The sequence below is a fragment of the Triplophysa rosa genome, linkage group LG8 (genome assembly GCF_024868665.1).
Source record: "Triplophysa rosa linkage group LG8, Trosa_1v2, whole genome shotgun sequence".
NCBI lineage: Eukaryota > Metazoa > Chordata > Actinopteri > Cypriniformes > Nemacheilidae > Triplophysa > Triplophysa rosa.
In genome coordinates this window covers 27524902-27592931 of record NC_079897.1, presented here as the reverse complement: position 1 = coordinate 27592931, position 68030 = coordinate 27524902, and the positions used below count along the sequence as shown (strand labels likewise).

General features: G+C 42.3%; 2 protein-coding genes across 3 annotated transcripts; one reads left to right on the top strand and one right to left on the bottom strand.

The window, feature by feature from the left end:
- Positions 1–13590: 13590 nt before the first annotated feature.
- csf3r (colony stimulating factor 3 receptor (granulocyte)) lies at positions 13591–61143 on the bottom strand. Of its 2 annotated transcripts, XM_057339749.1 has the most exons (15): positions 61007–61143; positions 60104–60175; positions 58958–59257; positions 53108–53237; positions 45531–45697; positions 43676–43833; positions 41120–41270; positions 38022–38098; positions 31019–31217; positions 30749–30937; positions 18287–18385; positions 17688–17837; positions 17468–17602; positions 14578–14756; positions 13591–14148 (listed from the first exon to the last, which is right to left on the bottom strand). In XM_057339749.1, exons 4-15 carry the CDS (start codon positions 53200–53202, stop codon positions 13696–13698), a joined length of 2052 nt encoding a protein of 683 aa, XP_057195732.1. In that variant the 5' UTR covers positions 53203–53237; positions 58958–59257; positions 60104–60175; positions 61007–61143; the 3' UTR covers positions 13591–13695. The 2 variants fall into 2 exon arrangements, with proteins under 2 accessions (XP_057195732.1, XP_057195733.1); XM_057339750.1 differs by lacking the exon at positions 58958–59257.
- Positions 33698–37084, top strand: LOC130557741 (uncharacterized). Its single transcript, XM_057339751.1, has 2 exons — positions 33698–33841; positions 34363–37084. Exon 2 carries the CDS (start codon positions 34798–34800, stop codon positions 36244–36246), a length of 1449 nt encoding a protein of 482 aa, XP_057195734.1. The 5' UTR covers positions 33698–33841; positions 34363–34797; the 3' UTR covers positions 36247–37084.
- Positions 61144–68030: the final 6887 nt, after the last annotated feature.

The window sequence follows — 68030 nt, the reverse complement described above, 5'->3', positions numbered from 1 at the left end:
ATATTGAACCTCAAAACCCTCACCATTTATCCGGGCTTGGGACCGGCACTGGCATTACAAGTGTACTGCAATGACAGAGGCTGGGTTAAACTTTTTTTTTTTTTTTTAATTCTCGAAGGATCTTCGGGTCAAGAGATGCTAACCTTTCAAGTTGAAACTCGCCTAAATGTTTCGTCTCCCGTAACTCCTCGTAGAAACGTCCTAGACGGACGAGACGCGTGTTGTCTGAAAGGTCTGGACGACACCTTTCCGATGACAAACCGCAGGGTTGCAGTAGATGGGCCTGTGCCGCCTAGGCTTAATGACATTAGGTTTAGAAGTGCGTGTTTGAGCAGGGGGATCTTTCGAGCCCGCTCTATTGAGACGCGCGTAACCCCAAACTTGGAAGAATCGCCTCATCCACACAAAAATCTAACCCTAATATCAGGAACCGAGTTCATTGTAGCACCACTGAGCGGTTGGCCTTAAGAACCGAGCGATAGACAGGGGTCCTTCGACACTCGGAAACATGCGCCAGCCAGTGCCTTTTCCTCGGTCTCCTATCCCAAGCTGTGGGGGACATGCTGTGGGGGAGGCTGTTGTAATTTTACACCCTAACTTGGCTAAATGTGTCGTCTCACGGGACCGTCCTACCTACACGGACGAGACGCGTGTCGTCGGAAAGGTCTGGGCTACACCTTCTCGACGAGCCTACTCTCGTCTCTCTGTGACGTCCCTACTCCGAGTTATGAGCAAAAGGATCAAACGGATAGTGTCACCTATGTACAGAAAATTCAAATGGCCGTAGCTCCGTCTAGAAACGTCCCAAAAATAGGAGAGAGGTGTCTTTCGACGAGTCTGGACGACGTCTTTCCGACGACGTGACGTCCGACGCGACATTGCCTTTCTGAAATTTTAGGCTCGGAAACGATTGTCGGACGGAGCGCCGTTCGAAAGGTCTGGACGACACCTTTCCGTAGAGCCTACTCTCGTCTCTCTACGACGTTCCTACGCCGAGTTATGAGCCAAAGGATCAAACGGATAGCGCCACCTAGGCGCCGAAAATTCAAATGACCTTGACTCCGTCTGGGAACATTTTAAAAATACGAGACGGGTGTCATTCGAAAGGTCTGGACGACACCTTTCCGACGACGTAACGTACGACGCGATACGACCTTCCGTTAAGTTTAGCGTCCGAAACAACTGTCGCACCGAGTGCCGTTCGAAAGAACTGGACGTCACCTTTTCGAAGAGCCTACTCTCGTCTCTCTACGACGTTCCTACGCCGACTTATGAGCAAAACGATCAAACGGATAGCGCCACCTAGGCGCCGAAAATTCAAATGACCTTAACTCCGTCTAGGAACGTCCTAAAAATACGAGACGGGTGTCATTCGAAAGGTCTGGACGACACCTTTCCGACGACGTAACGTCCGACGCCAGATTACCTTTCCTAAATTTTAGGGTCGGAAACGATTGTCGGACGGAGCGCCGATCGAAAGGTCTGCCCGAGACCTTTCCGACGAGCCTGCTCTCGCGTCTCTGCGACGTTCCTACGCCGAGTTATGAGCAAAACGATCAAACGGATAGCGCCACCTAGGCGCCGAAAGTTCAAATGACCTTAACTCCGTCTGGGAACTTCCTAAAAATACGAGACGGGTGTCATTCGAAAGGTCTGGACGACACCTTTCCGACGACGTAACGTCCGACGCGATACGACCTTCCGTTAAGTTTAGCGTACGAAACAACTGTCGCACCGAGTGCCGTTCGAAAGATCTGGACGTCACCTTTCCGAAGAGCCTACTCTCGTCTCTCTGCGACGTTCCTACGCCGACTTATGAGCAAAACGATCAAACGGATAGCGCCACCTAGGCGCCGAAAATTCAAATGACCTTAACTCCGTCTAGGAACGTCCTAAAAATACGAGACGGGTGTCATTCGAAAGGTCTGGACGACACCTTTGCGACGACGTAACGTCCGACGCCAGATTACCTTTCCTAAATTTTAGGGTCGGAAACGATTGTCGGACGGAGCGCCGTTCGAAAGACGTGTCCGAGACCTTTCCGGCGAGCCTACTCTCGCGTCTCTGCGACGTTCCTACGCCGAGTTATGACGAATTGGGCCAAAAATAGCGCCGCCTGGCGGACAAAAAGTATAACTCCGTCTAGGAACGTCGTAGAAATACGAGAGAGGGGTCGTCGGAAAGGTCTGGACGACACCATTCCGACGACACCTGGCTCGACGCGGTAGGACCTTCGGGTCGACAGATATTCACCTTTCAAAGTGAAACTTGGCTAAATGTTTCGTCTCGCGTAACTCCTCGTAGCAACGTCCTAGGCGGACGAGACGCATGTCGTTACGAAGGTCCGGACGACACCTTTCCGACGTCGCCTCGTCCGACGCGGTAGGACCGTCCCCGGCGGATAGGGGGAGCTAAACAGAAACGTGGCACAAACGACTATCTCGGCCTAGGAAGGTCGCAGCGCCGCGTGCTTGGTATCGTTGGAAAGGTGACGGCGAGTCCTTTGCGACGCGTCCGACCGCGTCCTGCTGCGACCTTCCTGGGCCGAGATCGCTTTGACAAACACCTTTCTGTTGGGGAGTCTAGCTCGGCTTAGGAAGGTCGCACGTGGTCAAACGACGTGTCGTTGGAAAGGTCTGGAAGACACCTTTCCGACGACACCTGGCTCGACCTTCTACGACCTTCGCCCACTGACTTACGCCGAGTCCAAATTCGGGACTTTAAAGCGTCTTTTCGGCCAAAATAACTACAAGTCTTTTTTGCCCAAAAGTGTCTTTCGAAAGCTATACGGATCGACTCCAAATGGCCTGAAACGTATAGAAAAACGCTTTCTGGGAGAACGATTTTTCACTTTACACTTAGGAAAATTTTCGGAAATTTCAAAGTAACTTTACAAAAAATGTCTTTCGAAAGCTATACAGATCGACTCCAAATGGCCTGAAACGTGTAGAAAAACGCTTTCTGGGAGAACGATTTTTCACTTTACACAGGAAAATTTTCGGAAATTTTACAAAACTTTTCCATGGGGTGCAATCGAAAACGAAAGCTCCTATCGACTCCAAACCTTCACCGTCGTGTTCGGCGTCCTCCGATCTATATATGGACGTGTCAAAATCGCCTTTTGGAATTTGAAAATTTTCCAAAATCAGGTGCACCCCAGGGTGCGTTCCCAAACCGAAGGTCGTATCGACTCCAAACCTTCGCCATCGTGTTCGGCGTCCTCCGAACTGTATAGAGACGTGTCAAAATCGCCTTTTGGAATTTGAAATTTTTCCAAAATCAGGTGCACCCCCGGGTGCGTTCCCAAACCGAAGGTCGTATCGACTCCAAACCTTCGCCATCGTGTTCGGCGTCCTCCGAACTGTATAGGGACGTGTCAAAATCGATTTTTGGTATTTGAAATTTTTCCAAAATCAGGTGCACCCCCGGGTGCGTTCCCAAACCGAAGGTCAAATCGACTCCAAACCTTCGCCATCGTGTTCGGCGTCCTCCGATCTGTATAGGGACGTGTCAAAATCGCCTTTTGGAATTTGAAATTTTTCCAAAATCAGGTGCACCCCAGGTGCGTTCCCAAACCGAAGGTCGGATCGACTCGGAACCTTCACCGTCGTGTTCGGCGTCCTCCCAACTATATGATGACATGCAACATTTTCCAATTTAATGTTAAATTAAGCGGGTGCACTTCCTTATCTCGGCCGATGGTGGCGCTAGAGAGTTAAAACCGAGTGCGGTCAAAAGGGAGTCCTCCGGGCACCTTGCGCACTCACTTAACACTCTCTGCTGTACAAAACGAGCGAGATATAACCTTTACAAAATTTCACTGTGGGGTGCAAACTCAAACGAAAGATCGGATCGACTCCAAACCTTCACCATCGTCTTCAGCGCCCTTGAAACTATATAATGACATATCAAATTCACACTTTGAACTTCAAATAAGGTTGGTGCACTACCTTATCTCGGCCGGTGGTGGCGCTATCGAGTCCAAACCAAGCGCATTAGATCGGGCGTCCGCTAATTAGCATACATATCGAATTTCACCTCACTGCTAACTTCGGAAAGTAGTTTGCACCCCACATTTATGGGGTGCAAACTTCGCAATATACCTTATATTCTAACCCTAACCCTAACCCTAACCCTAACCCTAACCCTAACCCCTAACCCTAACCCTAACCCTAACCCTAACCCTAACCCTAACCCTAACCCTAACCCCTAACCCAACCCTAACCCTAACCCTAACCCTAAAACTAACCCTAACCCTAAAATATAAAAAAGATATTAAAGTGACATAATGGAACTTTACCAGCACTTCACAACATTGCCATAGTGTAATGTCACACTAACAAAGTTGATTGTACTTAACACTACTGTGTTTTGTTCACTTCCACTGCTCAGTATAAAAATATGCATTTATGACACACAAACAATTATATAATTACTACAATAAAAAAAATTAATCACTAGCCTTAGCCGACAATTCTCTATCGTGTCTGCAAAGTGACAGTGCGGTTTTAAGGAGGTTTCTAACCAACACGATGCATAGAGATTTGAGCCTGCTGTTCCAGCCTCCGCCTCGCACTTCTAGCTTACGGTAAGCGGTCACACCCTGTCCGCACCTCAAGATGCCACATGACAAAAGATAACAGAAACCATTAACAAGGCGTTTGTCGCGATGCATCGCAACGCGGAATAGATAAACAGATGAAAGGTTTGAAATAAAGCAATTACAGCTTCGCGCTCTTTTAAACTCACTTAAAAACGTTGTCTGTTAATGTGGCGCGTTGTGTCAAATTGCCTCCTAAAACATTTACCTTCCTGGACAACCCTAAAAAGCTCAAGGAGCGGGACGGCGAATATAACTATCAACGTGTTTTCAATGCCTTCATAAAAGTAGGCAATCGTGATTGTTTACCATAAATCTCATTTAAGCAACGTCAATAATCTTTCTTCTCACAAAAGTTAAAGTGCGCTGTGCACGCACGTTTCTGTACATTTGATATCTAGGAGCTTATTTAAAACACCAAGAAACGTGTACCACCACAATTAAACTTATTTCAAATGAAAACACTAAGAAACATGCATCTTCACACTATTGGTGGGATTTATTTTATGAAACATTTTAGTATAAAACAAGTTAAGTTTACTCGCCTTTATCGTCTGAGATGATTTTCAGAAAATGGCCGCTGCTGTGTCACATGATCTAACCGAATCTTAAAACATTTAGTCAAATTGACTAACCAGATTCATGCGACTTTACTAAAAATTACTTGCTGTGTTTACTCATTATTTTAAGCAAACTGCAATCTCAATAAATTTAGTAACATTTATAGCAAGAAATTAAGTAATGTGCAAAACCAGCCTATTTAATTGAGCCATATTTACTAGGGCCACGAATCATTTTTTACAGTGTAGATCTCCAAGAACTGTACTGGAAAAACAAGGTACTATCTGGTGGACTCAAGTAAAGGATAGAAATCCACTCAGCACCGAAGCAGGATATCAAACTAAAAGGTTGATCTGATTGACACAGGATTCCTCATACTAAAAGAGCAAAAATGAATGTACATGTATTACAGGGTTGATTGCAGAATTTTGTTGTATGGTCATTTTATTAAATATGTCCTGTAGTTGACAGAAACTGTAAGGTACATTGACATCTAGCGGTTGAGCTTGGTATAGAGTCTAAATTCCAAATATTGGAGAAACAAGTTTAGCCAAGTAGCGGTTCTCAGTTTCTTTTGCTTGTAATAAGAAATAATCTACAGGCACTATTGTTTGTGAATTTATACCGGAAGTTACATTGGAGTTACAAAAGTGTGCATGCACATTGACTTCGTTAAAATGAAACTGTCTCTCAAGTATTGAGCTCTGGCAACTCCAAAAAAGCATAGTCACGTAGATGTATACAACTTGCCACAAAGCACTTATGAGTCAAAGCTGTGATGCAGTCTGCAGGAACAGAAATGCTCACAGCAGTTAAGAGTGATCTGGCCAGAAGTGACATGAGCTTTAGCTGACAAACGTTAAGCATCAAGAATCCAAAGCTGAAACACCACATTCTACTCAGGAAAACATAATGGGGAAGAAATGTAACATTTAAAATAAAACTACATAATCTTTCAAAAGTAATAAGCAGCAAGGTGCAGCAATTAATCCACTGAGAATTAATTTGTAGAAGACTGACATGCAGATGTTGATCATTAAAGTTTCTCACCATATAGCTGACTTGGGCAAGTACTCAGTAATTCACAACACATAGCAGTGAAAGACATTTGAGCTAGACTGAAGTTGGATGCAAAGTAGGAAAAACAAAACGACGCAGAGATTCAGGATCTACATAAAAGAATGACATGCATGCAGCAGTCACCAGTAACATAGTCTGGACAGCAGTTACAGTGCTCGCCTGAGGCAAGATCAAAATCTATAGTATCTGAAACTAGGAGCTGTAGCTAAAGGAGACAGAAACCAAGAAGCAAAATACTTTCCCAAGTTGTTATTTTGGATGGCTTTATGGTAATGCACTCAGCGAGAGTTTGGCTAAAAAGATCAATTTAGTTTAGATTAACTAGTGCAGACCAAGACAAACAGACAAATTAGTAATTTACATTGTACACAAATATTAAAGTGTTTGTTGGTTTGGGTTAAAAGTCTTTTACAAGCTACCAAATAGACGTTACAAGAGACTCATGTAATGATCTCTGCTCCGGTGTTAAAGTAAACCCCAGAGCTTTACCAGGTGGGTGCAGTGTAACGGGCAGACTGAAGCAGCATTTACAGGCAGGTTAATCTGCAGTTTGTGCTAATGAAGCATCCACAGACATGACAAATCTCAAGGCGCTATTTTCAGCAGATCTTTAGGTTAGAATCACCATCACAAAGAAAAGCAGTTGGTTAATCCAAAAAATTCAGACATAAGCGTCTCACTACACAGACTGCACTTCAGGCAACAGAAATATGGCATGTTAGGAAAAGGCTGTTAATCCTCAATTTAGAAAGATAGCAGACAATTGCATACATCTTTAGATCTGTTGAATCAGAAACCAAGAATTAACATGCTTCCGTAATGACCAATCACATGAATTACATTGCGTTAGGGTTACACATTCTTATAGGTGTGAAATTGTCCCTCAAAAAAAGCATCTATGAAGCATCTCCTGATGAGCTAAATGCTATAGTTTCCAAACAATTTTAACAGTTCCACCGTACAGTCTACAACAGAATAACCACAGACACTGGACAAGCAGATCACCCCCCCCCCCCCTTATTACAATAAATGAGTTAAATTATAAAGCAACACGGATGAGGCACACACTATATTCACACATGTGATGAGCACAGAACAGAAGTTTATGATACGGACTCATAACCACGTGATAAGCTACTTCTGCTCCCACCTAAGACAGGCCAATAAAGAATTGTTCTATAAAACAAATAAAGATGTACTTGTTAAAGGAAGAACCATTGGCATTATATGTGACGTTTGTAACTTAAACCATTCAATGTCTTAAAGCCTTAAGTGCCCAATAGTGTTTGTGAAATGCACCAAATACAGTTACTGACCATCTAGACATTTCTTACTGTCAAGAGCTAGAAAAAGCACTGATCACCAAACCATGAACAAACTCTATAGACATGAGCTAGGAATGTAAAGCACAAGCAGTTTAGTTTACAGTCCCTTTGCCTCCTAAAACATTTACCTTCCTGGAGAGTTTAGGTCAAACCACAAACACATATGCCTGTTATTTTCAAGTAACCTGTAAGACTTTGATTGCCTCCTTCCTATGCATTTTATTCGTTTGGATCAAAACTCTACAGTTAGGTAGATCTTAAAAAGCACGACTGAACTAACAGCCTTACCACAAGAGAAAATAAAAACAAACTGTTATAGCAAGTCTTGTTTCGGTTGTACTGCCTATTAGTTGTTAATGTACAGAAAGCAAATATTTACAATGACCAAACAGAGACATGCAGTTTTTGTGTACCTGGAAGGTGGACTACAGCGAGTAGATGTGCTGCTCTTTACAAGAATGAGATCTTATGAGCTGTCAATGCTGCAGAAAAACACTACTAGTCATATCTGATGAAAGGACAAGCAATTCACTGGCAAATCAATGGAAAATTCATCTTTAAATGAAACCACACAATAAAATCGCCAGTGTTAAAAACATCAAATTAACTGCTTATACAATGCACACTTTGAGAGTGTGGATTTTATATACAGTTAATTTGACCCTTTTTAACACTGGCGATTTTGCTGTGCATTTTTTTTAGATTACCAAAAACATTAAAAACTAATTACGCTTTGAACAAAAGATTAGTGCTTTAAACAAGTAAATCTGACATGGTTAAAATACAAAAAAAAAAATACACCTGTTCACCGTTCTATCCAGATTCAGCACTCAAAATGACTACACAACAAAAAGTGTTAAGTTGTTACCCCTACTTCACACAATATTAAGAGAAAACTACCCTTGCTACATACTGTATAATCATCGGATTACATTAAAAGATTGACAAATATAAATGGCCATCAACCCTAACACTGCCATGAGAGATGGATACACCACTTTCCTCTGCCCACAATGCAAATACTTGAAATTCAAACAGAGCAAGCAAAAGGAATTTAAATTCAAACCACAAACAAATTAAATTCCATAAGCACCAAAACAACTGAAAAAATACATGAGGCAAATGGTTCCTAAACTCTGCACCAGTGCAAAAGCACAACCCATAAATTGACTCATTCTACAGTGGTAGTGCTAAAAGTATCATTTACAGACATCCCAACCACAACCTTATGGTCATCGCAGTCCTCCACAAGAGAAATGGGACAGGAATTTTGTTTTGATGGATAATGAACAAAAACATGACAAAAGCAATCCAGACACAACCCTCTGATGAAATGCCACAACTTAACACTGCAGTAAATGCTTAAGAGATTACCATTGCAGTGACATCCTCTTAATGTGTTATGGAGGGATGTGGAATCTGAAACAACCCAATCCAAAAACTCCTCAGTTCTTAACTAAACTTTTTAAAATACTTCAGAAAATCCAAATACAATCTCAAACACTCTCCAGTAAGAAACGGACATTTAGGAATCGTTTGCCAAGTCCCAATTTTCAGAGTAAAACAGCAGAAAAACCAAACCTCAAGACAACTTTCTATTCACTACCTTTTTAAAAACTAGTTTTTGAAGCCATAAGGAGAATGCCACTTTACATCTGACATAAGAAAAGCCGTATGAATTTAAGACATAATTCTTCCTGTGCAATCAAGGCAGCTGCATCTTAGGGTTAAAAGGAACACAAGAGCACATTAAGCAGTAGGGAAACAGTTTGCCTTACAACTTTCAAACATTTTTGAAGCAAATAACTGCATGCACTACATTTCCATATTTGGTAGACACTTATGCAAAACTACTTCGTGCATTTACACTACGGATATTGAATGGAATCAAACAATCAAAACCCTAACTTCAGTCAGACCTTGAAATAAGAAACAATACAGACCAAAGACATGCAGGCCTTTACACGAGTTAAGTACTCAAGGCAGTCACTCATTGACAACACAAATGAGTTTCTGGACAAAATGCTTGAACTGACAACATTAATCAGTAAACAAGTTGAGGACATAAATGGAAAATTCCTACAATCAAACCTTGAAATAATGCACAAATGGGGTACATAAGCCATACTGTTTATTATTTGTACCAAGTTCTATCATTGTGAAGAGTTTACATCAAACATCAGGCTTCAGATAGGTTTATTTTGGGTTCAGGGCTCTCCAGAAGCAAGACGGAATAGCCCTGTTTGTAATGGTGCCATGCTAAACCAGACTCACATTGAAACTTACTGTAACAGTTGCAGACTGTAGTAAAAACAGTTATAGCACTCCTTTGGTTCTCAATGCATCCTCCAGATTAGGCCATCTGCAAATTAAGAGCATGACAATTCAATAAAACACCTACTAGCACATAACAAGGCTGACTTAAAACATAAGAATATTCACATTTAGTATTCAAACAAAGCTGCAGAAAGACCACTGACATTAAAATCTTGATGTCTACAGTCCTGAAGAGTTTCAAAGCACAATTTAACATCTGCCTGTAACAAGTAAAATGTAAGGCTGATTGGTTGCTTCAGGTGTGTTTTTAAGGGTCAGCGCGCAAGACTCTTCAGGAAGGTAGATCTCAAATCTTAAACGATCCTAAATCACCACCCTAACATGTGACAAATAATTTGGTACAGACAACTACCTGTTCAATGAATACGACTAGTTAACAAAAGGGCAAAATTAAATTACTGTGAGTAATTTTTTTACAAAGATAAGGAGGGCATTTCCAGTTCAAAAAGTGTCTGAGATGAAGAATATGTCACTGCAGTGGTTCCTCCGCACACCCGTGAAAAGACAGCTTTCTTGGTAGATGACTGGGGCAATTCCACATTTCCACTAATGGAGACTGAGACAACCCTAAAGTAAACAAATCTGCACTGAAGCACAAGTAAAGGATAACAAAAAAAATGGCAATAACATTCCTGGTGGTAAATGTCATCTGTGATCTTGCTCAAACGCACAGGTAGATTTCCAGGTCTTACTCAAGCACTGGAGCAACAAAACTAGAGTAAATTGTAGATAAGCAGGGTTTTGAAAATTGGGACACTACATCATTCACCCGACACAATTTTTTTTCATGGATTAAACTTAGTTTGGCACAAGGTTGATACAGATATTCAGCTTTGTCTACTGGTTTATGTATTACACTTTTTACAATGTATATTGTGTCTTCGTGTCAAAGTCTGATTCAGAAGATGTGACGCACAGGAGTTGACAGTGATCCTCATAGTCTGCAGTACCGGCACTGATCAGCAGCTGACAGAAGTTAGGACCTGTAGAATATCCCAGACACTGCATAAACATCCCCACCCACTCAAACCAGAAGAAACATCCCCACTCTCTGACCAAACCAGCAAAAACAGTATCCCCTGACTTACCAGACCTGACCCCCCCCCCCAAACCAGAAGAAACCTCTCCACTCCCTGATCAAACCTGCAAAAAACATCTCCACTCACTTACCAGACCTGTAGAAATATCCCCAGTCAGTCACCAGACCTGTAGAAACATCCCCGCTCACTCTCCCAACCAGCAGAAAAAACCACTCGCTTCTCAGACCGGTTGAAACATTCAACTTCCCAAACCTGTAGGAACAGCCCACTCACTTGCAAGACCTATAAAAACAGACTTACCTAACAAGACAGGTTATGAGGAGAGGCGAGCAAAATTTCCCCTTGTTTACCTGGCCTGCAGAAACAGCTCTGCTCACTCACCAGACCCTTAGAAACATCTGCACTCGCTGATCAGACTTGTAGAAACATCCTCACCAGATCTGCAAAAATATTCAACTCGTTGATGAGACCTGTAGAAACTCCGAGCTGCAGAAACATTAAACTCATTGATCAGACCTTTAGAAAATTTAACTCGCTCCGAGCTGCAAAAACATCACCTGTTCCTCACAAGACCTCAAGAAACATCATTACGGACTCATCAGGCTTGATAAAACATCCCCAGTCCCTCACCAGACCTAAAGAAATATTCAACTTACAAACCACCAACTTGCGCTCTACACCTGTAGAAACAGCTCTGCTGACCAGTAGAAACGTCACACTTACCTATCAGAGCTCCAGTAACATTCTCATCAGACCTGTAGAAAATGTTTCACTCACCAGACCTGTTGAAGCCGTATCATTCACTCAACACCTTTTGAAACATTCCATCAGACTTGAATAAACAATCCAAATCATTGCACGATTTGTACAAACATCCTACAGGCTCATCTGACCTGCGTAAATGTAACTCAATTACCCAACCTGTAGAAAAACCCTCCACTCACCAGATCTGGAGAAACATTTTAAACCCAACCCACTCCCTTAACAGACCCGTAGAAAAAGCAGGAGATAGACATGGATCCAGCCATTTAATTTCTTATCAGGCCTGTAGATAGCATTTTTATCAGAATATCCAAACGGAACAACCTGTAGAATCAGAAGCAGAGCCAGTTAACAATTGTACATTGGCAAGTGATGCAAGTAGAGCAGTTAACCAAAAACAGATCAGAAAATAGGGCACCAGAAAGTTAAACTACAAACAAGGATAACATTAAAGGCCAAATTCAAAACAGATCTGTTCACATTTAAACAGTTCACATCCAGCTACAATATCCTCGAATCATCACCACTCTGATAAAACATTTCAGAAAGAGAAATAAGTCTTTTCCAGCCATATTATCAAATGCAATTTTCACTTACCTAATAATGCCCGAGGTGGTTTACTTTTGTGATGTGCAGTCCTAAAACACAAGGCAGGGAATGGATCTTAATGCAGTTAAAAGATTTTTGACAAATTCAAAACATGAAACCGATACACTAACTTGGCAAGACGAGACAAACCAATAGCCGAGACAAAAGTAATTTAAATGAACACATTCAATAACCAACAAAAGACAATGGCCAACACAGGGGTATATATACACAAGACTATCAGGGATAACAAGAATCACCTGGAAACAACCAGGGCAGGGAAACACAAGACTACAGAGACCATGATACCAGGACTACAAAAACAACTTCAAAATAAAAGCCATGGAACGGAACACAAGCCAGAGAGGCGGGGCAAAGAGGAGATACAAACATGCATGGTATGTGGAAAATACAGTGTTTTTGAACCTTAAATCCTGTATACACATTGCATTACATCTAAATCAAACCATAATATTCGTTTTAGCTGTGTCATATGACCCCTTTAAAGGAATAGAAAGAATTTTAAGGGTTAGGTATTACATTGTGAATAGTTAAAATTTTAAGAGTTAATGTTAAAAGAAACAACAACAACAAAAACAAAAGTTTACATTTCTTAAAAGGAGTTTATTTTGTTATTATATTGAGTACAGATGTTATGGAAAATACTGATGTACTGATGAGTGTCAATAGAGGGCACTATTGCTTCAGTAATGTTTGTGTTATGGGCGTAGAATTAAGGAAAGCACATTGTGTGTGTACATGATGCATCGGCGTCTGTGGTCTATAAAAGACAAAGTAAATGAAAAAAAATAGGTTGTATCACTAATTATAGTGTCCATTCCAAGTAACAGAGTAATCAACATTTTAATTTCTGATCTTGCATCTCTTTAATGTGTGATATTTGAAAATACTGTGCAGTAAAAAATAAACACACTTCAAGCACTGCCACCTTAGTAATATTTGACTGTAATAGTAAAATATTGAATGTTATAATGCAATACAATCATACTGTAATTAATATTATTAGTACTAGTAGTGCTAACAGTCCTTTTACACCACCTGGTGGTGAATTTGTGAACAACTTTTACGTGTGACAGGTCAGATTCGCTGCCTACCACTGCCTTGCACTGATGTTACACGTCATGTGATGGTAATAGGCATTTTGGTGGACTACCTACTGTAGGTGGACTTTCTGGGTCGCAGGCACAGAGTGCATAGAAACTGAAGATTCACAATTCAGGAAATGAGAAGCACTTGATGGTAGTTAAAGACAATTGTCATTTTGGGATGGACTCAGCACAGTATACATGGTTTTATTATTCAAAGCAACAGCAGTCGAATACATACAAATCTGTGTAGCCACATGAAATCACACCATCATAAAACAAGCACATAGAAACATTTAAATGTGGTCTGTATTCCTGTTCTCTAAAGACCTGAGCATGGGAAATTCTTCCCAAAGTGCTTCATTCTCAGTGGATTCCTGAGGGATCTTAGTAAAGAAGTTTGCGACGGAAACCCTTCCTGACATATTCTCATATGGTGGGGGACTATCAGGGTCTTCCACCCCTAAGAGCGGCTGCGTGGACTCAGAACGTAGGTAGACTGGTGGCGAGGCCTTCTGGTTTTCATATGGACCACTAAACATAACAGTGGCATAAGGCACAGAGTCTGTATTTTCCTGCGAGGTCTGGAATAAGTTGTGGCCTTCATCATGGCTGACACTATCATGTGACCACAGGTTCTCTTTAACATAGTCACTGTTGCAGAGCTCTTTGTCAGAGAGATCCAGAAGACTGAAATGAGATAGATACACCATCACAGGGTCCTTGTCTTCCTTAAAGGGGGGCATGCCCTTAAAAAAACAACAGTAGAATATGTATTTATTGAACAAATTGAACCAAAGGTAAAAGTGTGACATGACTTTTACAGTCAGTGTGACCAGTAACCAATAAATCAACCAAGTACTAATTTTATCATCATTTTTTGTAGATTGTCATATTGTTAAATATATAAATAAATACCCCCAAACCTTTTCAAAATGCCTAAATAATAATAAAAAATAGAAAATAAAAAAGGCCAGTTTGAACCGGTTTTCATGTGAATTTGATGTTTTTAAATACTAGAAACTTTGGAGTGGAATTAAATAAGAAAGAAAGAAAGAAAGAAAGAAAGAAAGAAAGAAAGAAAGAAAGAAAGAAAGAAAGAAAGAAAGAAAGAAAGAAAGAAAGAAAACGTTCTCATAAGCAGTCACCTCAGACACATTACAACAGAACAAATGTACCTGCAACGAGTCTGTAGTAGTCCATCTCCTAATGCTGCTGTTGGCAGGATCAGGAATGATCGGCCACAAACACAACTTCAAGCGCTCATGCTTGTTGAGACATGCAAACGCAGTGATGAGGATGAGCAAAGAAAATCCAACGCATACAGGAATCACCAAGGGCACAATTTCAACTCCACCTGCAAACACAATCATCATATCAACACATTCCCTCATTACAGTTTCATACCACATTACATCGGACATGGCGCTCGGATTGTGTATTTCCTTTACTAACCAAGTTTACACGTGTCGACGTGCATGTATACATGCATGTGGAGAGCACATGTCTGTCTTAACATCTACACCAAAAATCCCTACAGATGTGTTGATGCGTGAAGGGCCAGATTAAAATAACATGCTGTCATACTGAGAAACATACACATTTTTATATAGATTTTTTAAATGAAGGTTTACCCTTCTTTCCTATACAGATTAGGTTACGTTTTTATAAACAAACCTTCAGAAATGGCCCTTATGGGTTCTTTATGGACTACAGATACAGTAGTATACTGACACTTAACTTAAAGCTTCAAATGCATTAAATGGGGGGTCCCTCTTCATCCATTTGCGTTTTGGATTTTTGAGAGATTTACAGGAGAACCCAGTTGTCAGAGAGAGAACTGGAAAAGACTTGGCAGTAACCACTCCGGAGATAAACCAGGGATTCAGCATAGGAGATAATAGTTACTCTTAACGAGACCAACGAGACCAGGCAAAGAATGGTTATGAGTTGTGTGCTTATATATGGTGTTGGGTACACACTGTACCTGTCACAGACACCAGCTGGAGTGCCCTCTCAAATCCACTAGAGGGCACTCCCCTCATCACTTGAACTGTCATATCACACTACATTACCCATAAACCATTGCCTGGACTCATTATCCATCATTACTTTCACCTGTGTCCTGTTAACTGTTCTTTGTCTGCCTATTTAAACCCGGTCTTCTCAGTTACTCATGGCTAAGTCTTATTTTNTTATCCATCATTACTTTCACCTGTGTCCTGTTAACTGTTCTTTGTCTGCCTATTTAAACCCGGTCTTCTCAGTTACTCATGGCTAAGTCTTATTTTCTGTCACACTGTAGTTCTAAGCATTCTCTGTCTGGATTTCTAGGTTTGTCTTGCCTTGTCGTGTTTTGGATTACTCTTAGCCTTTGCCCTGTGGATATGTTTGTTTGCATTTGGACTGACCACCTGTCTTTGGATTTATGCCTGTCATTTGGATTTTGTCTTTGGATTACCCCCTAATAAACTGCATTTGGATCTGAATCCGTGTGTCTTCGTGCAGTTCGTGACAGAAGACTTGGCCTCAACATGGATCCAGCAGTTAATTTAGCCGCCTTCTCCAAAGTAGTAATTCCCTCGAGGACCATATACAGACTTTCCTGGACATTGCCCATTTCTCTAAATACCCGGACTGTATTCTCATAGAACTATATTTGGACAGTTTAAATAATCATTACAAACACTGCATATACCGTTATGGTCCTCGAGGGTCCCTTGCTCAATTCATGGATTATGCATTATTGTCTTGTGGGTCTTCTTTCACTCTGAGAGAGGTGGAGGACAAGGCTGCCCTTAAATGTTTTTTGGGGGAGGACAGCAGACCTCAGACTCCGGGGGCCATGGAATCTGGCCAATCGCGGAGGCTTGCATGCTCCATGATAATGGTGGCCACGCCGTTCATCAGAGCCACCTCACCAGAGCCCGCTCGCAACATGGCTGCCGAGCCGGAGGCTCCAGCCGGCATGGCCGCTCCCTTAGGTCCTGTCCGGGGAGTCTGCCCCACTGGTGATGGTTGCTGCATTGGGATGTGTTTGGGCTGTGCACTGCTCTCCCGTTCCTGAGGCTATTGACGAGCTGGCCACTCTAAAGTTCCCCAAGCCAGTCCCGTCCAGCATTCCAGAGGTCTTCAAGCCGGACCCTTCCGGCCTTCCAGAGATTTTTGAGCCAGTTCCGTCTGGCCTTCCAGAGATCTTTGAGCCGGTCCCGTCCAGTCTTCCTGTGTTCTTCGAGCCGGTCCCGTCCGGCGTATCTGAGTTCCCTACCTCGTCCAAGATGGACTCCTGTGATCTTCCTGAGATCCCTGGCTTCCAGCCCTGCCAGCGCCTCCCTGACCGCCTCTGCTCCACGGCCCAGGTCCTGTTCCCCTTCACGGGCCTGACCCGCCAACCCTCCCCCGGTTCCGCCTCCTCTCCACCGCCCTCCTGGACTTTATTTTTGGGGGCGTCTGGAATCCGCCCTTAGAGGGGGGGCTATGTCACAGTCACCAGCTGGAGTGCCCTCTCAAATCCACTAGAGGACACTCCCCTCATCACTTGGACTGTCATATCACACTACATTACCCATAAACCATTGCCCGGATTCATTATCCATCATTACTTTCACCTGTGTCCTGTTAACTGTTCTTTGTCTGCCTATTTATACCCGGTCTTCTCAGTTACTCATGGCTAAGTCTTATTTTGTGTCACACTGTATTTCTAAGCATTCTGTCTGGATTTCTAGTTTTGTCTTGCCTTGTCATGTTTTGGATTACTCTTAGCCTTTGCCCTGTGGATATGTTTGTGTTTGGAATGACCACCTGTGTTCGCCCATAGATAGCAACGCAATTGACATTCTGCGCTTTGAAAGTCAGTTGCATTGTTGTCTATGGGCAGGAGTCAGAAAACTCCCAAACCTGCTCAAAACTATCTTAATTGGAGTTGCAAAGATGAACGAAAGTCCTAGGCTTGTCGAATGACTTGAGGGTGAGTAATTCATGGCAGAACTTCGGCGGAGTTCTCCTTTAACATACAGGTATATAACAAATGTAGATACGTTATTTAACAGTTTATTTAAAGGCATTTACCAAATTGTCCAGTTTTGAAGATCACAACTGATCCGTTCAAACTCCCACCCAGTGTATGAACTGATATAAGGGCATTATATCTGGACCGAGGCTGAAGATGTCTCACCAAAATATCTGTCGTCTTAGTCCTTAAAACTTAAGACACCAGCGAAAAAACTGTGGTTAATACAAATTATTTCATAACAACACACACAAACTGCAACTTTAAATCCTTAAATACTTTGTATGTTGTGTCTTTCATCCCAGACGTAAATGGTATATCCTCGAATGATGCCATTTCTTTGCTTCAGAGGAATTTCGTCCCACAAAAGGTGGACATATGTAGAATGATGATTTTCTCCAAACATCAACTCTGGTGCCACAGAGGGTGCTGAAATGTGCAAACATGTTATTAGTATGCTAAAGCAATATCTTGCCACAGGAGAAAAGTATTGTAACATTCTTCAGCTTAATTATTGAGTTATTCTCAGTCACTTTGGTGTGTTCACATTATTTTCATAGTAGATTAAAATATTGGAAATTAAAATTTCAAAACAACCTCCACATCATCTAGTCATTTGTGCCCATTAAATGTTTTTTTAAAATGTATATATGCAATTGATGTCATTTGTCTATGATTTTCCACATTATCAATTGCTAATGTAATGTCAAGATATAATAAATATTCCGTGATGTTGTCCTGTTTCTACGAGTTGTTGTGAGAAATGCACTTACCATTTTACAAATTTTAGGGATTATTCTAAAAATGCTCCAAAGCGACTGAGAAAAACTGTAATGTAAACTCAATTTTTTTAAAGGATACACCATTGTACCACACACCTTTCTCCTTGCTGTATGCAATCACAGTAAGAGAATGTCCAATTCCATCCAAATACTTGGGATAAATAGAGATCTCATAAGGCATGTAAGGCTCAAACCCTGAAATTTGAAATAAAAAATCATCCTTAAATGTAGTGATGCACAGAAATTAAATTTCTTAGCTGAAACCGATACCAAAAATTTTGGATGCACTTGGCCGCAAACCGAAAATGACTTTTAATAGTTTATATATAATTGTATTAATTAAAAAATGTTTTAAAATAGTTTTATATAATTATATTATTAATTACACACACTAATACAAAAAAATGTAAAGAGAACAATACTAAAAATATTATTCTTCCTTGGTCATTGCAACACAATCAAATATACCTTTAACCAGTCATCTAAACATTGTAGTTCTGGAATTATTGTATGCATAACAGTAGTCGAGTTATAGTCAACTCAGCAGCTCTTCCTTATACAAGAAAGTAACACATGAAAGTGACCTATTAGTCAGATATGGTGACCCATACCCGAAATGTGACCTCTGCTTTTAACCCATCCAGAGAGTAGTGAACACTCGCACAGCAAGTGATGAACACACGTACACCCGGAGCAGTGGGCAGCTATCACTGCATCGCCCGGGGAGCAAGTAGGGGTAAGGTGCCTTGCTCAAGGGCACCTCAGTTGTTACCCGCCGGCCCTGAGAATCGAACCGGCAACCTTCTGGTCATGAGTCCGACTCTCTTAATTATTTTAATTATTAATTATTTTAATGAAAACAACACACAGAACACAGAGGGGCAACGAGTCTGTTCATGTAAACAGGCTTAAAATGAGCTTCAGTGATATCAGCACCTGCCGGATGACTGTCCACGTGAGCTACATTAGCAGTTACTGACAGATCGGTCCACTGATCATTCGCATCTGAAAAGTCTGTTGCGTTTCCTTCGGCTGAAATCGACAATACCATTTCAGGCCAATTTTTTTTGGCAGCCGAAATTTCGGTGCATCACTATGTAGAGTCAAGGTGTATATCTGGTTTTGAAAATTTAAAAGAAAAAAGAAAAATATGTTTAAATTACAGATCTTTGCAATTTTGCACCAATTCACTGATGAAATGTATGACATAAACAGTGATTACTCTTTCGTACAAAAGGTTATATTTCATAATAAATAAAAAATGGAAGCATTTCTACTAAGTGAACTTTGATCCTTCCTATACATACTGTATGTTTTTGTTATAAATATTTCCTTCTTTCTATTTTCAGTTGCTTTTTCTGATTTTTAAAATGCAATTTTACTGTAAATATTCTTTCCCCAAGCAGTCAGACTCTTAAACTCTTGATTCCCACAATCTACTCATTAGCACTGCACTTTATCCCCCCACTAGCATGCACAACCAATAAGAACACTAACACAGTCAGAACAATATGTACTAATCACTGTACACTACGCACATTGGGCCTCATTCATGAAACATTCGTAAATATATTTGTAAATTCCGAGTAATTTGCACGTAAAACAGACCTTCCCGTAAACTCTCCTCCCGATTCACAAATACTGTGTAAACGTCAGATTTGACAGTAAAATGTGTGTGTGTTAATTTCTAATCACTCGTAAACAGGGCGCGCATGCACACTCATTTACAATTAGCATAATCCCCGACTATGAATTACAGCAACGCAAATTACGTATCTAGGAATGCTGGAATCCTCTGGACTTCATTCTCTGGTTTGGCTACATTATATTGCATAAATGCATAAGAGACTAATAGGCTATATGCTTACAAATAAATTAATCAATTAAACTGGGTCCACCAAAGCGTTTTTAGCAAGTTAAAATAATAATGATGGTAGTAAATATAGAATAGAATAGAATGAGCTTTATTGGCCAAGTATGTTTCCACATACGAGGAATTTGTTATAGTGACAGAAGCTCCACAGTGCAACAGAAAGACAGCAACAGGACAGAACACAGATGATAAAAATAAATAAATAAATAAATAATAATAATATCGTATTTGAGAAACAAAAAACAGGAAAAACAAACAAAAACAGTACAAACACTGAAGAGCAAAGCACAGTAGCTGCCATCTGCGGCGCCATCTTGGGTTTTTTATGCGGGACATTGTGTCAAGATGATTGACAGAAATTATTGATGGTGACCTTGACCTTTGCGGGGGGTTGACTTTCCCCGGACCACCCACGTTGTGAGGGACCACCCACATCGCGTTGACCTTTTGACCATGACCACCCATGTTGTGAGGGACTGCCCATGTCGCGTTGACCTTTTGACCGTGTCCGGGCATATTGTAGACACCGCCCATTTGGCGCCATTATTCCAGGGGATGTCTGGGCATGTTTTCTAGGAGGTTTCATATTGACACATATCTTATGCATGAATGAAAATATGTTTTTTAAAGGAAATTATGAAAAATAAACGGTTGTTGAAAAGAAACAATGAAAAATAATCATATCTTTAAGGGAGACGGTAAATAAATAAACATGGTTTTAAAATAATAAATAAAGCATTGAATGGCTAAATAAATAAATCAGCGATCAAATAAATAAGTAAATAAGTAAGTCAATGAATAAAGCTATGAATATATAGAGATTAGGGTGTGATAAAAGGTGTGATAAACTTACGTTTTGCTGAGAGGCCTCTGTTTCAGGGAGACATTCCTGAGAGATGCTTCGACTTGTAAATTGTTGTGACAGCGCGCTGTTATAACGGGGTATATTTTAACTTTGTTTACGTCAGGCGGGGTGACAGGGTTGGCCATTTCAATATGCTATGTGCTGTTTTACTACGGACATCGTGAAATTGCCCTGGGTATGACTTGCACTTTGAATAGGTGTACGTGAGGGTGACATGCTACGAAGCATTATCTCAACAACTGTTGCGTTGTTTACGACCAACAAATGTTTCTGTCTTGTTTAAATCTCAAACCATTCTCACATGTGCCTCGGCAGATTCCCTCACGGAATGCGTCAGTAACTGTACAGGTTTTCACTGCATGCGCCAACAGGCTGAACAGTTTCCATAGTGCAAGGGCGACATCTGTTGGTTATGCAATGTCCAAATTATATTGATAAAATTGTTCGTAGTTCCTCTATCTAAATATTTCATTTAGATACAGAGCAAACACTTCGACTCGTAAATTGTTGTGACAGCGCGCTGTTATAACGGGGTATATTTTAACTTTGTTTACATCCGGCGGGGTGACAGGGTTGGCCATTTCAATATGCTATGTGCTGTTTTACGACGGACACCGTGAAATTGCCCTGGGTATGACTTCCAATTTCAATAGGTGTATGTGAGGGTGACATGCTACGAAGCATTATCTCAACAAGCATTGCATTGTTTACGACCAACAAATGTTTCTGTCTTCTCTCACGGAATGCGTGACTAATTGTACAGGTCTTCACTGCATGCGGCAACAGGCTGAACAGTTTCCATAGAGCAAGGGTGACATCTGTTGGTCATGCAATGTCCTAACTATATTGTTAAAATTGTTCGTAGCTACAGTTCGTAGTTTAACTTCTCTTTCATTTATTTAAAAATCCCCCTAACCTAGTCACGTGCTGTGGTTTTCAAATATATGGTTTTCAAATATGTGATTTTACAGCATACAAAACCTATTAATTAGAACTTTGAATCTGTATGATGTTTTGTTTTGAATGTATTGTTGCATTCTATGACGTACAAAACAATGGACAAGTGGCTTACGGGTCCTTTCTTTGTTTTTGTTTTTGCTTTCACATTTATCTAAAATACACTTATTATTTTTATTTAAAATCTGATTTTTCATTCATATTTAACTTCTTCTTTTCCTTTCGGCTGTTCCCTTCAGGGGTCGTCACAGCAAATCATCTGCTTCCATCTAGCCCTATCCCCTGCATCCTCTTCTCTCAGACCGACTACCCTCATGTCCTCCTTCACTACATCCATAAACCTCCTCTTTGGTCTTCCTCTCGGCCTCCTGCCTGGCAGCTCTAACCTCAGCATCCTTTTACCGATATATTCACTCTCCCTCCTCTGAACATGTCCAAACCATCTCAACCTGGCCTCTCTAACTTTGTCTCCAAAACTTCTCACATGTGCTGTCCCTCTGATGTACTCATTCCTGATCCTATCCATCCTCGTCACTCCCAAAGAGAACCTCAACATCTTCAGCTCTGCTACCTCTAACTCTTCCTCCTGTCTTTTCCTCAGTGCAACTGTCTCCAAACCATACAATATCGCTGGTCTCACTACTGCGCTGTACACCTTTCCTTTCATTCTTGCTGGTACTCTTTTATCACACAACAGACCTAATACTTTTCTCCACCCATTCCAACCTGCCTGCACACGTTTCTTCACCTCTTTTCCACACTCCCCATTACTCTGGACTGTTGACCCTAAGTACTTAAAATCCTGCACCTTCTTTACCTCTTCTCCCTGTAACCTCACTGTTCCACTTGGATCCCTCTCATTCACACACATGTATTCTGTCTTGCTGCGACTAACCTTCATTCCTCTTCTCTCCAGAGCAAACCTCCACCTCTCTAGACTTTCCTCCACCTGCTCCCTGCTCTCACTACAGATCACAATATTATTTGCAAACATCATAGTCCATGGAGATTCCTGTCTGACCTTATCTGTCAGCCTGTCCATCACCACCTCAAACAAGAAGGGGCTCAGAGCCGATCCTTGATGCAGTCCCACCTTCACCGTGAACTCCTCTGTCACACCTACTGCACACCTTACCTCTGTCCTACTGCTCTCATACATATCCTGCACCACTCTAACATACTTCTCTGCCACTCCAGACCTCCTCATACAATACCACAGCTCCTCTCTTGGCACCCTGTCATACGCTTTCTCTAAATCTACAAAGACACAATGCAGCTCTTTCTGACCCTCTCTGTACTTCTCCATCAACCTTCTCAAAGAAAATATCGCATCTGTAGTGCTCTTTCTTGGCATGAAACCATACTGCTGCTCACAAATGCTCACTTCTCCCCTTAGCCTTGCTTCCACTACTCTTTCCCACAACTTCATTGTATGGCTCATCAGCTTAATACCTCTGTAGTTTCCACAACTCTGCACATCTCCCTTGTTCTTAAAAATCGGCACCAAAACATTTCTCCTCCATTCCTCAGGCATCCTCTCACTCTCTAAGACCTCGTTGAACAACCTAGTTAAAAACTCTACTGCCATCTCTCCTAGACACTTCCATACCTCCACTGGTATGTCATCCGGACCAACCGCCTTTCCTCTCTTCATCCTCTTCAAAGCTCTCCTAACTTCACCCTTGCTAATCCTTTCTACTTCCTGCTCAACAATATTTGCCTCTACTACTCTTCTCTCCCTGCCATTTTCCTCATTCATCAGTTCCTCAAAGTACTCCTTCCATCTTTCCCTCACCCTCCTGTCACCTGTTAACACATTTCCATCTCTATCTTTAATCACTCTAACCTGCTGCACATCCTTTCCATCTCTATCCCTCTGCCTCGCCAACCGATACAAATCCCTCTCACCTTCCTTACTATCTAACCTTGCATACATGTCCTCATAAGCTTTCTGTTTGGCCTTTGCCACCTCTATCTTAACCTCACGCTGCATCTCCCTATATTCCTATCTACTTTCCTCAGTCCTCTCACTGTCCCACTTCTTCCTAGCTAACCTCTTCGTCTGGATACACTCCTGAACTTCCTCATTCCACCACCAAGTCTCCTTGTCTTCTTTCCTCCTTCCAGATGATACACTTAGCACCTTCCTACATGTCTCCTTGATCACTTTGGCTGTAGTAGTCCAGTCATCTGGAAGCACCTCCTGACCACCTAAAGCCTGTCTCAACTCCTCCCTCAAAACAACACAGCACTCTTCCTTTTCCAACTTCCACCACTTTGTCTTCTGCTCTGCCTTTGCTCTCTTCATCGTCCTCACCATCAGAGTCATCTTACACACCAACATCCTATGCTGTCTATCTACACTCTCTCCAACCACTACTTTGCAATCGCTAATCTCCATCAGATTACAGCATCTACATAAACTATAGTCCACCTGTGTGCTCCTGCCACCACTCTTATATGTCACCCTGTGTACCTGCCTCTTCTGAAAGTACGTGTTCACCACAGCCATCTCAAACTTTTAGCAAAGTCTACCAACCTCTGTCCTTCTGGGTTCCTTTCCTGAAGACCAAGCCTGCCCATCACTTCCTCATCCCCACTATTCCCTTCACCAACATGTCCATTAAAGTCTGCCCCTATCACCACTCTCTCACCCCTGGGAACACTCTGCATCACTACCTCAAACTCGCTCCAGAATCTGTCTTTCTCCTCTTGCTCACAACCTACTTGTGGAGCATAAGCACTGACAACATTCAACATCACACCTTCAATTTCCAGCTTCAGACTCATCAACCTATCTGACACTCTCTTTACCTCCAGAACATTCTTCACAAACTCCTCCTTCAGGATCACTCCTACTCCATTTCTCTTCCTGTCCGCACCATGATAAAACAGTTTAAACCTTGCTCCAATGCTTCTAGCCTTGCTCCCTTTCCACCTGGTCTCCTGGACACACAGAATGTCGACTTTCCTCCTCTGCATCATATCTACCAGCTCTCTGCCTTTACCTGTCAACGTACCAACATTCAAAGTCCCTACTTTCAGTCGAAACTCCTGCCTTTCCTCTTCTCTCTCTGCTACGGACACGCCTTCCTCCTCTAACACACCTTCCTCCTCTCCTCTTGACCAACAGTAGCCCAATTTCCACCAGTGCCCTGTAGGTCAACGGCACCGATGGCGGTCGTTTTAACCCGGGCCCCGACCGATCCGGTATGGAAGTCATGTTAGTGATTCGCATATTGATTTGGCAAAAATTTATGTCGGATGCCCTTCCTGACACAACCCTCTCTATTTATCCGGGCTTGGGACCGGCACAAAAAGTACACTGGCTTGTGACCTCCTGTGGCTAGATTTTATATGTAACTAAATACCTATTCATTTTTATTTAAAGGGCACGTATTTTGCAAAATTCACTTTTATAATGTGTTAAAACATTAATACGTGTCCACAGTGTCTGTAAACAAGCAGTCTAAACAGTAAAAAATGTGCTCACGTAATTCAAAAACCCTGCTGGTTAAAAGCAAAGATTTGAATTCTGCCGTTAATGTCATCACTCAACGCAAAGCCCGCCCAGCAGTGGTGACGATCTGCCCTATTTGCTTAGACACAGCCCATGTGGGAAGTACAACAGTCGCCATCGTTAGATCGTCACTGGAGCTACACAATGTCTGGCCACGGAGGGCACTACAGTTGTTCTGTATTAGGATGTACCGACCAGCATAACTGTCTCCATAGACTCCCGCAAGCTGAGTTATAGAGAACAGCATGGTTAATTTAATTTATGAAGGCAATGTCCCGCTGAGAATCGGTAAAGTATTTCACGTTTCCGCAATCATTTCACGCCGGACTGCTTCACGAATGAGGGCCAGTACAACGCTGGACTTTCAACGAGGTTGCTACTGAAACCGGGAGCAATACCAACACTTCTGCCCAGTCCTCATATCCAGCAGAAGCAGTAACGTTAAGTATCACACCTCATATTGTTGCTGATTAGTCTTTCAAAATTGCCACTTTAATGTGCTTGTTATCGCGCTATATTGGTAATGTTGCTAACAATAGAAGTACAGCGTCTAACTGTATTTTAATTACTGCTCACTGCAGTCGTTATCGTGAACAACATACGTAAACTAAGTCGTGAACGAGTATGATAAACACGTTGAAAGTTATGTATATAACTGATATCCTTTCTGTGCTCTTCGACGTTGTGTCGAACCGACAGAATGGGGTTTGTCTTGAAACCTATCATCTTCTGAGTATTTAGAAAAGGCCAATGAAAATTGGCGAATGAAATTTGCATGCCGGGTACCTTATAAGAGGGAGCCGGCGTGCTCATTCATTCCCTTTTGTTCTTCGGAGTGAGCATGGTGATGAGTTCTTAGATCTGTGATCATTTTTCTGCTGCGAATCTACGAAGTGACTGCGCGGTCCCTTTGCAGTGCTCTCACCTGGGCGTCTCGGCAGTTCCGGAGGTGTTCGAGCAAATTTCCTTTCTAAAAGACAAATTTCTCCAGCGTGGCTTGTCCCGCTGTTCTCATGGGTGCAACACACTCATCGAGGAGGGGGACGGACACGATGCCTGCTTCCAGTACGCTGGGGGAAGACGTTGTGATAGTCCTCGAGGGCGGAGATTCAGACGTTGCGTCACGGGTGGCTGTGTTACCACGGGACTCAGCCACCACCTCGTTTGCTCCCCGTTCCGTGGTGGCAGGACTACGGCCCTGCCGTCCGCTACGGCAAGCAGCGAGGTGATATGAGGATTACTGTGAGCGATAATCTGCCAAGCCACTGGCTACGGACGTTCACACCTCGCTGCTCGTCTGCCGTCCCAGGAGACGGTCCGCCGTCTTATTCCTCAATCACGTATTCGGACACGATGCGTGATGATGAAATGTCTCTTGCAGCATCGGGGGGTACGTACTGCCATCCGACTCTCGACGATTCCTCGGGCTCCCTCCCTCGGGGGGTCGAGCCCAGGAAGAAGCGTACGTCGAAGTGTCAGCCATGCTTTCCCGGGCCCCTGAGTGTTGGGTTGCAGTGCCCGCACTGCCTCTCCCGGCACTTGCGGCTGGCTACATGGCGCCTCGGGTTTGAGCGCGGCTCCAAGCCATGCCCGCCCCCAGTGCCGTGTTTACCGGAAGTGCATGAGGAACTTAGTAAGACCTGGAACGCCCCCTTTCCGGCAGTTTCACGTCAAACACAAGTTCGGTCACCCTCTCTTCCTCTCGAGGTTGAGACAGCTGGAGGATACGTCGTTCTCCCCCAGGTGGAGTATGCCGCCGCGGTGCACTCGTGCCCGTAGGCGGCGGCCACCTGGGGGGGGGCTCGACCTGACTCCCGTCAGAATGCATTCGGCTCCATCTACTGTCTCGCACGGCGTACATTGCGGCCACCAAGTGTCTCTCTCACGCTATGGCTCCTGCCAGGCCCACGGCTGTTGCAGAGCTCCAGACGGGGTAAGACGATCCCAGCGCTTTGCAGGATCCGCGCCGCCACGCCGCTCGCTCTAACGACGACCAGTTGACCATGCGGGCCATGCGCATCCTCGCCGACTGTCACACATTGTGTCACATGAAGAAACTCCTCTGCCGACCTTGCAGCAATGAGTACACGCTGAAGGTCCGCTTCTCGCGCAACCCGTCTCGCAAGGGGTGCGGTTGTGTTACTGTCGACACCGCAGCTAGGCCCTCGCTCACCCCCCGACCCGTCTGAGGGCGGCGGACCGCACCGGGCCTCCCCGGAGGGTTCGACAATAAGAAGCAGTCCTCCGGCGCATCGGCAGCCTCGGCCGTACGAGTCCCGTGCGACTTCTGTTCAGCGCCCTGCAGCCGATTTCCTCCCGGGGGCCCACCCCGGCAAGGAATCCGTACTGCTAGCCATCGAACCACCCCCCGGGGGGACGATGAAAAAGATTGTACCTTTAGTCCCCATCTCATTCTGGGACCTGCCAGCTTCCCAGACTGTCAGGCTGGCTAGGGAAGACGATCCGTCTCAGCTACGCGATCCAGTCGCCTCACGCCGCCAAGTTTCAGGGCATCCGATATACCTCAGTCAGAGGCTAGGATGTTCCCGTACTTCGGGCCGAGGTCGCCACCCTTCTGGTGAAGGGAGTGATCGAGCCCGTCTCACCAGCCGAGATGTTCAACGGGTTTTACAGCCTGTACTTCATCGTCCCCAAGAAAGGCGGGGGGTTGCGCCCTATCTTGGGTCTGTGTGTTCTGAACAGGCACCTACACAATAGCCACCTTTCAGGTTGATCACGCAGAAGCGCATCCTGACGTCCGTCAGGTGTCAGGACTGGTTCATGGCAATCGACCTGAAGGACGCGTACTTCATGTCTCGATCCTCCCTCGACATCGGCCGTTCCGACGGTTCGTGTTCGAGGGACGGGCATATCAGTACAGGGTCCTCCCCTTCGGTCTGTCCCTGTCTCCATGAGTCTTTACGAAGGTCGTGGAAGCCGCCCTCCTTCCCCTTAGGGAAGGAGGTGTGTGGGTACTAAACTATCTCGAAGACTGGCTCAGTTTGGCGCACTCTCGAGATCTGTTGTGTACACACAGGGACCTGGTGCTCCGGCACCTAGATCGGTGGGGCTACAGGTCAACTGAGAAGAGCAAGCCCTCCCCGGTGCAGAGCATCCTCTTTCTCGGTATGGAACTCGACTCTGTCCTCATGAGCGGACACCAAGGATTTAGTGAAAACCAACAAGCCACGCCCATGGATCTGACTCGAAACACCATGGTTTTAGTGAGAGCCTCAGCCACGAGTTCCTGAAACTCCGCCCTCCTCTGGAGAGGGGGCTGGGACGAAAAGCTCATTAACATTTAAAGAGATAAAAGCAAAATCGGTGCATTTTTACACACACTCAAAAACGGGCAACTTCAACACTCTATAATAAATGATCCGCTGGGTATTTTGAGCTAAATGTTCACATTCACACTCTGGGGACACTAGAGGCTTATTTTACATCTAGTAAAACCATTCAAACAACCTCTCCTTTAAAATATACGTGCTATGATGCGTCTGATAACATGGTGCAATGTTATTCATCAGATCTTTGTTTCCGTAAGCGGCCAACCAGCCGTTTCATTCAATTCTAAGTGCAAAATGTGTAATGTCCCCCCAACTGTAGAGCATAGATGTTTATGTGATATTTCAATGTTTAGGGCGGACACAGTCAAAAGGTCAACGCGACATGGGTGGTCCCTCACAACGTGGGCGGACATGGTCAAAATCACAATGCGATGTGGGTGGTCCGGGGAAAGTCAAGCCCACTGCAAAGGTCAAGGTCACCATCAATCATTTCTGACAATCATGTTGACACAATGTCCCACATATTTACTACTAATGACCAATAACGATGCTCTTCTGAAAACGACCAGCTGATTTGGAGGCACTGCGCGTTATTCTGGAGATGCGTTGGTTGGTGTGATTTAGAAAATCCGCAACAGTTAGCCTACTTGTTACATGTATCTTATTATAAAGAATATTACTTAATATGAAAATGCAGTAAGCATTAATATTAACTTCTCCGTTGTTGTGCATGATGATTGCTCAATGTAGTGTTTGTCCCGCCTCTTCTCCACTGTGATTGTACAGCTGTGTAAAAAAGGACAGTGACGAGCTCTGCGTTTTTCCCAAAGTAAAAAGTTATAAAAGACAGGGCAAAAGAACTCGTGAAATATTGTGCATCAAAATGCAGTGTCATCAGTCTGTCTAAAAGAACACCGAACGTTATGTGCGGTTTTACGCACTATTTACACGTGGTATGGAGCAGGTGTACATTTCTTTCATACCAACTAACATTTTGAAAATATGACCATTTTCATGAATCCGAAAATTTACTTCAAAACGACTTTATGAACGATTTACACAAAAAAATCGTTCTGCTCGTTTTTCATGAATGAGGCCCATTGTGTGTACATTTGCAGCTGTGTAGTTATATGTAAATTGTGTGTCATTATCACGTGTACACTACGCACATTGTGTACATTTGCTGCTGTGTAGTTACATGTAAATTATGTGTCATTCATTGCATTATGGTGTAACACTTGTACAGAAATGTTTACTGTGTAAAGGTGTAAAAGAAATGTCTACTGTAAAGTATTGTAATTCTTTGTTACTTGTAATCTGTCATACTGCCATGTTGGTCGGAACTGCACCCAAGTTTTTCACCTACTGTTGCACTTGTGTATATGGTTGAGTGACAATAAAGGGATTTGATTTGATAAATGAGCCACAGCAAGAGTGACCCACATCACGTGAATCAGAGGCTTGTTTTTCCGGTAAATGACTGTGACGAAAGCTCTTGCACAGAGGAGATGGCATCCTATTGGAACAAAACGAAAAAATGCTGTGTTTCTCACCGGAACTTACAACACGCCTGCGTCATTTGCCAGAAAAACAAGCCTCAGGTTCACTCGCAGCTCAGGGATAATGAAAGCTAGACATCAACGTTAATAGCTCTCTCAATATGGATATTTGGATACAGAAAGGGATACAGAAGACCTTTGTTTAGACCACGGAACCATGAAGAGCAGTTCTTTGATCGATGGATGTATTTTTTGGAGCTTCAAAAATTGCTCCCCATTCACTCCCATTCTACCGCTTGGAAGTAAAATTATATGAGGTATTATAACTCCGACTCCATTATTCTTCAAGAAGAAAGTCAAATTCAGTCAGGATGCCTTGAGTGAGGGTGAGTAATACATGGGGAAATTTTGTTTCTTGGCTGAAGTATCCCTTTCATTTTTAAACACCCAATTCAAAGACCTGCTCGTTGGGTTTAAACGATGAGAGACCCTTGGACCTTCAGAATAGAGGCCTTCTTCATATTTTGGTTTTATTTTAGTTCGTTTTATGATACCTGTTACTACAGTACTGGAGTGATTTTTGTTGAGCAGTGTAAAGTAGAGTTGGGCTGCATGTGTCTCGCTGAGAGATCTCCACTCCAGCACATATCCCACGACACGAGAGGACACCAAGCTTTTCCACACTATCAGAACTGAGCTCTCAGACTGGGGATGCACACTTATGTTAGACACAGGTTCCAGTCCTACAAAAAGACAAAATCAAGCATGATGTGGGATAATTTAAAGACCAATGGACTGAACTTTAGCATGGGAATTCTAGATACCTTTCTTCCCAAATACTTTGACTTCAGTAGGTGTGGAGCTGCCATCTGCATTAGAGGCAGTAAGGTAGACCTGTCGAATCCACTTACTGAGATTGAAAGAGCAGTGATTTTCTCTTGTATCACATAAAATCTGTTTTGGTTCCTTGGATTCAACAGTGTATGACTTAATCCGGCCATTGGCACGAAAGTGTTTTGAGGGCTGAAATGAGATAATGAGTTAAAGGCAATCCTCCAGGTGAAGTAAAAGTAATGTTCTTGTAGCTCAACTGGTAAAGCAGTGTGTTATCAGCACAAAGATCAGGCATATGAATTGCAGAGAACATATATACTGATCAAATGTGTATCTGCGGCTGTTTTGATAAAAGTGTCTGTCAAACATGTACTATGGCCGCATATACACTGCATGTATCAAGTGACCCAATTCCCATTTTTTCATCCAATGTGGCACAGATCGGATATGACCCATGACTGTGTAAGCAGCAAAAAAGTACATGGTTTCTGATATTTTCAGATCGGTTTCAGGCCTCAATCGTATGTGGAAACAAATCTGCTATGAATCGGATACATGCAGTTGTGTCTGCCATGTAAGCTGACTGATCGGATATTCACCCGTCAATGTGAGTTGTACATCATTAACCCCATTCACACAGAGAGATGATCCCCTTAAGTTTCTATACAACTGCCAGGAAACAAGAGTTAATTGAGTTTGTCAAAATTCGTATTTATCTAAATCAGGCATGAGTGCATGTATGCTATGTCGTAATCATAAAACTGAAACTCTGCTTAAATGCAGTTTTAAAGTTTGAAATGAATAGATGGTAAAATTCATCACTATATCAAAATTACCAACACAAAAATACAAATCGCTTTAATAAACTTGGTCGCTCAGCAACGGTTCCACACAGCGGAGAAGCTCGAGTTTATCTGCAGACATCTGCTTTTCCTTTAACAGGCTTCACTTGACCGAGCATTTACTGATGTTTTTCCTCAACAAAAACATTGTAAACAACATAAACAGCATGATCGTACACCAACCTAAGTGTTTATCTTTGTAAGAGGCCTGTTATGTCCAGTCTGCTTTATAAACAGGTTTTTCGCTCGGTCTGCATGAGCTTGTTCTCAAAATCTATGATAAAAAAACTAAACTCTGAAATCAATCGGAATTTACATATCACGCCCCTATAAATTGAGGGTGCAGACACCTCGCCCCTAGATTTTGCGACATGGATAAATGTAATTCGGTCAAAAAGAGGAACTTTTACGATTTATATATTTAAACTTTAACCTTGAGAAGCGAAATCAGAAGTGAAAAACAGTTTGTAAAGAGATCGCTGCTGCTGGCAAAGCGAACCAAACTTCAGCTGAGGTTTTTATTTTTTATTGGATATTTACTGGATATTTATGTTTTGTAAAAATTTCCGCAAATAATTAATTATTGTTTCACTATTATTTTTACACTGAAAGTATTGTCGTGGCTTTAAATTACTTTGGTTGTATAATACATTGAAATTTAAACTAAATTGATCAGACTTCAGTCTTAAAGAACTTTGTTTGAGTTACAGTAATGTGTTAATGTAAAAACGGATGTAAGTGTAAATTAAGCCCTATTGATCATTTTTGGGGCGCAATTACATGTGTATTAAATGTGTAAATAATTTTTATATAAAAAAAATCATTTAGTTGAAGAGAAAATCTGCGGCAGAGGAGTCAGATGCATGTTTCTAAACGGGATCTAATGCTGCTAATCTTGCATTTCAGGCTGCTTAAATCAAGCACGCAGTTTTATGTTTGCTTAATTTATTTATTTTCTCTTTCAGATCAGTCAGTGAGAGGCAAGAACCAGCGGTCTTCTGCCCCGGGTGCCCACAAACTGGCCTGGAACCTGCCACACAAAGCCAGAAAATCTTGAGCTGTAACCCAGTGTGTCCACCCACAAGTGAACATCGCATAATAAATAAAAAAAACATTAAATCATACGTTTTGTCTGTTTTCATTAGAATGGATATTTGTCAAACGAAGAAGCTATCATCTTGCAAATAGGTAAATTTACACATTGCTTAGAAATATATTGATTAGTCCTATTGTAGTTTTTAAAATGTTTTACTTTTAATTGTGCACTTTAACTGTCGTAAATGATCTTAGATGTAGCCTAAAATTTCATTTTTGTACACCAAAGCACCCGTCAAACTTGTAATGTCAAGCATTTAAATGATCATATAATTAGGCTAGAAAATAAAATACTTTATTAATGTAATGAAAATAAGAAATCACATTCAAATCTATTTTTACATTGTTCATTACACACATACTGTAGCGAGGAAGGCGGGGCGAGAGCCGTGGGGCGAGTAAGGCGGGGCCGGCGGCGTAAGTGGCAACGAGTGTCAGCTGTGCGACCGCCGGTCCCCGCATGCCTCACGGGGGAGCTCGGGAGCATAAGAGGACGAGCGACCGGACCATCGAGAGAGAGGACCCGGGCCCGGAAGTTAAGTGGAGTCAGTTTGTTTGGCCGGCAGTCGCCGCGAGGGGCTGCCGGCCTGTTTTATTATTGTTTATTTACTTTCACGATTAAAAGTTTATTGTTTGAATGATGCCGGTTCCCGCCTCCTTCCTTCCCTACATTGAACTGTGTTACATTGGTGCCGAAACCCGGGAGGAAGGAGGGACATGCTGTCAGGAGCCCTCGCCGCCGAGCGGCCTCGCGGTGCTGGGGAGTTCGGGCAGCACGGACGAAGGAGGTCCGCCAGCGGCTGCCCGAAGCGGTGGTGCCGGAGAGAGAAAGCTCGACGGGGGACGAAGACCTCGCTGCCGGGCTCCTGGGCCGAGGTGGGGTGGCGGCCGTAGAAGAGGGAGCGGAGGAGTTCGGTCCGTTTGCCGTGGGCCGGAGCCTGCTACTGTCCACCAAGGAAAAGGGGAAGAGCAGGGAACGGACGGCTCGCTGCCGGCTGCCCTCGGGGCGAAGCCATCGCCGGCCGCCAGGAGGCGGAGGAGGATCGGTCGCCCCGGAGCGTCCCCGCACCACCGCATAGCACCGCGAGGAAGAGCCTCTCGGCTGGGCTGAGGACCGAGCGGCAGCGTGTCGGGAACCGGACCACTTTTTTTTTTTTGTCCTCTCTCCCCTCTCTCGTCCCGGTCGCTCGGGAGCTCCCGGCTCCGTTCTCTCGCCTCGTCCGTGCATGCCCCGTCACTGGGGCCCTCATGGGAGAAGGCCCCCCGGGGGGGGAGTAAGCACAGCTCGGTGCTGCCCCCGGCTGTGAGGGGTGATGGGGTATGTAGCGAGGAAGGCGGGGCGAGAGCCGTGGGGCGAGTAAGGCGGGGCCGGCGGCGTAAGTGGCAACGAGTGTCAGCTGTGCGACCGCCGGTCCCCGCATGCCTCACGGGGGAGCTCGGGAGCATAAGAGGACGAGCGACCGGACCATCGAGAGAGAGGACCCGGGCCCGGAAGTTAAGTGGAGTCAGTTTGTTTGGCCGGCAGTCGGCCGCGAGGGGCTGCCGGTCTGTTTTATTATTGTTTATTTACTTTCACGATTAAAAGTTTATTGTTTGAATGATGCCGGTTCCCGCCTCCTTCCTTCCCTACATTGAACTGTGTTACACATACTAAACGAAAAGAACATAATCTTTTTATTTATAATTATTCCTCATCAGTTATCAAAAGGGTAAAGCATACACGGACCTTCGCCCTATCTCAAAACTTGCGTACACAAGCTGAGACCTGTCATGAGATTTGATCATAGCAACCGCTCACGTCCATATTGTCAAATGCCAAGTTTTGCGTGGAAATGACTGTTCGCCCATTTTCGGTCGTACCCTCGTTTAAAAAAATGAAGCTTTTCAGGCATTCAGCGGTCCGCCTGAAACAATTTCAGAGGCTCCTGCGATACATGGCATCCTCGGCGGGGGTGGTCCCCCCCAGGTCGATGCACATGCGACCGCTCCAACACTGGCTACAGATTCGGGTTCCTTGGAGAGCGTGGCACACCGGCAGAAGGCGTATGGTCATCACGCCTTTCTGCCGACGCACCCTAACCCCCTGGTCTCCCATGACCTTCTTGCGGACAGGTGTCCCCCTAGGGCAGGGGTCAAGGCACGTCGTGGTGACAACGGGTGCCTCCCTGCAGGGTTGGGGTGCCGTGTGCAACGGGCACGCAGTGTCGGGGCAGTGGACGGGCCCCCGCCTGCATTGGCATATCAACTGCCTAGAGTTGTTGGCTGTGCTACTTGCACTGAGGAGGCTACAACCTCTCTTGCAGGACATGCACGTGCTGGTCCGGTCGGACAGCACAGCTGCCTTGGCATATATCAATCGTCAGGGTGGCATTCGCTCACGGCAGCTAACACGACTCTCCCGGCGCCTCCTCCTCTGGAGTCAGCAGGTGATCAGCTCCCTGCGAGCCACACACATCCCAGGTGTCTTGAACCAGACGGCCGATGCGCTCTCTCATCAGTCGACGCCTCGCGGAGAGTGGCGACTCCATCCCCGTGCAGTCCGCCTCATTTGGGAGCAGTTCGGCCAGGCACAGGTGGACCTGTTTGCCTCCCCGGACTCCACCCATTGTCTGCTTTGGTACTCCCTGAACGAGGCACCCCTCGGCATGGATGCCCTTGCGCACAGCTGGCCGTGGTACAAGCGGAAGTACGCCTTCCCCCCAGTGAGCCTCATTGCACAGACCCTGTGCAAGGTCAGGGAAGAGGAGCATCAAGTGGTACTAGTTGCGCCTTACTGGCCCAACCGGACTTGGTTCTCAGAGCTAAGGCCCTTGACAACAACTCCCCCTTGGCCACTAGGCGGCTATACACCCATAAGTGTCGCCTCTTCTCGTCCTGGTGCTCTTCTCGGGGAGAAGACCCGCGGAGTTGATCGATCGGGAACGTGCTGTCCCTTCCTCAAGAGAGACTGGAGAGTAACCTCTCCCCCCTCCACACTGGGAGTGTATGTAGCCGCTATGGCCGCTCATCACGACTCAGTTGCTGGGAAGCCTCTGGGACTGCACTACCTGGTCATTAGGTTCCTAAGGTGCGCGAGAAGGCGACCGCCTCATCCGTGCTCCATACCCTCTTGCGATAGGTGGCGGGCCTCAATAGCCCCTCCCCTTCGAGCCCCTCGGAGCTGCCGCTCTTTCTCACCTCACTATAAAGATGGCTCTCCTGATGGCGCTCACCTCCAAGAGGGTATGGGACCTACAAGCACCCTCCGTGTCCACAGATTGCCTAGAACTCGGGCCCGGTGATTCTCACGCTATCCTGAGACCCTGTCCCGGCTACGTGCCCAAAGTTCCCACCACTCTCCCGAGAGACCAGGTGGTTAACCTGCAGGCGCTCCCTACCGGGGAGGAAGACCCAACCCCATCCGTGTTGTGTCCAGTATGCGCACTGCTCCTCTACTTGGATCGCACGCAGAGCTTCAGAAGCTCTGAGCAGCTCTTTGTCTGTTTTGGAGGTCAGCAGAAGGGGAGGGCTGTCTCCAAACGGAGGCTAGACGCACTGGATCGTGGATGCCGTCGCTACGGCATACCGATCTCAAGATCGCCCCTACCTGTTAGGAGTGAGGCACACTCTTCATGGGCACTGGATCAGGGCGCCTCTCTGGCAGACATCTGCAGAGCTGTGGGTTGGGCTACGCCCAACACCTTCGCAAGGTTCTAATATCTACACGTGTCAGCCCACGTCCTGCAGGGCAACGTGTAGGACTGGCAGCCGGTAGGGCGTACGCCTGCGAAAGCCCTTCCCCCTTCCTCTAGGGGGATCAGTGGCTATTACGCCTCCCTTCTTTCCCCACTGGGTAAAGAACAGGCATTCCATCCATCACTAAGCACCCTCCTGGGAGCAGGCTGGGCAGAGCAGCCCTGCCTCCTTAGGCCGGGGAACAGTTGAGTTATCTACCACATAGCTCTAACCGGACCTAGTGCTCCAGACATGGTAAACGACTAGTTTATGGTAGATGACTGAATATAATCATACTCTGTTTCTGTATATTAGCTGTAGAAAGGCCGATTTTATACTGTTTTCCATTTCTAACTGCACTGGTCTGTACTGAGGCCGCATTTTCAAAACTTACATCGTGAATCTTGGCCAAACACCTTTTATTTTCTGATGATAACTAATAATTTTCTAAGATTTTCTATACTTCAAAATTACAACTGCAGAAATGCATAAAACGTAAAGTATTAAACCTTCATGAAAACCATTATTCTGTTTTGAATGTGTTTTTAAACATTTTGAAAGCAGTGTTATTGTGTTTGCATCTGATACAGTAGATGTGCTGAAAATATGAAGTGTTTTGCAGGTGTTGAAGTACTGTATGAATGACAAAAGAGTTAATGGATTTTGGAAGATGTGGTTATATTGAATGTATTTTGTTTAAAACCAATAAAAATGATTCACCGTTTGGCCTACATCCACTTCTATTTTCCTGACTTTGTGAAATCAAAATGTGATTGGATTGTTAGAAAAACTCAAAAAACAGCTGTGGTTACTAATAATTACAGCTGTAAAAGTGGACATACATCCCATTTTTAATTATGATAAAGCTTAACAGTCCAGGATCTTTACCTTTACATTTTCCTCTTGGTAACGTGTCATATGTCTGGACTTTATTTATGGGGCAGTTTCTTGGAAAGGGAGGATTAGACTTGTCCTAGACTAAAATAAATGGAACAGCTGAAAACAACTTGCACTGACATAGTAAAAACATTACTTGTGTGCATTTTGAGTTAAGATATGTTTGTTTAAACTACTTACATTTCCTAATAAAACTAAGGCCTAGTGCTGACTTAAAATAATCCTGATCCGGGAAACCACCCCTTTCACACGTGTATCATGCATAAATAACTGACTTCTTAACTGTAAAGAAGCTTTTTTAAATCATACATATTAAATGTCTTAAACACATTATAATTATAAACAAAAAAAACATTTTGGTATATACAGTATATACACACAACCGATAGAGATATATAATACTAGCACATTCCAACCATGTCAGTGTTGTGAAAAGCGCTCTTACTTTCCAGTAGAGCTGTGCAATATCATCACCATCATCATCTGGTACTTTGAGCCATGCGTCCAGATGGCCAGATGGAGCTGAAAAAGAAGAGATGAACAATACTGCCTTTAGTCTTGGAGTGTCCAGTTCCAGGGCACAAATCACAATTATAAAGAAACATCTGAGCCATGTCCAGGATTTCTTGAGCATTTAAGGCATGTGTGTTAGAACAAAGGAAACAGCTCGGTTACGGATGTAACCTCCGTTCCCTGATGGAGGGAACGAGACGTTGTGTCGAGACATAATGGAGTTTGAACTTGAGAACCTATCATCTCTGATTGTACTTTTAAAAGGCCAATGAACTTGGCGAATGGCATGGCATGCCAGACTCCGCCCTGTGCATACGGGTATAAAAGGAAGATGACGTGCCTGTTCCTTCACCTTTTGGGCTGAGGAACCTGAGAGGCATTCTCAGTCGCTGCAGCGGACGGCAAAATGTTGTGGCATGTAGGACACAACGTCTCATTCCCTCCATCAGGGAACTGAGGTTACATCTATAACAGAGACGTTCCCTTTCTGTCAGTCTCTCGACGTTGTGTCGAGACAGAATGGGGTCCCTATACGAAACCCCACAGCACTGAGCCGCGTCTCGACTTCCAGCTGAGCAACACTGACTGGCCTGGGCGAGTCACAAGTGAGTGTTACCATGAATCGTAACCCTCCAGTGGTGTAGTAAGGTATCAGTTCGAGTGAGTCAACGATGAGAGGCTCTTACTAACGGCCGTACATGCGGTGGCCCTCCTACTAGAGACGAGATAGCCGCCCGACATCGTAAGGAACACTGGGAAGCGCTACCCCCTTGCCTGAGGCGGGATGCTACGGAGACCACATCTGCTGTAGGGAGATAATACGTGGAATACCTACACGGTCTCACCAGTGGGGAGATCACATGGGAGTAGTTGTGTGGGGCCCCCAACCAGGGGTGCACAGAAGCGGTGGAGTCCACCGATGGGAGGTCACAGGTTCACCAGCAGGGGAACCAAGAGCGAGGAAACGTCAGACGGGACAACCGAATGGGGTAGTCACTTCGTGTGGAGCACTAGCTCATGTATAGGGGTTCACCTCATGAGGGAAACTATACCTAAACTGGGCTTGGAATACAGGCCCAGCTAATACGGGCCCCGGCTCGTAAACCAGAGAGATGCTTAGTGATGGATGGGATGCTTGTACTTCGCCTGGTGGGGGAAGTAGGGAAGCTGGAATAGCGCACTGACTTACCTGATGAAGGGGAGAAGGTGCTTCGCAGGAAGTATGCCCAGCTGGCCGCCGGTCTTACTGCAAGATGTGGGCAGACACCAGCTCTACACGAAGGTTGTGGAATCTACAAGTGTTGGGCATAGCATCTGCAGATGTCTGCCAGAGAGGCGCCCTGAGCCAGTGCCCACGAGGAGGCTACACCCTGGGTGGAGTGAGCTCTCACTGCCAGAGGGCACAGGAGATCTTGGGACTGGTACGCCAGAGTGATGGCGTCAACGATCCATTGCGCCAATCTCTGTTTGGAGACAGCCCTCCCCTTCTGCTGTCCTCCAAAACAGATAAAGAGCTACTCAGAGCTTCTGAAGCTCTGCGTGTGGTCCAAGTAGAGGCGCAGGGTGCGTACTGGACACAACACGGCAGGGTTGGGTCTTCCTTCCCAGGGGGTAGCGCCTGCAAGTTCACCACCTGGTCCCTAAAGGGAGTGGTGGGAACTTTGGCCATGTAGCCAGGACGGGGTCCTAGAATCACGTGGGAGTCGCCCGGCCCGGACTCTAGGTATTGCTGGACACAGAGAGTGTGTGCAGATTCCCTACCCTCTTGATGGAAGCGAGCGCCACTAGGAGAACTGTCTACATCGTGAGATGAGATAGAGCGGCTTCTCCTTGGGGCTCAAATGGGGCCCTTCCCAGGCCAACGAGAACCACATTGAGGTCCCAAGAGGGTACGGAGCGCGGACAGGGAGGATTCAGCCCCTCAGGAATCGGATGACCAAGTCGTGCTGTCCGAGAGACTTACCGGCCACAAGCTTGTGATGTGCAGCGATGGCGGCAACATACACCTTGAGCGTAAAGGGGGAGATGTTGGTCTCTAACCTATCCTGGAGTAAGGACAGCACAACACCGATAGCACAACTCTGCAGATCTTCCCCCCACAGTGCAACTGTAGAACTGTCTGAGCATTTTTGAGCTCAGACCGAATTTCTTCAGTCGCCTGAGGAAGAAGAGATGCTGGTGGGCCTTCCTCACTACTGACTGTGTGTGGGTATTCCAGGTGAGGTCCTCTGTGATGTTTACGTCGAGGAACTTGAAGCTGCTGATGCACTCCACTGGAGTCCTGTCGATGGTGATGAGGGAGTGCTCACTGGTCCGCCTCCTGAAATCCACCACCAGCTCCTTGGTCATACTGATGTTCAGAAAGAGGTTGTTGCTGTGACACCAGTTAGTCAGGGTGTGCACCTCTTCTCTGTAGGTCCTACTGTGATCAGACCTACCACCGTTGTGTCATCCGCAAATTTGACGATGACGTTGGAGCTGTGCTTGGCTACACAGTCATGCGTGTACAGGGAGTACAAGAGAGGGCTGAGAACACTGCCCTGAGGGGCTCCAGTATTGAGGGTCAGAGGGGAGATGTTGCTGCCTACTCTGACAACCTGCCGTCTGCCTGTCAGGAAGTCCAGGATCCAGCCGCACAGAGAATTGTTCAGACCTAGAGCCTGGAGTTTCACTACAAGCTTAGAGGGCACTATGATATTAAATGCTGAAATGTAGTCAACGAACAGAATTCTGCGTTCCTCTTGTCGAGTTATGCAGGCTTGCTCTGAAGATGAGTGATGTGAGTGAATATTTTCGCTAAATGCTCCTTGTAAGCGTGTAAGCATTTTTAAAAAAATGCACTGATACTATAGTTTTAAAAGAGATAGTTTTTTAAATTTGTGTCTAACTATCTGACCTTGTTTAAAGTTTTGACAAAAGAGTGATTGATTAAAATGCTCAGATGATAATGTTCAGAGAATAAGGTTTGGTGTTTTAGTAGTTCAGAAAAACTGTAAAAGGTTCAGAAGACATAATTAGTCAGTTACATACCTGTTGTAAGTGTGGTGGCTACTTTTGAATCACTCCATTCACTCCATACACTGAAATACCGAACTCTCATTTTGGTGCTATAATTGGTCCAGTGGAGGATATCACACACCTTAATTGAGCCATTTGATTGTGATGCACATCTGGGGAAAACCTAAAATGAAATTAATATTTGAAGAAGAAAATACAACTCTGTGATAACTTTCTAACAAGTGTATAAAATTATTGTATTTCAGATAGGGTGACCAGATTTATTAAAGTGGAATACAGGACGAACACAGGCCCATCAGACCTCCACCTCCCACTGCACACATAAAACAATCTATATGTTAGCAATGTAAGAAATAAATGCAGATCTGTGAGAATAAGATCATCCACTGGTGTAATGGACGTGACAAGGATTCAGATGCAGGTATGGTTAAATGGAGAGTTTATTCCAAAAAAAAAGGTAAGTCCAAAATAAACACAAGGTGACAGGGTACTCCTGGCAGCAATAACAACAACAACAAAAAAACTGTTCACTCCAGTGGGGCGAGAATAGCACCTGTATCCGTAAGGTAAAACTAGAGGCAAAAAGCCGAATGGGAAAAACAGTCCAAACCGACCCTCTCAGTTATCGCCTCCCTGGGGAGAGACGCGGAGATTAAATCCTGCCTTGTGAACAGTAGAGTAGAGAACAAAAGCATTAGTACATGGCATAATGCTCGCAACCAACAAATACATCGCCACGCCGAGAACAGGGACAGCCGTGGCTAAAATAGAGGGTAAAACAAATGGAACACAGGTGTGAGTAATTAACGCCTCTGAGTAGCTGAATGGGAAACCAGGCAGGAGAGAAGTGAAGGGGAAAAACAATCCAACAGTAAAACAAAAAAATAAACAAACTAACAGGCAGAGCCTGACAACTGGTGCTGCCATGTTTGCCAGTGTGCACTTGTCTTTTCTCATAAAATGCAGAGCAGTCCAGTCCATAATGGACTTCATTGTTGTTACACTCAGTCGAGATTTTCAACCATCCAATTAAGCATTCATTAATGATAACACTCGCTCCAAGGGTGCAGTTGTAGCGTACCAGGCAGGCAGGCATAAAACAAACTCCAAAATTAAGTGACTTGCTCCCCATCTCACAAAATGTGCCAGTGCATCTATGAGACACAGGCACCTTGTTTTTGTTTCACCAAGTGACAATGTTTTTTGCACAAGACCGCTCATCAAAGAGCATGGTTTTGTCAAAATGAGAGTAGAATATCTGGAGTAGAAGTTGATGAGGCTGCTCTGAATGTCTCTCCATTTTGGGACACGTTTCATTAGAAACCAACTCTAGGTCTTTTGTGTTCTCCAATTATCAGGGAAATCCATACTTTTACACCCTCTAGTCTATTAGATTAAAGTATCGCACAAGAAGCAGTCTTTATGGCTGGACGGATCCAAAGGGGCACTTGTCCAAATCACACTGAACTTTTTCCTTTGACAAAGAGGCAAGAACGTTGCATATTAATGCTTCTGATTTGTTATGAGCAGAAGAATATTTAGGATATTTATTAATTGTGCAGTGTGCTTAGCTGACTGAAAACTGGTCATAAATAACAGAATGTCCTTCACTTGAATGCATTTTATAAGTGTACGTGTACGTGCATAATGTACAAAACACGAAGGGATAAATGTGATGATGTGTTGCTTTCTCATGCTGTAGTTCCATCCCACTCTCCCCACTAGTCCCACCTCAAACAGCTCGTGTTTTTTCCGGAAAAATTCGTACAGCTGTATCTCTTTATAAAGTTGATCAAACTAAATACTCTTCGAAGATACGACAAAAGCAATACTACTGTATAGGCACTCAAGATTAATATGAGATTGGCAGAAACTGCCTGTGATACGTGATCTTAAGATATACTTGTATTATAAATCCTTTCAATGTGCTGTTGTGGTTTTGGCAAAAAAACTCCGGGCAAAAGTGTTTTTGAAAGTCATGGCGACTGTTAAAAACACATTAGACACCACTTACATGCTTTAAAGGTAAAAGTGTTACTTTTTCCTGTCAATCCATGTGGATTTGTCCGTAAGGTATGCACTGTCGCTTTAATTTAGCGTGAGCAGCGCAGCAAAATTAGAAAAAAAAAACTTGAAATGATCGGTGCACTGCTGCTTACGAGTCGCTTCTGCTCCACGAGCACGTGCTGCTTACGCGAGCGGTATGAATGCTCTAATCTGTTAACATTTGCTCCCAAAAAAATATGCCCTGCTTTCGCGTGCTGTGTGTTTGAAACGTCAGATGTCCACACACACTTCTTTGACATCTCCCTCTGTGCTCTCTACACTTCACTGATGTTGGCCGCCGCTCTCACTAACTGGTAGTTGACTGATATGATGGCAATTTTGTTCTCTAAATATTACTGTATGAGGTGATTGGATACCTTTTAGAAGGCTATTCTTGCATGAAAGATGACTCGCTCTATCACTCAGCAGAAAACAAAACATGATTTGTTATAATACGTCAGAACACAGGATCACCCTAATTATAGATATTAAATATTATAGTGGATATAAGCATTAACTCACCAACTCTGTGGATAACTTCTTGTCCACTTCTTTCAGACTCAGCTCCACATCAAAGGTCAATTTCACCCAACTCTGAGACTGCGGAAGACTCCATCTGTACCTGAAACATCCTAACTCATCTGCTTCAATCCTCTGAATGTTAGGAGGGCCGTACTTTGCTGAAAGACAATCAATTAAAAAGTCAATCCGTGTTGAGCACACTCAGTCTCCACAATACCATGTTTGCAAACAAGGAGAATTAAAAAAAAGATACTGTGGTCTACTACAATTCATGATTTCACATATGAACTGAATTTATTTGAGCTAATTGTGTTCACAGAACACATTTTCCATCCATCTTTAATAACCATGAAATTTAGGTAAATGTTTGATTATTCTGCTTTAACCATTTACTTTTAACTGCATTAGTTCAGAGTCCTATGTCACTTGGTCTCACTCATTTTATAAATATATTGACAGCATTCAGAAATTAATGACCTTCATACTTTTAGGGCCAGATTTGCTAAACATGGCAAAATAGCGCAATAGCGCAATTTTAAAAAAGCACCAATGGGAGTGAACATTTCTGTGGGTGATTTACTAACAAGGCGGACATTAAAAAAACACAGGCGCAATATCTCATTCCCATAGTGACCAATGCAATCTACTAAAAGTTGCGCAAATTAGCGCTGGGTAGTGATGCTGATAATCCGGGGGTCTGGGGTCAATTGATATAAATGAACATTGATTAACTGCGGGTGGGTCGCAGACGGAAAATATAAATTATTAAAGATGAAAATATCAACACTATCTAAAATGTAAATGTGTTTAAAACCTCATTTTCACCAGGCACTGTACAGTCTCTCGTTAAACTGTGAACTTCTGAGGGGAATGGCATCACGCTGTCACTCTACCCTGCACTGAATGAATGAACCTTAGTAAATCACCTTGTGTGATTCATTTAAATTCTCTCTTCCCATAAAGTTTGCGTCTGAAGAGGGAACTCCTACAAATGCATTTGCAATAAGGTCAGTCGCAAAAACATCTTTGTCCACACCCTTTAGGCGCTAATTTCCACTTCGGGTCTTTAGTAAATACCGACAGCAGTTTTTCACGCCAAAAGGGCGTTTGCGCTGCCGCAAGCTGTTAGTAAATCTTGCATCTGGCCCTTTGCGCAGGAAAAACAACTCTGCTCTTTGAAACAAGATATTCATACCTCACCCATATCCCATGAGCTAATGAAATAAAACGTATGAAGGCACTAAAAAGTAGTTTATCACCAAATTGTCAACCAATTATTATCAACCAATTGAAATTTGTCCTTGTTATTAATTGCTTGAGCGGTTCAAATTTGCTTCCTCTGCATCTTCCCAGCATTCTGGCCCTGACCATAGACCTTACAAGCAGATCCTGAACACTCGAGGTAGCTGAGTGTGCGCACTGTGAGCAGATTGTTTTTAAAGGGGTGGTTCATCAGTGCTTCATGCATTCTGACTTCTTAATGTCTGTTCAACGTGCTGGCCCCTGCACGCGCCTTCAGGAGCTCGTCTTTTTCGGGAAATTATCATAAAGCTGTATCTGTCTTTTATAAATGTGATCAACCTAAAGACTCTTCGAAGATATGAAGTATGCAATACTACTTTATTGGTACACAAGATTAATATGAGATTGTCAGAAACTGCGTGTTACATCCCCTTTAAGTATTAATTTAAGATATATGAAAACATCTTTTATACTGAACATGAAATATTGAAAGAATAATAATTGTAGCTAGAGCAGTTATATAATGTATTTTCTGCATTCTTTAATTTCTTTAATATAGTTACTAAAAATAAACTCAATGTTGTTAATAGTAGAATAACACAATATTCTGTACCTGATTCCATTGGCACCAACAGCAGACGTGCAGAGCTGATGCTCCAGAACACATTAGATGCCTCCACATAAATCTCCATCTTAGATGTAAGAGCAATTTCCAATCGTGGAATCTGGTAAAAATGCACCCCAGGAGGAAGCCTTTTTGAAGTGGTCCTGTTTGGAGAACTAAAGTTCACAAAAATGTCACCAATCAGAACACAAAGGTCATATTTAACAGTCCCCATTCATACAAGAGCCCTGCACGGGCCTCAAATGTATGCCTTAGCCCGGCCCTGGCCCAAAGCACTCAGACTCTAGACCAGCCCTTGTCCAACAGCTTATCAGAATTCTCAGCCCGAGTCAACTCAACTCAACTTTATTTATATAGCGCTTTTTACAATTTTCATTGTTACAAAGCAGCTGTACACAAGACATATTGACTATAAGCAAACCAACTTAAAGTTGTACCTGCAAAAACAAGAAAAAGTTGAAAACACATAAGACAGACATACCCACATACAAAACACTCCACACACACAATATGCACACGTACTAACACACATAGACATAGACACACACACACGGACGCGCACGCACACACACACACACACACACACACACGTACACAGACAAGTACGCGCACACACACACAGACACGCACACACACACACTCAGTGAGAGCACACATTTAAGATAAAGGAGAGAGAAGCACAGGTCAAATATAACAGACTATAAATTCCTATATGCAATATTAATTAAGTAAAACTTAAAAATTCTAAAGCAGCCCCCCTCCCCCGGCCAGGAAAATAGTGCAAAAAATAGTATGCAAACGGTGGCGAGGAACCCAAAACTCTAATTGAGAGAAAAAACCTCAGGAGAACCCAGGCCCAACCAGGGGATTCCAGTTCCCCTCTGGCAAAAGCTGCTGCCTCTGCACAAGCTCCAGAGATCTTGCACAACAAGGCTAAATAAAATAAATAAACTTACTAATAAGGTAAATTATAGTCAGACTGAAGCCCGTGTTTTTTTTATTACTTTCGCATTACACAGGCTGTTGCAGTTTTGTTTTTAATAGCCAATTATTCCTATTTTGTTTCTTTATTAAGTTAATTTAGAAAAATAGTAAAGAAGTAGGGATGGGCGATATTATATCGTTTGCGATATACCGGTAGAAATTCCCCACAAGATAGGCATTAATCTTCCTGCGATATAAACGATAAATTCTAGTTGATGACGTATTTCTTTGTGAGACCCATTCACAGCTCATATGTGAAGTGAAAACGGGTATAGCGGAGGGCGGACTTGAAGCTGAGAAAGAGTTTGCACTAAAAGATGAGCTCTAAATCTTGTTTAGGTTGGCACTGTAGATGCATCCGAGTTAATGTTTAGTTTCACTTTCGTTTTATTTAATTAGTTTGTTAAGTATTTGTTGATAGTCATAATACGTTACACCACAACATTTAGTTTGGCTAAAAGTATTTTTTTAAACATTCATTAGATGTTATGTGCGCGTGTGTCATGGCTCTGCCTCACTTAGTCATGTTTTTCTTGGTCCTGTGGCAGAGTCATGGCAAAACCTTTGGTTATGTGTGGAGAGAAACATATTATTGTCCTTTTGACAATAATATGCGTTCTCTCCAGTGTCTCGTCATTGGCCCCGCCCCTCTCGTTTCCTGTATTGTTTCCCGTCCGTGTCTAATGTTTCCCACCTGCCCTCGCTCGTTATCCTTCGTTTGTCTTTCCTTTAAATGCCCTCATGTTTCTTTGTCCTGTGCTCGGTCATTGTTTCCAGTATGTCGTGTTACTCGTGTCATGTCCAGCTGTATCACCTGTTCCTGTTTCGTCCATTGTAGTAAGTGTTAGTTTAGTTTAATCCTTGTCTAAGTTTTGTGAGTCTAGGGTTAGGGTACCTGTTACTTGTTTGATTTTCTTGTTCCTGTGTTTTGCCCCCATCGTGGGTTTTTGTTTTGTGTTCTGTTATTATTTGTAAAATAAACAAATCTGTGTTAACCCCTTCATTCCCGCCTGCCTGCGATTGGGTTCTTCTCATACATTTCCTGACAGCGTGCGCAAATTGTTTAATATGATTTCTTGCCTGTTATACAGTATACAGGATGAACGGAGCATCCCGTGCGCAGCTCAACTCGCGCCCACATGTGCTTTCATAGCGACACAGCACTGCTGCCTGTTTACATCCAGTACAAAATGCGAGTTTGTATTACGTTATTTTAAATACGTTTATGAGCGTATAAAAGCATGGATTATTTAATTAGATTTCTTTTATGCGCATTTTTCTGTTCTCTTTCTGTAGCGCGAGTCATAGACAGATTCAGTGTATGTTGCTGTGAGAAGTGAAGGTTCACACAGTTCAAGAGAGAGTGATTGACATCGATCGTTTCCACCCAACAATAGGCTATATACAGTTTTAGAAATGACATGATGTGTTTATTGAGCTTTAGTTCATTTAACTTTTCTTTACTACAACCTTTTGAAGTCGAATCTCACTATTATATTTTATATTTACAAAAATACTGTAGGTATATTTTAGGAGCTGTTTGATTTGGGGTAAGTTTTACTTTTTGATAATATTTGTTTTTCTGAGAGTCTAGACTACATGCAGCTACTGTCACTTGATGCAAAAAGCAGCGGTGGATGGCGTTATGGATATTCCGTCATTTTTATCGTTATCGCAACAAATACCAGGAATTATCGTGATAGAGTTTTAGGGCCATATCGCCCATCTCTAAAGAAGTATTATTTTTTTGTGGCTCAGGTGCTGAACGTTTGATTGCCAAATGCGCTGGAGTTGGGATTTGAATGCATGAAGGTTATAAGTGTGCTTAAATTCCTCCTTTAGCTTCAGCCGTCACAGTAAGAATAAACTTTTGGTTTGTTGGACATCAAGCAGCGCTTGGTGTCCTCCGTTAAACGCTCTCATGTTACTTTTGTGTCACAAGCTGCTGGGTCTGCACAATGTGTGCATAAAACTGAAAACATAATAAATCACAAACTTAACAGTACTGCGCTTTTCTTACTATTTAATTCAAAACAGTCGCATAATAATCATGTAAGCATGCTCTGGTCCGGACAGTAAAGAGATACTGCCATGAGGGGAAGTGGGGACATTGGCACTGTGAAAAAGGCCCGATGCCCGAGTGTCTGACGAGTTAGATCGCGTAGCCGAGATGGATCGTATCCCGTAGCCACCGTGACGGTTTGGGGGCTCTAGTCACGCTCCCAGGGACCAGGACCGTGACCGGGGCTAGGGGTACGATCTGCTTCATCGACCTCCCAGGGGGTGGTTCGATGGCTGGCAGTGCGGATTCCTTGCTGTGGGGAAGCCCCTGGGGAGGAGATCGGCTCTGCTGACTTACCTGCCTGGCGATAATGCAGCACAACGCACTGTCAACTGAGAGTGCTGAGGGCTACTGATTATCCTTGACATTGGGTCTCGCTGTGACGCAATGTCGAGTTGCCAAACACCGTCGTGCAGAGGGTGAGAGCGGCTGTGATAAACACCCAGAGAGAGAGGAAACTCTTAAGAGAGTGGGCTGTTGGGACAGGGCAGGAACCGTCCCGGATCGACCACCCAGCGATGGAATGGCTGGGCATACTCCACCTGGGGGACATGGACGTATCATCTAGCTGTTTCACCCTCGTGGGAAGAGAGGGTGACATAACTTTGTTTGATGTGAAACGTACCGGAAAGGGGGCGTTCCAGGTCTTACTAAGTTCCTCATGCACTTCTGGAAAACACGGCACTGGGGGCGAGCGCTGGGAGAGGCAGTGCGGGCACTGCAACCCAACTCTCACGGCGGCCCGGGAAAGCATGGCTGACATTTCGACGTCCGCTTCTTCCTGGGCTCGTCCCCCTGAGGGAGGGAGCCTGAGGAATCTTCGGAGTCGGATCGCAGTACGTCACCCCCCAATGCTGCAAGAGACATCTCATCATCACGCATCGTGTCCAAATACGTGGTTGAGGAACAAGACGGTGGGACCGTCTCCTGGGGAACGGTCAGACAAGCGAGACGAGGTGCGAACTGTCCGTGAGCCAGTGGCTGGCGGATTAGCGCTCACAGTAACCCTCATATCACCATCGCTGCTTGCCGTAGCGGACGGCAGGGCCGTAGTCCTGCCGTCACGGAACGGGGAGCAGACGAGGTGGTGGCTGAGTCCCGTGGGAACACAGCCACTCATGACACAACGTCTGAATCGTCAACCACCCGCAGTGCGGGCAGGACGTATCCACAACGTCTGCCCCAGCATACTGGAAGCAGACATCGTGTCCGTCCCCCTCCTCGATGAGTGTGTTGCACCCATGAGAACAGCGGGACATGCCACGCTGGAGAAATTTGCTCTTTTAGAGAAAAAAAAAAAAACTCGAACACTTCTGGCACTGCCGAGAAGCCCAGGGGAAGTCGCTGCAGGAAGGGACCGTCCGCTGCACCACATCGTAAGATTCTAGCAGTAATTCGGCGTAGAGTTTGAAGTATCGAAGTCGATCAGTGTGAAGGCTCCGAAGAACAAAAGGTGAATGAATGCAGCACGCCGTCTCCCTTTTATACCCGGAGTCCGGCATGCAAATTTCATTCGCCAATTTCATTGGCCTTTTCTAAACTAGTCAGAAGTTGATAGGTTCTCAAGAGCGAACCCCATCTGTCGGCTCGACACAACGTCGAGAGACCGACAGAAAGGGAACTATGTACATTGCTGTTTCTGGTCCAGTTTTCACAGTTATACAGTAGGGGGCACTGTTCCCAATCTTCTGAAATAGTTCAGCATCCATGGATTCAAAAGCAGCAACTGTTTAACGCTCTTTCAGATTTAATTTCCACATAAATAAATACAAGCCCACAAAATAAAGAATTGTGAAGTTGTTAAGCTCACATTACTGGCTATAGGGTAGGAGGAAGGGATGCCTTCTGGCTATTCATGGGAGGAGGGGATTCCTTCTAAGCTAAACATTCTTTGTCCGAACTGCTATACCTTATTTGGTCATTCTGTGAACCCCTGGACATATGAAACCTGCCAGATGTCTTTTGGCACCGTATATAAAGACTTGCAGTTTCTAGAATAAATGAGTTCAAAAGCTTGATGCCTCTCTGTGTCTTGTTCTTTGTGCTCCCAGATCTGCAGAAGAATTCTCTCACAACATCCAACCTATTTATGATTTGATTTTACTGGTGATCCAAAACACAGAAATAAACTTAGTGTTCGTAAGGAACCATAAATTTAATCTGATTTGGATGAATTCTGTGACACAATATGAGAGTAACCTAGCTCCATTAAAACTGTGATTTAAAAAGAAACTGTATTTTTAAAGAGGAGACTTTTTTCTTTCATTTGAAATATTGTATATACATAGAAGAAAATATGGAGGTCATCAATGTTTTGTAAAAATGCTGGCACTAGCTGGAAACGTAACCAACCGGCAGGGAAAGAGTTAATATTCCCCCCGAAATTAATAAGTAGATTGTATTTTAGAATACAAATACAAAAAAAGAAGCAAAGAATTACAAACATCAGAGAAAAATGCTGGGATACATTGGTAGGAAATTGACAAGTTTGACAGTTAAAGGTGACATTAAGTGCTATAATCGGGTCCCCGGTGTATCTGCCAACCCAGAAAACATGAAAAAGGGCTACCCACAAACTTTGTTTTGGTGAGCCTTTCTCTGCAAGCATGTGAGAAAAACAAGCCCATGCGACATCTTGCTCCCCTATCTTATTATAATATTACCAGCCCTTCATCTGCCCGTTTCCACCCACAGCGCTGCCACAGTTGTGGTTTTCACAAGCGACATAGGTGTATCAGTTCTAACGGCATCGCAAAATGAACTGTTCTTTCATTTACTGAACACACCAGCATCACAGAGCACTTTTTAGAAGTCCCAACCTTCCAGTCCCCTTTCAATGACGAAATAACTCAAATACATGAGTTTCACGGAAGAAATAACAAAAATGGAGGGTGGCAAGCAGCCGCGGCTCATCTGTATGGGCAGGTGAGGCAGTGCCCCTCCAAAATAATCTTCTATAGAAATATAGAACTGTATATAAACTGAATCTAGAAAGATTGTTAACTCAAAAATGTGTTCTGAATTATTCAACAAATATTTTCGGGGGTTCTTTGTCATTCTAAGTCGTAAAATGAGACGAATATATGCAGAAATTTAGCGCTTGGCTTCCGCAGATAGGGTTAGAAATGTAATGAACTTTAAGCAGGGTGGAGAAACTCTGAGCCCTCGCGAGCTCAACAGCACCCCATGGTTTTCCCAATGTAAATCTGTGGCGAGAAATGAAAGTGCAGCCTGGTCTGATAGACAGAATTGAGTTTGTCCCTCTGCTTTTTACGTAACGTGAATGTAGTTCCAGACAAAGCTATATCAATCCTCGTTAGTAAAGTGTGTGTCATTCTGCATGAGTGCAGGAGTTCAGCAAATGAATCAGATCAACACGGCGAGTGATGAAAATCTTCTTGAAGGTAATAATAAATCAGGTTTCTCCCTTAAGAAAATGAACTATGGTTTTATTATAGCAAAAGTGCACTAACCCTGTTTTTTGCAGACTGATTGCCTTTTATACACAGTTTAACTACATGTAGCCTATGATGTTTAAACTATGCTTTCTGTAGCACAATGCGGTAATCTTAAATTTGCTAACATGAAGCAGCGACCTGAAAATGCTTACATAAATAAATCACCATCACATTAGTAAAAGTATAAATCGTTAAGTCCTCCTGTGAAAAGCTTGTAAGTAAATATAACCCTGCAGTAAAGATAGAGACGGTCTACATTCTAGAAAGTGAAACCGCATTGCAAAATAAAAGATAATTACAAAACCAAAAATTGTATATTAAATGTTATTATAAATACCTGTAAATGACTCTTTTGTGTTTTATTAACCCAGACCCCAATGCAGTCAGTTACATTTAATTATACAGAGAACTTTCAGAGACCTTTGTTTTTCAGAATTTTTAAAAACTTGTTTATCATCAAACACAATAGTAAAACATTGTTATGTGTACTTTAAGATTTCGTTCAACATGTGGTTGTAGAGCCTGCCATTCAACATTTGAGCACCCCCTTCAGGCTGAATTACACAGAGACACTAGACCTCCACCTACATTTATAGCCAGGAGCCTCTATTGGTTGCAAGAAATGGGTGTGAAAAACGAGAGACGGCCACAGGAGTGTTGACAGACCTGCTTCAAGCCGGAATGAAAACAATGTGTTCAGTTTTAAAGACGCAACATGTTTGTCCTGTGTACAACAGAAAACAAGGTGTATGGTTTTAATGTGTTTGTTTAAAGACAAGATACTATTTGACACTTTCTAAAATTGTCGACTGGCTCACACACCCATGTGCTTTCTGCTGGAAAGGTTGAGGAGACTAGCAGCTCATTTAAATTTAAAGAGACGCGTGTTTTTCCTTCCATACAAAAATGGACATTCAGGGCATTGTATAATAAAAGATATGTGGTATATTTTCAGCAGAAACTTCACAGACACATTCTGTGGACCTCAAGGTTTACACTTGTGTAAAAGTAGATACAAATGACACCTTTAAAGTGTCTATAATGTTGACAGAAACAGAGACCTGATAGAGGTGTGAAGTGTGTAGATTGTAGAAATGTCTGCCGTTTCTTGACAAGGATCCCATTTACACAGCATTCCTCTCGGAGAAAAAGTCATGACACAGCTTAGGTTCTGTGGAATGGGTGGTGGATCTTTAAAGATAAAATAAATAACAGCAGTTAAAATGTATCCAACAATTCAATCATAAAAATATGAATGTAGGGTAGACATTAAACATGTATTATCTTATTACATTTACATTTATGCATTTGGCAGATGCTTTTATCCAAAGTGAATTACATTGCATTGAATTATACATTTCTGACTATATGCAATCCCCTGGGATCGAACCCATGACCTTGGGTGCCATGTTCTAACCACTGAGCCACATTATTAAAATGTATTATATATCAATAATTTAGCCAACAGACAGCAAGAACCAAGGAAATAGAGATAAAAGAAAAGACAGCAAATATTGAATACCTAAATGAAATACACTCAATGTCATTAACCAGCTTAAAGGGGACATCAAATGCTTATTTTCCACAAGTTGGTTTGACCACTGGTGTAAAACAACACACTTCTCACCGGTTCGATGCCTGTCTCTTTAAATGATAATGAGCTACTGCTCACCCCAAATCTCTGTTCTGACTGGGTTTCGGCCGTCATAAACGTGAGCTAAGTAGGGTGAGCGATTGACCACTACTTTCAGACTGGCTGCGTTTGCACTGGTGGGCACAGAGCTAACTAAATGATACATAAGTGAACCTTTTATCCGATGTCCCTTTTAAGGCCTACTCTTCCTGAGGTTCAAATCAAAACAGCAATGTTTCAAACATACTACATCCATTGTTGCCTTGTGGCACATATATTCATTCATTTATGACAAGCACTAGAAACACTACAGTAGAAAAGAACTGATGGAGAGGGAACCTGCTGTGAAGGATACATTGGAAAGGTGGCCAGCACTCTTTATGGAGAGTCAGGTTAGTAAATATTATTGTATTGTATTGGGTTCATATTGTGTCATTAACTTGTTCTGTTGAAATAAAAGAGCATAAAAAGTAATTCATACTTTTACATTTCAGTGAAAAGTGATTGCTAAATTGATGATCGTCACTTTTTTTTAGATTCTGTCAGAGTTCAGTCTTATATCTAGGGCTGTAGTCAAGTCCACCATTGTCGAGTCCAAGACAAGTCCAAGACCAGGACTAGTCGAGACCGAGTCAAGTCCGAGTCCAAAGAGGTTCGAGTCCAAGTCAAGTCCGAGTCCAAAGAGGTTCGAGTCCAAGTCAAGTCCGAGTCCAAAGAGGTTCGAGTCCAAGTCAAGACCGAGTCCAATTGAGACAGTCAAGACAGAGACAGAAAAAAATCATGACTACAAGACCACATACTTAACTATTGATAATTTATGTGATGCAAGAGACAGCATATCTTCTATTCTAAGATAATCATTTTCATTATTGTTTGTAATGATCAAAAAGCAGATAAAATAAGGTCATTTTATTTTTACTATATAGGTATAGCACTAAAGTCACAAAGCCGAAGTGTAACTGTTTATTACTTTTTTAAGGAAGTTTTGTATCAGCCCTCCTAACAGCAAGGTTGTGCAGCAATGAACACTTTTGTGCGTGTGTGTGGCGCCTGCCCGTGCACGTGCGTGTTCGATAGAGGAGCCGCTAGAAGGAGCAGAGGCTCCACGGCTCGTTTATAAGCACGTCGGTGCCCATCCTTAAATAACATGTTCATCACAATGACAATAAAAATACGATCAATCTTATCTTTAAGCCCTACTTTCCAAACTTTCTAAAATACTCAAATGCAATGCTAACTCTGAAACATGGCATTAACTTACCTCTCTTTGTGATGCCTTTGCAGGTGTCTTACGAAATTGGATGTTGTCCCACATGTTTCGGGGAAAGTTTTGTTGCAAAAAGTTTCCTTTTAAGCGCACTGTCGATACATTTATTATGGTTTGTGAAACCAATCTGTATTATGCCGCTGCTCGCTGACATCGTGCCTGATGAATGATTGACGCTGGTTCGCGCCGCGGACGAATCGTTCATTTGAACTGGTTCTTTCTTTTTAGTGAACCGGTGGAACCAGTTCAGCTGAATCGTTCCCGTTTAGCGTCTCCCGTAAACACTTAATATTATCCACAAATTAATTCAGTTATTCACTTTCTGGCGTGCATGACAGTCCCGCGGACTTGAACCAATATACCGGAGTTATTTAATTACAACATCAGCACACACTGAACTGAACTGCTGTGTGAGAAGAGAACTTATGAGCACGCGCAGCTCTCGTTCTAGAGTCGAGAGTCGGCAACAGTTTTCGGATCATTAGTTTTCGGATCACAAGAATATTGCTCTATCAATGTTTTGTTTTGAAGGAGAAAATACAACATATATCGCTGGACTCGGACGAGACCGACTAGAACATTTTCGAGACCAATGACCAAGTCCGAGACAATTCCGAGTTCAAATACCAACGAGTCCAAGACAAGTCCGAGACCATTAAAAAACGTCTCGAGTCCGGACTCGAGTCCGAGACCGGACTCGAGTACTACAGCATTACTTATATCTGGCAAAGACCTACAAACCGAATTATTTCAAAAACTGGACCATTGACATCTCACAGCCAAAGGGGGAGACATTGGCTCTAAACTTAAGAAGAATCTGCAATGGAATTTCAACAGAAAATAATGTAAGCTCCACAGACTCCCAAGTTCTTGTCTTTTGCAAGTGTTGTTTGCTCTGTGTTGTGTGTATGCTATTAAACTTTTTTTAAAATATTTTTTCAGAAATCTGACATCATTGGGAGACGAACAGCAGATCTGCATGGCCTTCCACTCCTTCTTGGAGAAGACCCCACTGATTTTTACAAGACATGTGTTTTGTTCTCGTATTATGGGGCTTTCGCACCGCAGTTTGGAAAAAAATAAGTCAAAGAAAGAACAGAAAAGAGGAGAAAAGAACGTAAAAGAAAAGTAAGACAAAAGAAGGTTAGAAATGACAGAAAGAAAGAAAAGGAAGTCAAATGTGTTATAGAAAATTAAAAACCAATAGAAATCATGTAGAACAAAGTGTCAACGTTTAATAAATTATTTTTAGAAATTATAAATTTAGATCACTTTTCAAGTGACAAATTAGCAGTATCAGAAGAGGTTTCAATTTTTACAGCTGGCCTTCAGTTTCTATTTTCTTTTCGTATATTTAAACACTTAACATGCACCAAGCCCATGGGCAGGCCAGAAGGGATCCAATGGAGTTTTGAGGTTTCATCACAAGCTATTTTAAATACTTTATATATTGGTTAAATATTTGCCAAACCCACATGCAGACGTTAAAAGTGACTAATGATTTATGAAAAAAATGAAAATTAACAAGTTTGGAGATTCCAGGTTTCTGTCGGACAGTGACAATATGTTGTCTTAAAATATGTTGTTAATTATTTTGACTAAATTTTTATTTCATTTTTAGGACTATGATGATGAAGAAGGCAATTCAAGCGTCATATTGACATTGATCCCTAAGGACTGTGAAACCATACCTTACTCGCTGAACCTTGACGCCACAACCACTGCCATCTTTTTGGAAGGCACAAGTGTAATGGATGGAATCTTCCCCAAGCCATCCTGTGCCTCCTTTTTGGTCTCTTTTATACTCTGAATTTAGAGTACCCTCCATGAAGAACAACTATCTAACATTCTAATGCAGTAACGTCACTTTTCTCCAATTCTACATTTAACTTTTTGTGCAAAGTTAAAGATGTGAAAAAGTTACATTGATCTTTTATCTTTCCAGAGTGCAACACAGCAGTGGTTCCCAACCTGGGGTCTGCGACCCCCTTAGGGGGGCGCCAGAGTTCACATCAGGGGCGCCTGAGCTGACATGCTTTGAGGTTAAATAAAGCTGCATAAATGTTCCACTAATCATTTTAAATAAAAACATTTTTGTATGTTTTAAAAAAATCATGTGTTTACAATGCCAAGATAATGCAGTCAAAAATAGTTATATCTTGTATAAAATAATTATTTTAATTTTTCTGGCTCCATCGGTAGACATTCACATGGGGCTTCACAGTAGCCGGACGCACTGTCATTGGCTGTTCTCGCTATGAGACTCACATGAGAAACTCTGTCAGGCGTCAACGTTCGTGTTAACATAAATTCAAAACGGAAAAATAGCAGAGAAACGTAAATGCGGTGATTCTTCGTCAGAAATAAAGGAAAAAGTTTAGACGCTATTACAAAACCTACATAATTTAAGGTTTTATTGAAGGACAAGACAAGTCTCGGCCAGAATGTGTGTTCTGTGGTGAAAAATTGGTAAACGACAGCATGAAATCAAGCAAAATGAAAAGACACCTTGTAAAAATAAGCAGTAATTGATAATTGTAGTAATTGATCTCTTTATGCAAGTACAGCAATGTTAATGTTTAACAGTTCTTTCATAACTTTCAGTATACTCTGAATGTTCATACAATAACCTGAAAATAGCCTGAAAAATAACCTGAACATTTATTTGAGTATTCAAGTAAAAATGTCATTAAAATCTTTTATATTACTCATATTTAACCATTTCATTAAATGTATTATTCAATTATTTAATTTAATTTATTGATATTTACTATCTATATATGTGTGTTTGAGTAGCAGTTATGTGTGTATACACACACACACACACGCACACACATATGAGGGTTGGGGGGGCTCCGATTGTCATATATGTACGTGGGGGGGCCCCAAGGAAAAAAGGTTGGAAACCACTGCAATACAGTATGTGCAGTTTATCTCAGAATTGTTGACATGTCAGAAGGACTTGAATTAACATTTTTGTTAATGTTTTATATAAAATAAATGACTTTGTTGTTTCGCCAATGATCTGTTGTCTGTCTTTGTCTTTAACAACTTAGAGGTTTGAGTACTACTTGCTTGAGAAATTTAAGGTAATCAGTTTCCACACGTTTTTCTAGTAATTTGAACTAATAGACATGTTGAAATAACTCTTTTATTTGAGTTCTCTGTGTTAAGCTTAAATTAAATCTGTAAGTTTTACTAAGTTTCCTTTACTCAAGTTTTCAGGTACTTTTTGCAAATACAGAAGTTAACTATACAAAGTTGTTGTAAGCTTCATCAACTTAAAAATGCTGAATGAATTTACTTGAAAATTCTGAATCAGTTTCCACAGTTTTTGTAAGTAAACCCAACTTATTACTTTTTACAGTGTAAATGGGGGTGAGATTCCAGGATATGGGATGCATTTACAATTGTCGTTTCATGCTTTGTTGTAACCTGAATGCTTTGTTTTTTATTTGAGGGGACTGCCCCCTCAAATGGCTATATGTGCAATGTGTTTTCTAATGTTAGTTGGATTTGATGACTGCAGCATCCTAGCGGTATGCTCTGACTCTACAATAAGGACTACTTGCTCAAGGAAATCCAAGTCTCCTGGTCTTCACTGGAAAAACGTTAACAATACAATACATTAAAGGAGCTGTAGGTACAGCCTGTCAAATGGGTCACCAACAGGGGGCAGTTGTGGCCTACTGGTTAGATAGTCAGAATTATAACCAGAAGGTCACCGATTCGATTTTTAGAGCCAGCAGGTAGTGACTGACATTTGAGCAAGGCACCTAACCCCCGTTTGCTCCCTGGGCGCTGCATTGATAGCTTCCCACTGCTTCGGGGGTGTGTTCACAACTTGCAGTGCGTGTGTTCACTACTCACTGGATGGGTTAAATGCAGAGGTCACATTTACAAATTTACACAGTTACAAATAGGTCACTTTCACTTTCAAATGAAATATGTGGGCTGTATGATTATTGATAATAACATTAGTGATTAATCATAATTTAAAAAGTTTCTCACGTTTCACTTCGACGATGCTTCCACCCACTATTTGGCAGTTGGTTTCTACACAAATTCCACAAGTAATTTCAGCGCTTGTGCCCAGATTGTTAGGAATAAATGCAGCATAAGTCCCATTCCTCTCCAGGTAAGTGAGATTGGTGGGGACTAAATTGTTGTTAATCTTCCATTCCACGCGAAACTCTTTGCCTTTAGTCAGTGGGCATTCATTGTTGATGAGGCAGGACGCTGATATGGACGAGCCTACAGCCACCACAGAAGCAGAAGTGTTTACCTCGCCACAAACCAATGCTTGAGCCACTGTGGGTATTAAATAAATATAACATGAATTCGCATGTTTTAATCCTTCTCTTAAGTGAATTCTGATCATAGTTTAGCTAACTACACAACGTTCCACTCCCCAATTGTGATGAAATAGCATTGCGTGTTACATGTTCCCAACAACATCTTCTAAAAAAAACTATTTCAAAATATGTGGGGAGCTATTGCATGACACCAAAGAAACAAATGGTATCTTAACACGTAACTAAATCTGAATTATTTTACTTAATAAGAATAGGAAAGAGCAGGGCACAACATAACGCAACATACACATATTTGCTACAAATGAACAATGAAATTTACATAGTTTTCATTTAATTCTTGTTATTTTACACTTAGAGGCTTACTTGTTACACTATTACAACTAACCCCACAGTGTGAATATATTTTGTTAAGGCCTAGTTAACCGTTGCTAGGAATGGCTGACATGTTTCAATATGGTGCTATATCTTAGGCAACAAGAAAGTTATTTGGATCATTTAAGGTTAGATATGCTGACTTATACACCCAACTCGCAAATAGAAAAAAACATATGTTGATTAAATTTACTTTCATTCCTCCAAAATACTCTTTGTCCAATATCTCCATGAATACACATCAAAACTTTACACAAATTCTCAGAGGAATGTCATCTGAAAGTGAGAGAATAATACCAAAGTGCTTATTTCTTAACCATGTGTTACTAGTTAAAATATGTGTTATAACTAACTGCATGCTAGTTTGTGCCCCTAAATAACAATAAAAATAATTAAGAAAGATCAAAGTAAATTAAAACAAAAATGAAAGAAAACCATTCATTATCATTCGACTGTAAAGATGATTCACCTTTTAACAAGGCAGTGATCCATATCCATTAGACGAGTACTGATAGCCAGACTGATGCCATGCTCATTAAGGCTGAAAGAAAAGAAAACATTTAATCTTAACTATTTAGTGATGTTTTTAAATGAGTTGATAATAATTAGCAAGACTTTAAATGAGTAAATGAAAAAAGAAAAGAAAATGGAGACAAAAAGATATCTCTATAATAATAATAATGGTAACACTTTACATTAAGGTACCCTTTATGAAGCATTTTATAACTTTTTATGATTTAAATGTGTTCATTAATGATTGATAAGTAATTTACAAATGCATTATAAAGCAGTTAAAACTGCATGAATAAAAAGAGGGATTCTAACGAAATACCTGCCAAAAAGTGAGCCATTTTTAACTCACATGTTATAAATGCTTAATAAATATATTTATTCATTATTTATTTGACTCGAAAGCAGATTCATTATTATCTTGATGTTGTTGATGTTGCAAAATAGGCTGTCAGACTGGACATTGTAGGGTGTTATGTTGTTTATCTTATACCTTCTCACTATTTGTAAGGTATTTCGTTAGAATTCCATTTTTATTCATGCAGTTATAACTGCTATATAATGCATTTGTAAATTACTTATTAATCATTAATGAACACATTTATAAATGCTACATAAAGGGTACCTTAATGTAAAGTGTTAATATAATAATAATAACAATAACATTCATTAGTCTTAAGTCTCAAAACTAATACTTTTTCTCTAAAAAAGGAATTTCAACTACATCCTTTTAACTTAAAATCTGTAAAATCTGCACAATCATTTGTAGAATAAAGTATTAAAAGACGTATTAATAAAAATATTCTGAAGTATCCAGTATTTAAATAAAGAATGTAACATCCAACATAAAAACAATGCATACTCAAGAGTGTTGAAAAGGCATCTGGAGAACGAAGGATCACATTGAAACTTCTCGTTTGCAGTTGAATGAGTCTGTGGCTGTGGCTGTCGTGAGGAAAGATCTCTGCCAGACTGTGCTGTTTGTTCCTCTGTGGTATATTGTTCTTTCCTTCTGAACCACAAGCAAACTGAAGCAGGAAATGTCACGCTCTTATGAAACCATTCTACACACGTCTTTCTGTTTCTGATGTTCAATATCGAAAAATACTATATATTGTAATCTCAAAATTAAACTTTCAGTTTTTTTACAAGTTCTGAAAACCTTCCGCATTTTTTAAATCAATTACATTATTATTAGTATACTAAATGCATAGAAACGTACAATTGTTTTACTTAGCATCTAGTATATAAATGAAGTACTGTATCTTTATCAAAAAATATACTTCAAACAAACATTTTAAACTTACTCTAATTTGTTGTGGCTATTTATTTTTTGATTTATCGAAAATTGATTATTCATTTAGGAATATCTATTAGGTCCAGGTAATTTAATTTTCATTAAATTACAAAGAACTGTACTTTTATTAAAGCCCATTTTAATAATTTATCTCAAGGTTCTATTTTTTTATTTAAGTGAAGAAAGTTTTTACACGAAATTAAATTAATTCAAAATAAATTATAGTTTAGTTGGGTTAACACAATAGTTTGCTTAGGTTAAGTTACTTTACTGTTCTTTACTTAATGTTTAACTGCATTGGTCAAAGAAAATTTCCAAAGAAAAACCACATGTGCACTCATGATGCAAGCACGCAGAACAGTTTCACGAGCAGATACGCACCCTCGCAAGAGCGCATTGTGAGCGCGCAGAACAATATCTGTGCGCAGAAAAGAATCCTCGCAAGAGTGCATTTTCGCAACCAGGCTCTGTGACGAACGCGTGCGCAATTCTCTCTATGCACTCGCAACTGTTCAACACTCGCTCGCTCTTCAAGTTGACTTTGGAGGCGGGACAATAGCAGATTTCTCTGCTCCTTTAATTGGTCACTTTAAATATGCAGTCACCTACAGTCAGGGGCGCAATTAAAAGTTTCGAGGGGGGTATGCAAGACAGAATTTTGGGCCCCCCTCTTCAGATTCATTTTTTAAATGAGTGATTTTAATAATAAAATGTTATATAATTATAGAAATGTGATTAGGCAGTTTGCTACAGTATTGGACAACGGTAGGATAAATTATATGCATTAATGCAAACATACAAATGTCTCACAAAACGATATTATTCAGTGTATCTTCATTTTTTTATTAAAACATAAGGCATTTTCAATAAGAAAGCCGTAAAAAGACAAAACTATATAAATATAAACATATCAAGTACCACAACAAGCTTCTATGTTTAACATTAAACTGAGTCTTGTACTGTAGACAAACCTCATTCACTGGTTTTTTTATTCAGGAGTAAACACTCTCATGGAATAAAAATCCATCCAATTTTTTTGTAAATTGTTAAATTTCATTAGAGCGCACATAAACACATGCACAACAACAAGCTTATAAGTTACCCGAATAACTCGTAACAGTTTTAATCAGTCTTAGTTTTGGCAATGTCAAAAAAGAACACCATACCCATATTTAATTAGTCTATAACACAATTAAACGTCTTGATTTCTTGTTTGCATTTTTTTAAAAAGGACGTGGATCTGCAATGCAAATTGGACGATTTTTTCAGGAGTAAACACTCAAATAATATTCCTTTCTATTTTCAGTAACACATTACATTTCATTTAGGCGGTAACAACAAAGAAATAAGCCTATGAAACGTAAAAGATGTACACCACCTCTGCAAGCTTAAATACTAACGGAATAACTTGTAACAGTTTTTAGTTTGGGGAATAGGCTACAAAAAAAACAACACGATAGCCTCATTAACAATGTAAAAAGGAAAAACATTTCAGAAATGTCAAAGGTAGGTTTTAACACCTGATTAAAATCGGGAACGTCTTGATTTCATGCTTGCCCAGTTGTCTAAAATTTCCTCAAAGGGTGTAGAACGTGCAACTTTGTGCTCTATTGATATGACCGCAAGATGAGATAAACGGTCTTGGTCCATTGTAGCCCGCAAATAGCTTTTTATGAGTTTCAGTTTACTGAATGACCTCACTGCAGAGGCTACCGTGACAGGCAAAGTAAGAAACATTCTCAATGCAACAACTAAATTCGGAAATACGGATTCAAGATTTCTCTTAAGTGTAAAGTTAAGTTTTTCATTTGCGGTTTTGCACTCAGACAGAAGACCACTCGCACTGCAGACTTCGTGAATTAAGTCTTTCGAAACATCCCGCTATGTTGCTGCATAGCACCTTGCAGATTCTTCTAATTCATCCTTTGACATTTCATTCATTTGCAGAATAAAACGAAATTTCTCTGAAATATGACCAAGATTATCAAATCTGCTGTTAAATTCACTGCTTATGGTGTCAACGATTACATAAAACACTGTTTGTTTAAATTTGAGTTGGACGTTTGCATCCTGGTCATTTGGTTTACCAGCCCTGAATTCATCATGAAATGATTTGTGCTTTCTGTTGCGCTTCTGTACAAACTCTGTTGAAACATCAAATTCTGTTGCTAAAAGACGAGCAACTGACACAGATTTTTTGAACCCATCCTCTCTGTACTGGGAAAAGAACTTTTTCAGTCTTTCAATCAACATAACAGCTGTATCCAGCGAAATCTCGGCAGACTGCATGGCGATGCTGGCGCATGTGATTTCTGTCAGCATGTCATTCCAAATAACAAGACAAGTCATAAATTCCATAGTCTGTATTTCATTTGACAGTGCACGCGCCTCTGAAGAGATTTTGCCATCTTTAGACTCATGCTCAAGATTTTCCAAAGCGTCAAGTACGCCACCGAGCTGAGACCTCAGAGCTTTAATTGAGTCCAATTTTGCCTCCCATCTTGTATCGCTGAGGGGCTTTTATGTTATGTCAACAAATCGTTTCAGAATGTCCCAGCGTTTCACTGATGATGCAAATATAGTGTACAGTCTTTGGACAGTTCCGAAAAAATTCAAACATGTTCTATTGGAAGAGGCAGCATCGCACAACAGCAAATTAAGACTGTGACTGGCACATGGCATAAACAATGCATGTGGATTCTTTTCTAGAATCAAAGCTTGTACCCCTCGATGAGTTCCTCACATATTTGATCCGTTATCATAACTTTGACCCCGACAATTCAGAAGGTCAAGCCCTAAATTTTCCAATGTGGCAATTAAAGTCTCTGTAAGGCCTTGACCTGTTGTGTCTTTAACTGCGCTGAAGCCCACAAATGATTCCTCTATCTTGGCCTCTTTGTTTTCATCAATGTCAACGTGTCGAATTATGACTGAGTCTTGCTCTTGCTTGGACACTTCGGGCATGCAATCGAACTCGACAGCATAATATTTTACATCTTTAACTTGCTTACTGATTTTCTGTAACACACAGTCTTCCATGGATTTTAAGAATTCGTTTTGTGTAGACCAACTTAAATAGGAAGTACATTTTTTTTCTGTCAATGTTTTTTGCACGTGTTGAGCCATGACAGTGTCATAACGGGCTAAAAGTTCGATTAATCCAAGGAAGTTTCCTTTTCTTGCATTTCCAATTATTGCATTTTTACCTCGTAAAGGTAAGTTCCTCTCTGCAAGAAACAAAATGCATTCCAGCACCCTGGTCAGCATTTGTTTCCATTTCGACTTTTCTTCTTCAATCGCAGTCTGAAGCTGGTTGTCAATGCATTGTCCAAGTCTTAACTTACTTTCAAGTTCTTTCCACTCTAGGTAAGCGTCTATGTAGTTGTGCCCTGTTTCGTGTTGCTGTAATCTACTTGACAGACATCGCCACTTTCCGTAACCTTTTATGAAGTGGTTGTTGTGTGTTTTTTCTCCACTGAAAACTTTGCACGCAAAGCAGTACACTTTGTTTGTTTGATGGGAAAACATTAACCAGTCCCGTTCCACTCGTTCACCATTTGCTAATCGTCTAAAGCAGTAAGCTTTTGAAAAACATCTATTATTCTCCAGCGATCTTGGGAACGGCCCATTAGGACATTTTGAAGGACCACTCTTGGTCAGCATTATACGAAATGAATCAGTAACTTTAGCCGCACAAGGCCAGGTTGATGGATCCGTGTCACGATTAAGCAACACTAACCCTAACTTACGTTCTCTGCTTCTTCACTTTGCTGTTTCTCGCTGTCATCGGTGAGACTGGTGGTGGGCTTGCACGGTCTGCTAATGGACTGTCCTGCTTCACTCTCACCGGCAGCCGGAATGTTATGCACATTAGCATCAAATGTTGTGGCCTCCTCTTCGCTAACCCGTAGTCCTGATTTTTTTAGATCGTCATCGCTGGTTCTGTTACTGTCTTGAATGTTCTGTGCTGTTTCATGCCTGCATATTGTCGATTGTTTGTCGCTAATCTGTTGCCCTCCTCCGGTGCTAACATCGACACTGAGGCAGTCGCTATTAACATCCAAGTTCTTTCCCTCCGTGTTACTGCAGTCATCAGAAATATTTGGCTTATTCTTCGCAAAGACCCACTTTGTAAGAGAGTTTCTTAATTTTTTTACCTCTTTATCCTTACTTTTTTGATTTTTCGTTTTTGGGCACCTGACAAATGCTTGTTTCGGTCCATCGTTACTTTTTAAGTCAACGTCTGCCGCGCTGTTTTTTTAAGAGCGTCACGTTCACGTAACACTTTAATTTACAATAGTTTAATTTTCATTTAAAGGAAATAATTTTTCTTTCACTTTAGTGTTATTAACTGACATGTATTTGTGTATGTACGAAAAAAAAGTAACTAACTGCAAAAATTAAAAAGGGATGATTGTGGGGCCCCCTAGCGTGTGGGGCCCATATGCACGGCATACTCTGCACCCCACCTAACGGCGCCCCTGCCTACAGTCTCTGACCTGTGTCTTACCTAATGACTAGTGTTACCTAACTGCCTTAGCTATGTGTTAGTATTTGATTAAGTGACATGTGATTAGAATGCTCCACTCTCGTATTACAATGTTTGACAAGTCAAGCAATATTCGCCACCCTCACGGTCCGAGGCGGTGCAGTATGGTCTGAGGGGGTGTGGCATCTTCGATCATGGTGCTCACAGATGAAGATTGTTGAGGGTGCTGAGACGGCTTTGGCTTCTCAGCCCCCAGGTTCCATTGCTTCCAGAAGGGATTCGGGAGCCCACCCATCTGGCAGCACAATGCACTGCTCTGCTAGTTTTCAAGCAGAAGAAATAGAGGAGTTTCACGAAAATGCTCTTTCCCTAGGCTATGAGGAGCTCTTGGAGGATGTTGCCTGGGTGGTAGCCAAACTTAACATTGACTGGCCTATAGAACAGCAAGAATAGGTGAAGTCTGTAAACAAACTGGATGAGAGGTTTTTAAAGAAGCAGGTACAGCCTTAACGTCAAGGGTTGCCATTCTTTCCCGATTTGCATGCTGAGGTGTCAAAATCGTGGAAAAAGCCGTTTTCATCACGTATATCCTCCACGTCTTGTAGTTTCTCTACCTTGTTAGGGGCTAGAGAAAATGGTTATGGCATGATGCCCAGAGTGGAAGATACTTTAGCCACATATCTTTCACCAGAAACGGCATCACTCATAAAACCCCGACATTGCCCACCAAACCTTGTCGTGTTACATCTAATTTGGTGTTAGGGTTGGCAAGGGGTATGTGGCTGCAGGTTGGCTGGGGTAGTAGAATAGAATAGAATTGAATAGAATACAGTGTTTACCAGTGAATACAGTGTAGGCTAAACGTCAGGCGGCCGCTTCTCATAATTACATACCTCACCGCTCCTAGCCATCCACAAGCTCTTGTTGCTCCCTACAATCTCAGGAAACCATGGTTACAGTCATAACCTGAGACATTTTTCCATTTCAGAATGTGTGGTATGTCAACCCGAGAAAGCGAGGTAACTCAAGACCGTTTCAAAAAGAGAGGTCACTTAGGCCCAATCCCAATTCTATTTTCTACCCCTTCGCCTACCCCTTGCCCCTTGAAACAAAGTGGCAAGGGGAAGGGTTACACATTTTCTGCTAAGAAATGGGACACCACTACTACACTGGTATACGTCATCATACGTTGTTGCTAGCTCCTAACATTACATCAGAGGATGTTAGGGCGCCGATGCACCGGGTATATGACATATAAATATATTTTCTAATAACGTGCAAACAGTGCTGTCCGCTAGCAAACTTTAGCGTTTTTTTTTTGCAAACGTTAAAATAAAATCACCGTAAATACAAACACAAGATTGAATGTAACATAAATAAAATGAAAAATTGTCATAAAAATCCATATTAATGGCAAGAATTACTTACATTTGGGTCTGCTTGCTCGAGTGAGCAGCCATGTTGGAAATTTCTCTTAGCCCTTCATTTGAAGAGGACCCGGAAAATCTTCATTTGAAGGGCTATCTGGCCCTTCCACTTACCCCTACCCCTCCAACCAAAAGAGAATTGAGACACCTCTACCCCTTCACGTGAACGTGCCAAACGGAGGGGTAGGGGAAAGTGTAGGGGTAAGGGTGAAATTGGGATTGGGCCTTATACTCAGAGTCAGTAACCATAGTAACTTACTCTGTGTATCTGGTCGGGAGCACCCAGAGTTTCTTTTGATCTCTTCCCCCTTTATAAAGTGCAAGTTATGTACCTTTTTCATTTAATTAAATCAATCATTGCACACAGATGCCATTTAAGTGACTGAAATTTCACATGTGCTTTTATAGAGGATCCTGTACATGATTAATTCATAAGGAGGTACATTTATTTCAGGAGAGGATTTTAGGACCCTAGTGGATTTTTGTCATTTCCCCATCCATTTTTATTCAAACTGTAGCCTAAGTTGAACTTGTTATGCTCTAAAAATCAGAGCCGATTATTTCTCTTATACTTTCTTTCAAGTGGTAGTTTTCTAATTTCTATTTTTTTTTGGTGCCGCATCTCACAGGAGAGACTGCTCAGTGCTTGTGATTGCTCCACTTGCCTGATGTC

Excerpts from the sequence above, each read along its gene's own strand:
- LOC130557741 (XM_057339751.1), top strand. The coding sequence starts at position 34,798 with ATGACTGTTCGCCCATTTTCGGTCGTACCCTCGTTTAAAAAAATGAAG.
- csf3r (XM_057339749.1), bottom strand. The coding sequence starts at position 53,202 with ATGACTTTTTCTCCGAGAGGAATGCTGTGTAAATGGGATCCTTGTCAA. Across the intron at positions 18,386-30,748 it reads CTCCAGTACTGTAGTAACAG|GGTTTGAGCCTTACATGCCT; the intron begins GTATCATAAAAC and ends TTCAAATTTCAG. Across the intron at positions 14,149-14,577 it reads CTACTACAGACTCGTTGCAG|GGCATGCCCCCCTTTAAGGA; the intron begins GTACATTTGTTC and ends TGTTTTTTTAAG.